The following is a 72,089-nucleotide window of genomic DNA, read 5'->3' on the forward strand; positions in this document are numbered from 1 at the left end:
TTGTATTAAGACCGAGGGTACAGTGGAAAATGCCCTGAGACCTGAGACATCTGAAAGGCCCACTTGCTACACTGTTATTCTTTTCAAAGCATCTGTTAGCTTGGAGTCACGATTATTGAGCAAGGATCATAAATTATATTAAATTAAATCACATGTAGGAAATGTCTGACCTGTCAGAAATATAGCTAAATGGAAATTCCTGAACCAGAGCGATAAGGAAATCAGTTCCATGGCTGCTAGTTCATTAAACCCAACTTCAAGTTATTTCCCTGATATCCAGCTGCCTGGTATAGTATTTACAGAGAATCCCTACGCAAGATTGGCTTTCAATGGGTAGTGTGCCAGGTATTGTGAATATTCTCCAAAACTGTGTTAGTCTAGTAAGTCTTTGAGTGGAATGTTTCTTTGTGGCAGGTGTTTGCTGATGGAGAAAAGTAGAGCCATTTGTTACGGGTGGTTACCTACACTACATAAAATGCATAAAACAGTAGTCCTACAACATTTATGGGCAGGGGTGTTGTACAAAATATTTCACAACTAAGCTATCAAAGGCACCAACCAATCAAAATGGACACTGGCCCAGTCAGAATGTACACCGGCTGTAAAGAACTGGCACTTGTGCTGACATGCAGTGCCCAGGTCTCAGCCCTGCTTGTGGGTGAGTGCAACACTGTTAGTGAGTACCTACCATGTGCTAGGCTCTGGGGATGCATTATAGACACAGAGGCTGTAATAAGAGTATAACAGTAGTAATGGTTGCAGCAGTAGTAGTAATAACTGTCATTTGTTAGGGGCTTACTAGGCACTGGACACCACTCATAATGATTTGATTTAATCTTTCCAACAACTCCATTAGGCGTTATCAACCAGATTTCATGCATGAGGTAACTGAAGCTCTGGGACATTAAATAACTTTTCCAAATCCACTCAGATGGCCATTACCAGAGTGGGAATCCAAAGCACCATCTCTTCAAGAGCCCATGTTCTCTTCACTATGTATGTTGCATTGCCCTGGAAAATAGTAGGCGATGCCATCAGCAGACCACTTAGTCTCTCCACTCTCATTATCCTTATCATAAAATTAGGATAATAATGTCTTCCCTAACTATTGCACAGATTTTTTTTTTTTTGAAAGAGGAAATAGGATCGTGTAAATGAAAGCACTAGGTAGTGAGGTTCTCTATGGCAGGAACTGCATCATCATGTCCTCATGTTGAATATAGTCTCTGTACATAGTAAATTATTAATACATTTTAAATGCATGCTTAAGGGTCTAAGCACATGTGATTTATTGTTAAACCTGGTCCTTTCCCTCGAGGGATTTCTACCTTAGTTGGTGAGATAGGATTTATATATTAATGTCAAAGTAACATTGCAAGGTAACGTATACTAAGTTCCAAATAAGTTGGTACAGTCGTAAAGGATGGGGTGGTTTCCTGAAGTGGGTGATTGAAGAAAATAGATTTCAGGTGGGGTTTATCTTGGGCCTTAAGGAGCAGATAGACCAAAGCTGTGGATACGTGGAAAAAAAGGGGATGGCATTTCAGAAAAGGGGAAAGGCATGATCAAAAACATAGGAGTGAGAATGTTAAATGTGTTTGGAGCTTAATAAATGAATCTTTTTGACTGTGTCAGAATACTTATTTTTTTCAATAGCATAAAATGCCAGGAGAGACAAACATCAGAGAGTCAGGGAGATAGCATCACTCAAAGCACATATGTCCAATTACCAAAGTTGGTGCTGCCATAATATCAAAAAAGGTATCAAATAATGCCTCTTATCCTTTTCTTAGAATGATATTCTTTAATGGGAATATACTTAACACTACTGAATTGTATTTTAAAATGGTTAAGATGGTAAAAATAAAACAAAACAAGATAAAAGCCTCACAGTACTCTTTAGAGATATGTCCAGTCTGGATTAAGTGCCCGAAGCCCTGTAATGATCTCAATTACAGCACTTATCACCCTGCATTTCAACTGCTTGTTTTCTTTTACCTCTCCAGCATTAGCCTGTAATTTCTTTCTTATTGGTCTTTGTATCTCTAGCATTTAGTGCCTGGCGAGTAGTAATATATACTCAATAGTAAGTGAATTAAGGGCTTCAAGTAAGCAAAGACTTGACTGAAGTAAATTGCATTTAGCTCAAAACATTAAAACCTTCCTTAACACCATTCAGAATGAAGTTTAGGATTAGTCACCAGTAATGAGTGTGTACAGTCCACATGCTGGGCATGATATGGTTAAACAGCCGAGCCCAAGGCCGCTGCAGCCACAGGGACATTTTGATCATTCATCCCAGGAAGTACAGTAGGACAGTCAATAACTTCCTGTGCAGATAAGGAGACTTTTTCCCAAGTGAATTCAATCTGAAAATTGTTTTATTCTAGGCAAAAAACCAGAGAGACCTACATAATTTTCACCATTACGTCAGCTGAAAGAGCACACAGAATAAGGCAAGCAGAGAAAGAGGAACAGACAGGACTTCTTCAGCTGAAAGGCAACGGGCACACTGAATGTCTTAGCATTAAATTAGTCTGTTCAGTAGCCAGCTAGAAACAAAAGGAAGTACAAGCTAGAGACATAGAAATAGAATGGATGAAGACACTTGTCTCCTAGGAGAGAGACAGAGAATTCCCTACACTGCATGGAAAGAAGAGAATATTTCAAAGCACACCAGCTTATGCCATAGAAGAAGACAAGGGACTCAAAACTGAGAACCCAAAGTGACTGGAATTGCCATCAGCCATGTTTGGCCAAGTGTTTCACCAATTTCTTAGGAGCATTGGGTTAATATTAGAAGCTTACATGAGAATATGCATAAACGCTCACAAGCATTTGCTTCCTTTGTTTAGTAAGTCTGCACAGTTCATTCAAATTATAAGTTCTGCAAAGTCTCACCAAATTCTCCCGTGATCTTTATTAGATCCTGAGTTAAAAGAACGCATGCAGGGATTGTTATATTGGTTTTCAGTGTTGCGTCTGATTCTCTGCACCTTTTCTCTGGCCCATCCTTAACTTTGCTTTGAAATATCCTTGAAAGCACAGAGAAAGCCCCAAAGTTATACAATATTAGTCACTAAGCAAACTGATCAATGATTTCAAAATACTTTGGAGAAATTTCTCTGAGGTAACATGCTTTTGGGGCTGGGTTGAAGATGATCTGAGAGAGGTTCATCCCGAGGTATTTCCTGAGCCCCTTCTCTGCAGCAGGACCTACCTGCAGCAGGGATGGATGTGGAGTTAGCTTCTGCTGCCTTCTATTGCATGTCTCGTAACAGAGATTTTGGTCTCCTTCTTCCATTTCTATGCCCCAAAGGAGGCTGCAGTAATCAATAACACAGTGTGACCCAGCATGCAAGCGCACTGGAGGGTTGTGCATTGCATGCTGTTCCTAGAGATGGAAAGCAGTTGCCCATTCATTCATTCATTCATTCAGCTTTTAATCAATCCATTTGACAATGACGGTCTGAATGAATTCCATCATGTTTGGTGCTAAAGAGACACCGATGAACAGAATAGATTTGGTCTCTGCCCTTATCACACTGACAGTCCAGCAGTGAGACAGAATCACAGTTAAACATGAATAAAAATAAGTGTGGGAAGTGCCTTACTAGGGGAAAAATAGTGTACTATGGAACACACAGCAGGAAAATAATATACTGGGGGATTTGGTAGTGGGAAGTAGAGATCAGGGAAACTTTTTGCAGGAAGTGACTTTCATACTGATATCCAAGGCCATTAACAAGTGTTGGGGGTGTAACACGGAAAGAAGACGACTGGAAGCTGGAGGGTGTTAATTTTACGAATTCTCGGGGATCAGTTTCAACTCCTATTCTCAGAAAGCCACAGAGCCGCACCCTCATAATTACTGTTAGACAAAAACTTGGCCAAGAGCTCTGTGTACTAATATGCCCCCAATTTACAATCTAATAGGTGGGCTGTAGAAGCACGCAAAAGGAAGTGATGGGAATCAAAGGAAATTTACAAACCCAACTCATTGATTCAATAAGTCCTCTACATATGAACCTTCAAGTTGTGAACTTTCAAAGATGCAAACATGCGTTTGCATGTCCAATCACGTAAGTCAGTTCACATGTCTGGCGTACATTGCCATGTGTGTGCATTCTCTACAAGTGGTTGTGCTTTTGTGTACTTTACAGTACTGTAGAGTACGGTAGTACAGTATCTTTATTTCAAGCCCAGGATGTCTGGAAGCAAGCATAAAAGCAGCAGCGATGTAGCTGGTACTACTGTACTTTTCAAGGTACTGTACTGTAAGATAAAAAATATTTTCTTTATTTTTTGTGTTTTTTTTAATGTATTATTTGTGTGAAAAGTATTATAAACCTATTACAGTACAGTACTATATAGCTGATTATGTTAGTTGGGTACCTAGGCTAACTTTGCTGGACTTACGAACAAATTGGACTGACGAATGCACTCTCGGAACGGAACTTGTTCATATGTAGGGGACTTGCTGTAAATATTTAGTGAGGACCTACTATGTGCCGGGCACTCCTCTAGCCTTAAGCACACAGCAGAGAACAAAACAAATCCCCTGCTCTTGTGTGCTGATGTTTTAATGAGAAGAGAGAGAAAATAAACAAATACAGATATTGGGTGGTGATCATGGCTACAGAAAAATAACACAATCAGCAGAGTGAAAGGGAAGAGAGTTATAGAGGCCAGGGTGGTCACAAAAGGCTTTTCTGGTAAGTTGACATTTGATGAGTTTGAAGGCCTTTCTGAATTGTGTGATGTTAGTCATGTGGATGCCTGAAGGAAGTGCATTGAAAACTGAAGGAGTGATGTGTGCAAAGTCCCCGAGGCAGAATTGCTCTTGGCCTGTTTACTAAACTGCAAGGAGAACAGTGTTGGGGGCAGAGTGACGGAAGCTGAGTTCAGAGCCCCCAGAGAGGAAGCCCAGGACCAGATCACACAGGTTCAGTACGCCAGAGATGGGACAATGTTAAGGGAATGAGCAGACCTCACCTAGATTTAGCTAAAAGAATCACTGTGGCTGCTGTGTGGCCAACAGAGAGATGAGAGCAAAGATGGAAACACAGAGATCCTTTAGAAGATTGTTACAGTTGTCCACAGTCATGTTATGATGGCCTGTTAGTAGGGAAGGTGCTGAAAGGTGGTTGGATCCTTACAGATGTAGAGCCTTAGGATTTGCAGTAGATTGAAAATGAATTAAAGGAAAGAGAAGAGTCCAGGATGACACCAAAGTTCTGGGAGTAGCCATTTGCCAAGATGGAGAATTACTGTATCAGAAAACGTGAACATTTTTAAGACTTTTGATACACATTGCCAAAGCATCTTCAAGACAGGTTATATCTTGGTTAGTTCTAAGACCATCCTATTTGGAAACCCCTTCTAGGTTAGTATAAGTTTGTGTCTTTAAGGAGTAGCTGTGATGTTTGAACTTTTTATTTGAACCAGGGCTGTGGTCCTCCTGTGTCAGGAGGTGGAGAGACACATTGTTCAGAATTATTTAGCAGAAATAGTAGACACTTTGTTTACATTAACTGAAATACTGAGAAATGAAGAAAGGAACAAATAAATATACATGATCTTCCTCATTGAGATTTGATCACCTCTACCCAGATGACCTTAACCAGTCTGTATGTTCCACTCTCCACTTTTTCACCCTTTCTCCCCTCTCTTCAGAGCCACCATTCTAGGATTTCAGGCCAAGAATCCCTCTTTCAGAAAGACCATCTCAGATGGCCAACTTCTGTTATTTTGATGAGGTGGAAGGTATAAGGGAGAGAAAAGGGCAACAAGAACATAAATAACAGAAAAGAGGAAAGAGAGCTAAAGAGCTGGCATATCTGCAGACTCAGCTGGGCATGGTCTGGTCTAAGAAGTACAGAAGACAGAACCTTCGGAGTTTAACTAACCCCATCTGATAATGTGTAGCACAAACTGAACAGCAAGTACTGGAAAAGAAATCCAGTCTGGTCTCCAAGAGTCTGATCCAGTCCTCATTCTGGTTTTAGCCTCAGTTAGATCCAAGGGTTAGAGTCTCATAGGGTACCACTAGGACCTATGTCATTCTCAAGATGCTGTGACCTGCATGGCAGTTCAACATAGATCTTCCAGACATCTAACTTGTCTCAACCTAGACCACTAGCTGTTAAACAAATCTAACCATTATTCAAATACTTCAGCTACATATGGGACTATACCCTCTGGGATCTGAATCTTCCACACTCACAGTGAAACTTTTCAAAGATTATTTTTTAAAAATACATCTAAATTCCCAGTTCAATACTTAATACCATATCAGAATACTGAGTCTAAACTAGCTGTTTCTTCGTCATTCTCATCATCTTTGGTAACTATTCTATTTATTCATTTGCTTGTGTTTTTCTGTCATCCCCACTAGAGAGTAACCCAGAGGAGGCCAGGGACCATGTGCATCCTATTCACCATCAACTCCCCAATGTGCAGGACATAGTAGACACTCAATAAATATTAATAGTTGTTGACTGCTGAATGAATACATTGTTCACCCATGAACAGAGGTTTGGGGCAAAACTGAGGATAACCTCTTAGCTGTATGGGAGACCACAATGGTATTATTTGACTCTAGCATTACCCATTTAAGATTTACACCTAACTTACTTCCAAACTAGAGATTAAAATATACTATAACACTTTATCTGCAGGATGTAAGCCAGCATATAAAAATGAACATTTTAAGATATCATTTTATGAATATTTAACTGAGCAATGCTCTAGTTTTTTTTTTTTTTTTTCAGGGAGTGCATGCAATTTGCATATGTTATTTTGTAAGTCATCTTCCAGCCCATGCCCCTCAGAAGTAAAGATGTTTATTTGAGTTTCAGTGGCTTCATCTTTTTAATGTAAAATCTAAGTGACATGTTCATTAGAGTTTTGAAGTCTTTGTGGTACAAATGCTGGGTTCATGAATTTGCATTTCACTGTATTTCTACAATACACATGTGGAATTGATAGCAGACAGCACCCTATCATTTAAATCCAAGGTTTCCTAATAGGCATTGGAAAATATCAGATTAACATGTTGATTATAATCATGTTTGGCCTCTCATGATCAATATTCAACATTCACTGGTTGTTCTAAGGGGAGTGTTAATATTTCAGAATAAACCACACTATCAGGAGGTCTGGAATCTTCCTATGAAATCTATTGACTTTTTCTCCAGATACCACTAAACCATTTTTAAAGAATGAAAAACAACAATTGGATGAGCAAATTTACATTCAGCATAATGTCTATCAGTGGGCATTACCAAGCAGAATTTCCAGTAGAAACAGCTATTAAATTACAACATTCTTAGCTGGCTTTCTTTAAAGATGGTACTTCACAGTCCCCCTCAGGGAGGACACACTTGGCAACAACCCTAGCTAGAGGCCCTTTATTTACAGCATGCCTTCTAGCTGCTCTGCCGTCCAAGGCCCTGCCTCTTTACCACGTGGTTAGCTCTCAATCCCAGGCAATGGGCACCTGAAGAGCCCCTTCACTCCAGTTCTGCTCCCGAGGTGGGCTCTGGCCCCCACTGTCTCTACCTCACCTCTTTGGACCTGAGTCCCATTACCTGGAGGTTCTTAGGGTGGAGGTTTGTCTGGAGGGATCTACATGCTCTCTGCCAGCTAATCTCCATGTCTCTCCACCTTCCACTTGTTTTATTTCAGGGCACTTAATGGAAAGAGTAATGCTCTGTAATTTTATGTCTGCCTTTTTTTTAAAACCAAATATCATTTTATGAGATTTTTTTCCTCTGTCATTAAGTGTCTTCTAAAACCTAGTTTTAAGTGGCAGCATATTTCTTTCCTGGGATATACAGTAATTAAACCATCCTCCTATTGTTTTGTGTGTGTGTGTGTGTGTGTGTGTGTGTGTGTGTGTGTGTATACACATACATACGTATACATCTTGCTGTAATGAGCTTTTTTTGCACATATCTATTTTTTGAAGCTTTAAAATTTTTTTCAATATGATTTTTCATTATAATTGTTAGCTACAAAGTCTGGAACTTTCCTGAGCTACTTGATAGATTCTGGGCTAATTACCTTTCAGAAATGTGAACTCCCTCTCTCACCACACCCTTACCAGTATTGATTTTACCTTGTAGAAATTTTTGTCAGTTTAATAAATGAAAAATACTATTTTATTTTGATGCAAATTGAGCAAAAATTTACATTTCACAGATGTTAAGTTATACACATTTAAAGAAGTTTGGACTCTTTTTTAACCTATATACTATGGCCCAGAGGTCACTTCTGAGCTGCTGACCTTTATGTGGTCTTCATGTCTCATTAAGTACTCTGATACTTAAAGCCTCAGGTCACTTTCAGTCTTAATTGTATTTTATTATTCTCCATTGTTGCAGAATGTTTCAGTCAATTTAGCCAGAATGGTCTCTCTTCACCTTTTCTTCACTGGTTCATTTCCAGTTATAACAATGACAGATTTCCTGTGAGTTTGTATTAATTTTATTATCATCACAATGATTATTTTTACCCAGATGAAAGCAGGAATACAATGTTAGGCTTAGAGGAGAAAGCGTGCTTGTTGTTCACTGAGGAGGTATATATTCTTGTTACTACTTTAAGTGAGAAGTGCTTGGGCAGAAACTAAAGGTCAGAGATTCTCAGGTTTAGCAACAATTGTTTGCATTCCGTATCATGTCAGAAAATAAATAGAAGGTAATAAAACATCAGATTTCTCTGACATTTGCTGAGCGGGTTTCTACTGCACTATTTCAAATTAAAGATCAGTCACCCAAATGCCTACTGCGTCATCACCACTCACGTTCAGGAAGAGAGATGTGTCTTCAGTGCCCAGGTTCTCCTTTTTCCCCTTCAGTGGGGCCCGGACTTCTGAGAAGGATGCTTAGTATCTTCACATTCTCTCTCCTATTAGGCTTGACTGTTGGTCAAGTTCTGAAAAAAAATTGTTTTATGTTAAAATGTTGCCTCCATCAGAATTATGTGTTTTCCAATAATACGGACATTTCTCAGGTATCCACGAATGAACACACCCTTCAGTAAATACCTAGTCGTAGTCAACTTGACTTCCAAGCACCATCAAACATTTTATTAGCCAAAGGGATGGATGATAAGTCTGTAATTGTTAAAAGTTTTTTGCAGTAGAAGCTGTTACCCTCCCTGTAGGAGGAGCGTCTGTGACTCAGCTGTGACAGTAGCTGCCATATGTTGAGTAGGTACCAAGCACTGTGTGTATCATATTTGGCCCTCACAACAAGCTTCATGGTACAGATGAGGCAGCTGAAGCTCAGAGGAACTAAATAAGTTTAGCCATCAGGCAGTGGTGGGACAGAGATTTGAGCCCCCGTCTGACCGAGTCCAAGGCCTGTTCTTCACCATCATACACTTCGATGCTTTCAGCTGAATGGTGGACAGTGTCTGACAGTCTCTCTCATCCCACAAGCTCTTCTGCCTGTGCCCTTGCCAATACTCCTTGCAGGGTAGAGTATATTTCCTCTCCCCTTGATTCTGGGCTGGTCCTGTGACTGTTTGATAAATAAAATATGTAAAAGTAGTTCTGCATATCTTCCAAGAGTGATCCTTAAGAGATCTCCAGCTTCTGCTTTGGTTTGTTGGAACTCCTGAAATCCAGTTGCCATAATGTAAGAAGACTTACATGAAGGAGAAAAAAGATTCCCCCAATCCTAGGAAAGGAGACCAGCACCCAGGGCCAGCCACATGACTGACAGGGTCCAGTGCAAAATGAAAATGTGGTCCCCAGTCAGGGTCAGAGTCAATCTCCCTTCCCTCAGGTCCAGCACCCTGTAGAGGAGGAAAAAGCTTTCCTCAACCCTCTTAGGGTCCCTGGCTGGGTCTGGAAATTAAGCTAATAAAGACAGATTAACAGGAGAAAAACATACAAATAGTATTAAATTTTTATATGTACGTGGGAGCCTTCACAAGAGAATGAAGACTTGAAGAAGTGACCAGAGCAGGAAGCTTTTATACCTTTTAGACAAAGAAACAATGCATTTGTGAAGAATTGACAAAACAAAGGGGTTTGAGCTAGGGTAGTAAATGGTGAAGAAGTAACTAGGAAAATAAGGGTTGTGTAACAAGGTTTGTTTATAGAGATTTCTTGGCCCCCAATTCCCCATCTCTGGTGATAAGAATATCTTACTTCCCCCTGGTCCAGGGAGGGTATCTTTCACTTGGGAATTTTAAGACCTGTTTCAGGGAAAGGTGAGGGGGAGTAGGTCAGGGTGACCTTCCTGCTTCCACCATTTTAAAAAGTTCCTTCAACTTAAGATTTAATATGCCAAGGTGCCATATTTTGAGGTAGCATGTCCTGAACCCCATTAGGCCTAATGCACAGTGGATAGGTAACCCCAAGGGATTGCCATCTCCGTGACGGGACACGCTCAGAACCTAGACTAGCAGTGGTTAAGAGTTGTCTACAAAACGCTCCACGGTTCTGCCATCCCACGTGGGACTGAAGCCTCCTTGGGGTGCCCCAAGATGCTGCATGACCCAAGATGACAACACCTTGGTCTCCCCCAAGTCTGCTCCCAGGCTCCTGCCAGGAGCAGAGGGCAATAGCAGAACCCTGGCCTTCTACTCACAGATGTGACAGGGAAGAGGGCAAGAGGAGTCAGGGGGCAGGTGTGGGAAGGAGGAGACAGCGTGGGGCCCGAGGAGCCCAGGAGCAGGCAGGCAGGCAGCCAAGAAGCCACCCTGGGGCTTCGGGGAGATGGTGAGAGATGAGACTGCACATGAACCAAGGCTCCGATCCCTGGGGCACATGTACGCCATTGTCTCTTCTTTCTTTACATACCAGATACAAATGGAAAGAAAAAATCTTTAAGAATTTCAAGATGGCAACCACAGAGCATTAAACCCCCAGTATGGATCCCTTCTGTGACTGTGGAGATCACACATGTGTCTGGTGAAGCCAGCCCTGCCACCACCAACTGCCAGCCTTGTGGGTGGGGACATTTTGGTCCTCTCAGAGTCCAGGTGGAAAGCCACCCATCAACCCACAGAACCATGGGAAGTAACAAATAGTTGGTGCTTTAGGTCACTGGTTTCAAGGAGGTTTATTACACGAACTTGATAAGGGACCAGCTGCTGTCATCATCCTAGGCATTATGGGGTCGCTGAGAAGTATAAGATACGATTTCCACCCTCAAAAAACTTACAGTATAATTAGCTAGAAAAGGACACATAAAAGAATTATTGACCAATCACAGACAATGTACGATCAAATGAGAAGGAGAAAATTGGAAAAAGTAAAGACTGTTTAGAAACAGGAAGCGCCTGGGAAAGGGTAGTCAGGATATTCAGGGAAAGCTTCCCTCATCAAAACTCTGGGCCAGAGCTTGAAGCATGTGTAGTATCTGGATGGTCGACTATGGGTGACCCTGCTTGACTGCCTACTCCACTCACCGGGAAGAAGCCTGAGCACATATTAAAGCATGCAAAATCCATGTCCTGGATTAGGAGCCTGAACTGTTCAGCTCCCTGAACCCCATGCCTACCTCCTCTCTTCTCTCCATCTCTTGACCCAAAGCATTATTTTTGCCTCTGGCTTTCAGTCTGTTACACAAATCAATTTCTGTCGGCCTCTGATCTTGTTTCAGCTTGCTGCTTACAGGTCTTTCTTTTCTCCACATCTCAGAGACATTAAAACCTCTGAGATCCTCCCCTGCTGGGGCTATCCTACCTCTAGGACCCTATCTCATATAAAGAGTCCCTCCAGCGACTGCGCTAGCTTGAAGCTCATTAGTATATAAAATAAACTTGTAGGATTTACACAAAGCAACATTTCCCACATTTATTTGTCCATGGAAACCTCTTTTCCCAGATCATATTTCGGTTCCTCAGATTATTCAGCAAATGCTACTTTAGACTAAATTTCTACAAGTTGATTTGTAGCATGTATATTTTTTACCAAGCTCCCCAGATAATTCGGATGTGCACCAAGGTTTGAGAAACACTGTTTAGAAATAAGTGGAATTGAAGTTACAATAGTCCTTCTGTAACTTTTGATTAGTCTCACTCACTCATTCTTTAAGACTCAAACATAAAACACCTCAACACTCCATAACCTTTCATAACTACAACTGAATTTCTTTGATACTTGACAGTTATTGTAGTTTAAATCTGAGGCATATAATCTTTGCTTAAACATTTTACATATTGGATCTTTATTTTCTCTGCCTCTGCACAGCACTAGGATTCAGGAAACTTGAATCCTTTTAAGGCTATTCAACTAAGTAGTTTGACCCTTTTTTTGTAACATGTTTTTTAACATTCAATGCAAACAGCCTGATATAATAGATTTTGGGATTAGACTGACCTGGGTTTTAAATCTTGGTTGCAGCACCTATGGGCTGTGTGACATTGGGTAAATAATTTAAGATTTCTAGGCCGCAGATGACCTGGCTGAAAATAAAAATAATAATATCTACTTTACAGGATAGTTTTGCAAATTAAAAGAGATTCAATTTACAGCTAATAAAAATACTGGTACTTCAATAAACACTAGTTTGCCCTGTCTTGGTCCCATGAAGGGCGAAAGTGGCTAATAATATTGTTTTACCTATCTGCCAGGGAGTTGTAGAAATAAATAAGATTGCATAGGTTGAAAAATGCTTTGAAAAAGTTAAAGCCATTTTATAAATGGAGATAACGGTGTTTTCTGCTGATGAGATCTGAAGCTTCTTGAGGCAGACTTATTTCCATTTTAAAATATGTAACATTTTGGTTTCAATTTGAAACCAAAATAACATTTAAATGGTGTATGTGTCTGTATATTCATTAAGTATTTATTAGTGATGGTGCTAAATTTAAAGTTCTTGACTCTAGACTAATACATTGCTACCCTGGTTTTGTGTATGTTTTCCACTTTTCTTCTTTTGTATAAATTTTAAACAAACCTATAAATAACCTTCCCCTGCCCCCGCCTACACACCTGAAAGAAGTTTTTCACAGCCTCATTGCCAGTTTTAATGGAGGTTAAGGTTTACAGGTATATCTCATCTCATTTCTGGGTTTGTGCAAGGTTAGGGCAGTAAATATTAAAGGGAAATGGAAAATGAAACTCTTGGTTATGGTCAGTTTGTTTCATAAAAATGACCCCCTGTATTTTTATTTGAGTTTAAATCATACCAGCAAGGGCTCAGCATTCATAAAGTCCTTTTATAATTCTCACAGATCCTGTTAAGTGAGTACAGAGTCCCACGAATGCAAAATAACAGTATTCTTAAAATTGAAAACCAAGGACTAAGAATTTCATTACCCCAATATATCACCTAACGTCAAAAAACATCATGCAAGTTCTCTGGGTAAGATTGTATTGACTGCGTGTACAATATGGTCTATTAGTATGCTCCATTATTTTGAATTTGTTAAAATCTTGAATAAAAATTTCTATGTTAGCAGTTCTTGGCTAAATTATAAAAAAGTAACAATAAGCTGCATTATCACCTCTTAGGGGGAAGAAGGTTTGTCACAATGAGTAATGTTCTTCCTACTGAGGCACTATCAGTAGGAAGAACACTTTACACATCCCCTGCCCTGAGCACTGGTTTGATTTTCCTCACACAGATGGTATATATTATCTTCAGCTTCTGCTGAGAAAAGTGATGTGGTCAATGACTCCATTTATTAAGTTGAGTTTGGGGTCTGTGTGCCCTGCCAATCTGTTAATGGTTAAACCTGTGGAGACATGCCTTACTCCAAGGATAGAGGCTCTAGTATTTTTACATACACAGTCTAATAGAAAAATATGATTATTATTTCTGTTTACAGGTGGGAGATCTGAGGCAAGTCAGTTGGGGAGTTACAGAGCTGCAACTCTGTCTAGATTTCTTTTCTCCAAGGTGGGGGGAATGGCTGTGAGAAGTGTTGATCCTGGGCAGTTACCTAAAGTGGAGCTGGGGAAGCCAAACTGCTGGTGCACAGCCTGATGCATCTGCCACTCCAAGAAGCGTCATCTTTAGTGGGCACCCTCCATGTCTGGGTTGGCAGGTTGGGTGATGCTACAAGGAGCTAAATCAAGAGTGCCCTGGAGTGGGGAGGAGGACACCATTTGCATTTCACCTAGGGAACTCTGCCAGGGTTCTCTCTGCATTCTCACCTCAAGGCTTCTTGGGAGAAGGGAGCACAAAAAACTTAAGACTGAGACTCAGTTCCTCAGATATCAGTACTATCATTTTTTTTTTTTTTTAGTCAGTTAACATAAGATCTGTACTCTCAATAAAGTTTTAAGTGAACAATATAGTATTGTTAGCTATAGGCACAATGTTGTAGGGCAGATCTCTAGAACTCATTCAGTTTGTATAATTGAAACTTTACCCATTAAAAAGCAACTTCCTATTTCTCCCTTCTCCTTGGCCCTTGACAACCACCTCTACTCTCTGTTTCTGTGAGCGTAACCATTTTATTTATTTATTTTTTATTTATTTTTGTGGTACGTGGGCCTCTCACTGTTGTGGCCTCTCCCGTTGCGGAGCACAGGCTCCGGACGCGCAGGCTCAGCGGCCATGGCTCACGGGCCTAGCCGCTTCGCGGCATGTGGGATCTTCCCAGACCGGGGCACGAACCCGTGTCCCCCGCATCGGCAGGCGGACTCTCAACCACTGCGCCACCAGGGAAGCCCCGAGCGTGACCATTTTAGATACCTCATATAAGTGGAATCATGCAGTATTTGTCCTTCTGTGACTAGCTAATTTCACTTATTGTAATGCCATCCAGGTCCATACATGTTGTCATAAAGGTCAGGATTTTCTTCTTTTTTAAGGCGGACTAATAATCCGTGTTTGTATACATCACATTTTATTTACCCAGTCATCTGTTGTTAGACATTTAGGTAGTTTCCCTATCTTGGTTATTGTTAATAATGCTGCACTAAATATGGGATGGCAAATATCCCTTTGAAATCATGATTTCAGTTCCTTTGGATATATACCCAGAAATGAGATTGGATGAAAAGGTAGTTCTTTTTTAAATTTTTTGAGGAACCTCCATAGTGTTTCCCATAGCAGCTACACCCTTTTACATTCCCACGAACAGAGTACCAGAGTTCCAGTTTCTCCACATCCTCACCAGCCCTTATTTTTTATTTGTTTTGATAATAGCTATTCTAACAGCTACGAGGTTATACCTCATTTTGATTTTGGCTTGCATTTCTCAGATGATTAGTGATATCGACCGTCTTTCCATGTACTTGCTGGCCATTTGTATGTCTTCTTTGGTGAAATATCTATTCAATACCTTTCCCCATTTTTAAATCAGGTAATTTGATATTTGTTTGTTTGTTTTGCTAATGAGTTGTAGGAGTTCCTTATTTATTTTGCTTATAAACTTATCAGTGCTTTGCAAATATTTTCTCCCACTTCATAGGTTGCGTTTTTCACTTTATTATTCCCTTTGCCATACAGAACCTTTTTAATTTGATGTAGTTTCAGTTGTCTTTTTTTGCATTTGTTGCTTGTGCTTTGGGTGTCATATCCAAGAAATTATTGCCTGAACCAATGTCCTGGTTTTCCCCCAAGTTTTTCTCTAAGAGTTTTAGATATTCAGGAATTGTGTTTAAATCTTTAATCAATTTTGAATTGACTTTTTTGTATATAGTGTAAAATAAGGGTGCAATTTCATTCTTTTGCAGATGGATATGTTTCCTCAACATAATTTGTTGAAGAGATTATCCTTTTCCCATTGTGTATTCATGGCACCCTTGTAGAAGATCAGTTGACCATATACATGTGGGTTTATTTTTGAGTTCTCTGTTCTTTTCCATTGGTCTATTTTTCTGTTTTTATGCCAGTACCATAGTGTTTTAATTACTTTATTTTTGTAGTATATTTTGAAATTAGGAAGTGTGCTGCCTCAAGCTTTATCCTTCTTGCTCAAGATTGCTTTGGCTATTCAGAGTCTTTTGTAATTTCATATACAGTTGAGGATTGTTTTCTCTATTTCTTTAAAAAGTGTTATTGAGATTTTGATAGTATTGCACTGAATTTGTAGAATGCTCTGGGTAGTATGGACATTTTAACAATATTAATTCTTCCAATCCATGAACACTAACACCTTTCCATTAAGTTGTATCTTCTTTATTTTCTTTCATTAATATTATATAGTTTTTAATGTAGAACTATTTTATATCCTTGATTAAATTTATTCCTAGGAATTTTGTTATTTTTGAAGCTATCGTTAAATGGGATTTTTAAAAATTTCCTTTTCAGATAGTTTATTATTAGAGTATAGAAGCCCAGTTGATTTTTGTATATTGATTTTTATCCTACAACTTCAGTGAATTATTAGTAAACAGTTTTTTTTTTGGTTGAGTCTTTGGGGTTTTCTGCATATACGATCATGTTATCTGCAAACACAAATTATTTTAATTCTTTCTTTCTGATTTTGATGCTTTTTATTTCTTTTTCTTCACTAATCGACGTGCCTAGGATTTCTAGTACTATGTTGAATAGAAGTGGTGAAAGTGGGCATTCTTGCCTTGTTCCTGATCTTAGAGGAATAACTTTCAGTTTTCACCATCGAGTATGATATAAGCTGTGGGCTTTTCATGTATGGCTTTTATTATGTTGAGGTACATTCCTTATATACCTAGTTTGTTGAGAGTTTTTACCATGGCAGGGTGTTGAATTTTGTCAAATGCTTTTTCTACATCTATTGAAATGATCATGTGATTTTTATACTTCACTCCGCTAATATGGTGCATCACGTTAATTGATTTGTGTAGGTTGAACTATCCTTGCATATAAGTGATAAATTCCAATTGATCATGCTATGGGATCCTTTTAATGTGCTATTGAATTTAGTTTGCTAGTATTTTGTTGATAATTTTTGCATCTATGTTTATCAGGAATATTAATCTGTTGTTTTTTGTTTGTTTTGTTTTTTCTTGTAATGTCTTTGGCTTTGGTATCTGGATAATGATGGCCTTATAAATTTAAGGACTTAATTTGAAAGTATTCCTCTTCTTCAATTTTTGGAAGCATTTAAGAAGGATTGGTGGTAATTCATTAAACATTTGAGATAATTCATCAGTGAATTCATTTGTTTCTGGACTTTGTTGGGAGGTTTTTGATTACTGATTCAATCTCTTTATTCATTATTAGTCTGTTCAGATTTTCTATTTCTTCATGATTCAGTCTTGATAGGTTGTATGTTTCTAGGAATTTATCCATTTCTTTTAGGTTATCCAATTTTTTGTCATACAATTGTTTGCAGTAGTCTCTTGATTATTTATAGTTCTGTGGCATCATTTGTAAGGTCTCCTTTTTCATTTCTGAATTTATTTATCTGAGTCTTCTCTTTTTCTTAGTCTAGCTAAGAGTGTAAATTTTGTTTTTTCAAAAAACAACTCTTTTATTTTTCTATTCTCTATTTTATTTATTTCTCCTTTAATCTTCATAATTTTATTCCTTCTACTAACTGTGGCCTTAGTTTTTTCTTCTTTTTCTAGTTCTTTGTGGTGTACAGTGAGGTTGTTTACTTGAAAACTGTTTTCTTTTTTAATATAGGCATTTTCACTTTTTCCCTTTTAGTAGTGTCTTTGCTTCATCCCATGAGTTTTGGTATATTCTGTTGTCAGCTTCATTTGTATTGAGATATTTTTAAATTTCCCTTCTCATTTCTTTGATCTATTGGTTGTTCAAGAGTATGTTGTTTAATTTCTACATATTTGTGAATTTTCCAGTTTTTCATTTCTTAGTCATTTTTAGCTGCCCTCCATGGTGCCCAGAAAATAATTCTTGGTATGATTTCAATCTTCTTAAATTTGTTGAGATTTATTTTGTGGTCCAGCCTAGAGAATGTTCAGTGTGCACTTGATATGAATGTGTATTCTGCTGCTGTTGGGTAGAATGTTCTGCATATATAGAATGTCTGTTAGTCCCATTTGGTCTATAGTGTTGTTCAACTCCACTGTTTCTTTTTGATTTTCTGTCTAGATATTATATCCACATATGAAAGTGAGACATTGAAGCCTCCAATTATTATTAAATTGCTGTCTTTTCCCATTGAGATCTGTCAGTGTTCGCTTTATATATTTGGGTACTCTGACGTTGGGTGCATGTATATCTGTAATTGTTACCATTTGCATGGAATATCTTTTTCCATCCCTTTATTTTCAGCCAGTGTGTGTCCGTAAACCTAAAGTGAGTTTTTCTTTTATAGACAGCATATAGTTGTATCTATTTTTTGAAAATTGATTTAGCCACTACATCTTTTGATTGGGAAGTTTAATCTATTTATGTTTAGTGTAATTATTGATAGTTAAGGACTTACTATTGCCATTTTGTTGTTTTCTGCGTGTATTGTAGTTTGTCCCTCTTTTCCTCTTTTGCTGTCTTTTTTTGTGTGACTTTTTTTGTAGTAATATGCTTTGCTTCTTTCTTTTTTCTTCTGTGTATCTTTCATAGGTATTTACTTTTTTACCATGAGATAACGTAAACTTATTATGTTACCATGAGGTAGCATAAAAGTTACATAAAGCTTCTTATAGTTAAAATATCTATTTTAAGCTAACACATTAATTCAAATCACATACCAAAATGCTACACTTTTTTACCCCTTCAACACTTTGTTATTGATGTCACAATTCACTTATTTTTATATTGTGTATCCATTAACAAATGTTTATAGTTAGTTATTCTTAATATTTTTGTCTCTTAACTTTTATACTAGAATTAAAAGTGATTTACACACCACCATTACAGTGTTACAGTATTCTGTATAGTCAGCCCTCTGTGTCTATGGGTTCCTCTTTCATGGATTCAACTAAATGAATAGCTGAAAAAAAAAATTCCAGAAAATTCCAAAAACCAAAACTTGAATTTGCCACATGCCAGCAACTATTTACATAGCATTTACATTGTATTAAGTATTATAAATAATCTAGAGATAATTTAAAATAGGCAGAAGGATATGCATAGGTCATATGAAAACAGTACAGTGTTTTTATAAGGGACTTGAGCATCTGCAAATTTTGGTATCTGCAGGGGGTCCTGGAACCAATCCCCTCTGGATACCAAGGGATGACTGTATTTGTCTACATATTTACCTTTTCCAGTGAATTTTATACTTCCATATGCTTTCATGTTGCTGTGTTAGCTTCCTTTTATTTCAGCTGAAGAACTTCCTTTAGCCTTTCTTATAAAGCAGGTCTAGAGATGATAAACTCCCTCAATTTGCTTTTTTTTTTTTGTCATGGAAAGTCTTTACCTCTCCACCATTTTTTTTTTTTTTTTTTTTTTTTGCGGTACGTGGGCCTCTCACTGTTGTGGCCTCTCCCGTTGCGGAGCACAGGCTCCGGATGCGCAGGCTCAGCGGCCATGGCTCACGGGTCCAGCCGCTCCGCGGCATGTGGGATCCTCCCAGACCGGGGCACGAACCCACGTCCCCTGCATCGGCAGGCGGACTCTCAACCACTGCGCCACCAGGGAAGCCCTCCACCATTTTTGAAGGAAGATTTATTACGATTCCTGGTTGATAGTTTTTTCTTTCAGCACTTTTAATATATTATTGTATACTCTGCTGGCCTGCAAGGTTTCTACTGAGAAATCAGCTGATAGTATTATGGAAACTCCTTGTATGTGATGAGTCACTTTTATATTGCTGCTTTCAAAATCCATCCTTTGTCTTTGACTTTTGACAGTTTGATTATAATGTGTCTCCATAGACCTTATTTGGGGTTCTTTGGTTTCATAAATCTGAATGTCTGTGTCCCTTCCCAAATTTATGAAGTTTTCAGCCATTATTTTTTAAGTAAGTTTTCTGACCTCTTTATCTGTCTCTTCTCTTTCTAGGACTTCCATAGCACATATATTAATTTATGTGATGGTGTCCCATAAGTCCCTTAGGCTTTCTTCATTCTTTTTCATCCTCTTTTTTTTGTACCTCTGACAGTATAATGCCAAATGACCAGCCTTTAGTTTGATAACTTTCCTCTGCTTTATTATGTCTGCTGTTGAATCCTTCTAGTGAATTTTTCAGTTCATTTATTGTGTTCTACAACTCCACAATTTTTGTTTGCTTCTTTTTTATAGTTTCTATCTCTTTTCTGAGAGCCTCATTTTGTTCATGTGCCATTTTCCTTATTTTATTTAGCTGTCTTTCTGTGTCTTTTGTAACTTATTTAAGACAATTATTTTTAATTCTTTGTCAGGCAATTCATAAATCTTTATTTCTTTAGAGTTGGTTACTGGAGATTTATTTAGTTCCATGTTCCCATGTTCCTTGTAGCTTTGAATTACTGTCTTTGTATTTGAAGAAACGGCCACTTCTCTGAATCTCTATAAACTGATTTTAACTGGGCAAGACCTCACCAATCAGCCTGGCTAGGGATTCCCAGAGCATCTCAATCCTTTTCTACGACTGTATCTTCTCTGGACTTTTGCATGTAGATTCCTAATTAGAGGGTATTTACCAGTTTCTCATTTTTCAGGGTCCCATAACCTCTTGCTCTCTCTGTTGTCTGACTGCTGTACTGTGGGCTGGGACATTGGAGGCATGTGCCATTCCTTCCTTTCTTCCTGGTGGAGAAGCCTTGAGTTCTGCACTTTCTCACAATCTCTCTGAACTGTGCTGAGTGCAGCAGATAACCCACCTCTTTTCATTTGTTGTTAGCTACCCCCACCAAACTGTGAGAGTTCTGTTAGTACTCCAGGTGTGATGAGACAAAAACTGACACCTTGGGCAGCACAGTGAAAGGCCAGGGACATTTGAGGCATGCTCCCCTCTCTCTTGTCCTTGAGGGAGAATTTACATGCCCAGGCAAACTCCCTCAATACTGAGCTGGATTGTAGAAGAACTGATGCAGACAAAGTGAAAGTTTTCTTCTTACCCGTTCTGATGCAGCTGGTTTCTGTATTGTGCACATCTGAAGTACTGTGACTTCTTAACTGGATTCCGGACTTTTCATAAAGGCACTTTGTCCCTATACCCTCGTTAAATCAGTGTTTCTGTGGGAGAAAGATGGCTGGGATTTCCTCTTCTACTATCTGTTGACGTCACTCCCAGGATTGAGAATCTTAGTCAAATAGAGGATGGTTACTAATCCCAACTATCAAGGAGCATCCTGAGTGAGTGGGGAAATTAACCTCTAGATAAGAGTGGAGGGCATGTTACTTCAACTCCTCTGCCTAAGCTCTAATAGATCATGTTCCAAGGTGCTAAACAAAGAAATTGGAAATGATAAGGAAGTTGAGATGTCAGGCTTTGTTTTATGAAGTTAAATAAAAGAGATGTAAAGACAAATATGGGTGGAGAACCTTCCCATATCACATTGGGATAAACAAATATAACTGTTAGGCAATGAAATTAGATAGACCTCTGCTATTATAAATGGTGGAAGAAGCACCTGCCATATAAAGGAAAAACAGAGAAGCAAGGTATTTGGCACCAGTGGAGAAAATTTAATGGCCACTGTGGGGAAACCCAGCAAGTGGAGGTCTTTGGGTCTGCTGTCAGATATCACTGGGCTATGGCTGCACAATTCATCTTCCCAGTTTTGTTGTCTTGAGAAGACCTACATTTTGTAAGTACTCTGCTGGGCACCCTGATCTTGACTGCCCTTCTCACACTGTCTCCAGCACTGGTGTAGCCTAGGATCTAAGACTGCAGTGCGTGCCTACGTGTGAGCTCCTTTGGAGATGCAGAGCCAGCAATACATTCATTCAGTAAGAGAGCTGTCCAAAATTGGAGTTTCTCACCTACAGAACTCTGACTTATAAACACATTTCACATACTGCTTCAGGCAAACTTCTGTCATATATTCATGGTCACAGCTACATGTCCAGCCAAGGCACTACTCCAAACCTGTCCACACTAGTTACCAAAGGCTGTCAAATGAGAAAACAACAATCGATGGCTTTACAAGTTTTTGCTGAAAACCTGTCCATAATAATCTTTATTCTAGGAACCCTAGAGCACAAATAAAACCTATCAGATATAATTTGACCTTTAATCATATTCTATCTAGCCACAACAGCTGGCTTTGTAGTGAGACAGAACTGGATTTGAATTTTATTTGTATCAATTTGTGTGTGACTTTGAATGAGTTTCTCAAACTTTATATCTCCTCTGGTCAACATTATAAGGGAAGGTACACATTTAGTGAAATACTGTATATTAAGAATTTAGCTGAATGTCTGACATATGGTAGGAACTTACACATTATTAACTGTCATTATTATGATTTGTTATGCTTTCTCCCATCTAGATTCTAAATGCTTAGAGGTCAGGGTCATGTCAAACACTTTTAATGACCATCACGGCACCGGGAACAGCACTACTGTGCTGCCAAGTGTGAACATGAAATCAAGTACTTCTGTGTTTTCAAGGATATTTTTAAAGTCAATACCCAACCTGGAAGTGGGAACATTGATCCCAAGGCCAATCTTTCATTTCTGCTTTCCACTAATTGCCTCCTGCTTCCCCAGGGACTTTGATCCATCAGTGTTAGACCCTCTCAACTACCGACACTCGTTCTCTGCAAGCTGCTCCCTTTCAATCTAGAATGGGCTCATCTCTCCTCAACATCAAAAACATCATCTCATAGTCCTTTCTCCCATGGCACCATTCCATTTTCTTTTATTTATTTATTTATAACATCTTTCTTGGGGTATAATTGCTTTACAATGGTGTGTTAGTTTCTGCTTTATAACAAAGTGAATCAGGTATACATATACATATGTTCCCATATCTCTTCCCCTCTTGTGTCTCCCTCCCTCCCTCCCACCCTCCCACCCTCCCTATCCCACCCCTCAAGGCGGTCACAAAGCACCGAGCTGATCTCTCTGTGCTATGCGGCTGCTTCCCACTAGCTATCTACCTTACGTTTGGTAGTGTATATATGTCCATGCCTCTCTCTCGCTTTGTCACAGCTCACCCTTCCCCCTCCCCATATCCTCAAGTAAGTTCTCTAGTAGGTCTGTGTCCTTATTCCTGTCTTACCCCTGGGTTCTTCATGACATTTTTCTTCTCAAATTCCATATATATGTGTTAGCATACGGTATTTGTCTTTCTCTTTCTGACTTACTTCACTCTGTATGACAGACTCTGGGTCTATCCACCTCATTACAAATAGCTCAATTTCGTTTCTTTTTATGACTGAGTAATATTCCATTGTATATATGTGCCACATCTTCTTTATCCATTCATCCGATGATGGGCACTTAGGTTGTTTCCATCTCTGGGCTATTGTAAACAGAGCTGCAGTGAACATTTTGGTACATGACTCTTTTTGAATTATGGTTTTCTCAGGGTATATGCCCAGTAGTGGGATTGCTGGGTCATATGGTAGTTCTATTTTTAGTTTTTTAAGGAACCTCCTTACTGTTCTCCATAGTGGCTGTACCAATTCACATTCCCACCAGCAGTGCAAGAGTGTTCCCTTTTCCCCACACCCTCTCTAGCATTTATTGTTTGTAGATTTTTTGATGATGGACATTCTGACTGGTGTGAGATGATATCTCATTGTAGTTTTGATTTGCATTTCTCTAATGATTAATGATGTTGAGCAGTCTTTCATGTGTTTGTTGGCAATCTGTATATCTTCTTTGGAGAAATGTCTATTTAGGTCTTCTGCCCATTTTTGGATTGGGTTGTTTGTTTTTTTGTTATTGAGCTGCATGAGCTGCTTGTAAATTTTGGAAATTAATCCTTTGTCAGTTGCTTCATTTGCAAATATTTTCTCCCATTCTGAGGGTTGTCTTTTGGTCTTGTTTATGGTTTCCTTTGCTGTGCAAAAGCTTTTAAGTTTCATTAGGTTCCATTTGTTTATTCTTGTTTTTATTTCCATTTCTCTGGGAGGTGGTTCAAAAAGGATCTTGCTGTGGTTTATGTCATAGAGTGTCTGCCTATGTTTTCCTCTAAGAGTTTGATAGTTTCTGGCCTTACATTTAGGTCTTTAATCCATTTTGAGCTTATTTTTGTGTATGGTGTTAGGGAGTGATCATTTTCCTCTTTACTTGTGTTCTCAGATATGATGGAAGATTGTTCCTCAGGTATTGCCATTATATTTGCACCATTCAATCAATTTTTAATTCTGTTATGTAGAAGCTACCCACCCCCATATTGAAAATACTTGTTCATCTCTCACTAGTAACCTCTGACTTATCCAATTCTAAGTCCTCTTTCCAGTCCTCCTTCTCTATGAACTCTGAATATATGATATTGTTGACTTTTATTTCCATCTTATCGTTTTCATCTTGTTTTGTTTCTATGCCACAGTATACTTTATATCCTTCTCGAATCTCATGGAATATTTCTTCCTGGGTCACATACCAAGTAAATGGTAAATGACTCTTTCTTCAGACAACTTCTGTTTTCTCTCAACATTTCTCTAATTTTACAGTTCACTTTACATCAATGCAGATAATTCTAAAATCAGTGATGCACTCCTTACTTGTGGCTGTGATTGCAGTTATCAATATTCTGGCATATTGTGCTAACTTTGGTTTGGAAATATTGATATTTTTGTTGTTTTTATGCCATTATTTTGGTATTTTTAAAATCTGAGTTATTTATGCATTAAAATGTGCTCATAGAGCTATATGCTGCATTAAATTTTGAAACAAAGAGGAACTGATTTTAAAAGCATCATGACATCAGTGATCATGCTTAAAACCTATTTACGTTATTTCATTATTTAAATTCCAATTTCTCAGGTTATTTGTGAGGTTTGACATCTTTTCTTATGTACATCAGTCACTTCAATTTTGCCCATAATCAGGACTGAGCCCCAGTCTGTGTCCAGAGGTCCCTCATGAAGTTGTCTTAAAATGGGGGATAAAGAGTGGGGGTGGGTAGATATGAAGTTATACCAAAGTAGAAGGTAGAGGAAAAAATAGGGAGGAAAAAAAAGGAGGCCCAGTCCTTCACATGGATTCTGATCGTGTCTCTGTCCCCAAGACAAGAATCTCTCCAATCCGTAAAACCGTGGCCACTTGAGACATTAAAGACATTAATTTCACAGTTGTATCTAACGATGCCTCAAAAAGAAGAGTAAATGCAATGCCCCCTCTGTTCCCATCCTCAAGTTCTGGGCCCAGGGCAGCTACTTCTGTTGTCCTATGAGGACATGTCTGCAGCTCCATACTCCTTTTCTTTTCCCTCCATAGTAATATCTATTCTTGCAGTGCATCAGTTCTCCTCCCTTATATTCATTTATTTTAATCAGGATGTTCTTTCCCAATCAAGCTACCTACTGAGATTCAAACTAGAAGGAACAAGATCTTAGCCTTGGGCCTCGTCCCTAGACCTCTTTCTGCACCATCAGAGAACAAGTGTTGAAGACATCTCCCCGACTAGAACACAAGTTTCATGATCTTACTGTAGACATATTGCATTATCCACTGTTGAAGTGTGTGAAATCCCCGTCAGTTTCAGCTGTTCTTACATGGCTCCCTGAATTTTGCAGTAAGGACCTATTACTTATCTTGGTGTTCTCAAGTCCGTCGGGTGCTCTTTTGATATCTTTTGTTTTCTTCTGTGCAGATGCTGGTATCAAACAAGTATGTATCTGTCAGTGGTTGGTCCCCACATGCTCATCTTCTGGGGTTCGTAAGTACACTTTGTCACCTTGATTTTTGTAGATATTGGCTGTAGATTTTGGGTTTTGTTATTCTGGTTTTCTATTTTTAGGGGAGATTTGAAGAGATTAAAAAACGATGCTATTTCTGCCATCTTTTCTAATATTGAAAATTACATTTTGAATTTTAAACCATGTAAACATAAAATTTATATTAAACTACTTATAAACAAGATAAAGGAGTCATCCACCCTTGAATACATACACTTTCTATCCTATTATTTTATTTTCTTCATAGACTATCAGTACCTAAAATTATGATTTTTCTTTTTTCATCTTTCCCTTTCCTATGATATTAATTTCATGATTATAGGAGATTTTTCTCAGAAGACATTTACTTAATTACACATGGAATATAGTAACTTTTCAGTGGGTAAACTAACAGACATTACATCATCCAAGTAACCAAGTAGGACAACAGATATATAGATCCTAATATTATGCATCAAGGATACTATATCATTTCTGTATTATTCTTACCAAAACATCCTGAATCTAATTATTAGGAAACATCAAACAAATCCAAATAAAGGGATATTCTATAAACTAAGTGGTTAAAACTCTTTAAAAATATAAATGTTATGAAAGATAAAGAAACCATCCTAGATTAAAGAAAACTAAAAAAAACTGGATTAAAAAATGCAAAGTGATTATGAAATAGACCACCAAAAAAAAAGGATGTATTTTTCTTTTGCTATAATGGACATCAGTGAGACAACTGGAGAAATCTGAATAAGGTGAGTGGATTATATACTTACACTTTATCAATTGTAATGATTTGATTTTGATAATTTTTCTGTGGGTGTTTAAGAAAGTGTCCATAATATTAGGAAATGCACACTGAAGTATTTAAAAATAAATGGTTATTATGACTATAAATTACAGTTGCCTCTTGTTATTCACGGTAGTTATGTACTATGAAGTTTTCATAAACAGTGAATTGGTAAATACTTAGCATTGCTCTTAGAGGAATTAGTGGGTTAGGTTCCTGCAAGCCTCCAATCACAATATTTTCATCAACTAATCAGTACATAATCTTGTTTTATGTCAGTTTCTGTTTAAAGATACTTTGTTTAATATACACTGTATATACTATATATGTTATATATGCTATATATAATGTAGTATATATGGTATGCTATATATAATATTTGCAGTATACTATACATAATATGTATTATATAATATATTAAATATATAATAATGTCTACATATTTTTATTGATTCATTAACGTTGAATAATGCCAATAGCAGTATACCTCATGCCTAAATAACTTTCATCTAGCACACGTATTTTCTCCGTAAAGCATAATGATAAATGCACTATCATTCTACCTCTCTATATGTATATATGTTAATATACATTACTTATATAGATGTATATTTATATTCAAATAAATATTTACATAAAATAAGTTTTATGTAAATATATAAAATATTTATTATATTTATATATATATAAAGAGAGAATGATGATGCATATGTGATAAATATTAACATTTTATTAATCTGGTTGAAAAGTATACATGTGAATTCTTTGTACTAACTTTCCAACTTTCCTGTAATTCTGAAATTATTTGAAAATAAGCTTCTTTTTAAATAGGGATTTTTTTCCACTTGCTTGTCAATATAACCCAAGTAGCTAGAGCAGGGCTTGACATGTACTCTATTTAAATACTTCTTTAAAGAATAAAAGATTAAGATCCAGCAAATGATCAAGTCTAGAGGGTCAGGATTAGGAATACCCTCCATAAAAATGGTTATAGAGTGCATGGGAATCAGTGATCTCTGTACATGAGGACAAGTATAAAGAAAGGCTGATTTAGCATTGTTGTTTCCATCATTGATTTAGAAAAATGTTTATTTTTACTCTCCATCCTCTCATCTTCTCCTGCAGTAATAAATTGTGATTAATATGCTTGTAGATTAATTTTAGTAATAGTTATGTACATCAATTAATGTTATTGACCTGCACTTCCTTGAAATTACAACTTTTTCAACTATTTATTAAATGTTGAGGCATTCAAATGACCTTTGCTTGATCTCAGATACAACTTGTGATAGCTCCAGGTTTGAGATGAACTTGCCCCAGGATTTTACTTATTCAGTGCATGTCATTTAGTATTCTGCCTATCTAAGCATCTTATTTTAGAATCAACCATATGGAATTTTGATGCCAAGGCCTATCTTAATTCTAAGCTATCTGATAGCATGGTAATTACTACAAAGCCGTCAAGTACTACCAAACAATTTGCATCTCCTTAGGGAGTAATTTTCCTACAGGACAAATAGCAGTTGTCAAAGGACTAAGAATAATTTTGTTTACAAGCACAGATTTAGAAGCCACTAAACAAGTATGAACATGCACCGGAGATGTGACTTTCACTCTTAAGTATGAGACTTTAAATCATTAAGCTTTAAATGTTTGTAATGAAGAAAAAAATAGCATTTCACCTCTTCTGATGAGTAGTAGGAAATTAGGCCTCTGTGGTTCTTCTTGACCCATTAATGAGAATGTATTTTAAGAACTCTTATTTGTTCTCACCAACTTGGTTATAAAAGCACTCAAGACTAGAAAAGGAACACTTTTTTCCTTGAATTAAGTCATTTCATTTTGAACCAGTTCAGTTAACATGAATCAATCACTTTTTTGTGTGTTCAAGACTCTATGCGTGCAGCCTTAAAAATATTCTTGCCTTGAGAATATTTTGAATTTTTTGCCGCTCCTAGTGCGGCATGACTCTGAAACACCTATGTGTGCCCCTTCGAACTGATGATATTTACTCAACTGCCTGGTTGCTCTTTCTCAAATGAGATACTTTATATTAAAAAGCATACAATTTATTGCTTGAAAATCACAATTTATTCCAATCAAACACCAACATTTTTGTTCTGTTTGACTCTGTAGAAATAATTTTTGGTGTAATAAACATTATGAGTTTGTCCATTAATGAATTACCCTACTAGAAAGAGTATAAAAGTTTTATCTCATCAGAGACTGTTATGTTGCCAAAGCTGCACTCTCATTATAATTTCCTACCCTAGAACTGCCTTCAAAAATAAAATAAATTAGTATTTAAATTATGCATGGGCATATAATGTTTTGATGTTTCAATTTTAGAGAGACATAATGTTATCAGATTATTAAATAAAAATTTTAAAGTTAGTCTAGATACCTCCTAGACATTTAGTTTTTCAATTGGCCACTTTTTCTTTTTCTTTTTTTTTTGGCTTAGAACGTTCATTAAAACACCCTCAAGCTGAGAGGTTTTTGCTTCCCTTGGTGACTTTTCCTGGAATTCATGTGCTTTGACAGACACGGGCTGTACTGCAGTAGTTATAGAAGTAAAGCTGAATTAGATATATTCATATTCCCCCCAAATTTTCAATACCTAAACACTATCTGAGCTTACATGATGGCTGTCAACAAGATTGTTACCTAAGGCAAAGAATTGCCTTATCATTAGATCTGATATGGTGTAGTTAGCTGATATTTAGCTGACTCATCTTTTTTAGCATCAGGCTATATCTAATGAAGTAAGAGTACCATATTTTGTATCTCCAAGACTAGTAATAAATGATCATATGGAATAAGAGTTTGTCAACACAGTATCAAATAGAGATGTACTAGTTATTCAAATAAATGAATAAGTAATTTAAATATCAAGAATCTGCATGGGAGCAGTAATTTGCCAAAATAAACGACCATAATCATTTATCTCATTAACCCATTGTTAAGTAATATTTGTAATAAGATTAACACTGGACTTTAAATTAACCAAACCTTCTTAGCAAGGTGGCAAGTTTATCTAGTTTCATGATTGCTGTGGCTATTGACTGCACCGGAATCTCCATCAACTGTGAAAAATTCTCCAAAAGAACGAATGTGTCTTGACACTATTCATTCATTTACTGTATTGAGATACAGTTAAGACAAAGGCCAACTTTTTTTCCTCACCATCTCTCATCAACTAATCTGTCAATGAGAAGAGAAATGTTTTTCTTCTCTATGAATTACATTTCTGGAGCTTTCTGGTACAGGGAATTGTATGTATCCTTTACTTGATCAACACTTTATTGTTTGGTCCCAAATCTTCTCCAGATATTTATTATACAACCTTATAATCATTCTCCCTAAGGCTTGGGTTCTGCTACTAAACTTGCTATTTTCTAAATTATCACTTAATAGTCAGAAAAAAACTGATGTAAAAACACCTTGAGCAAAACCACATAGGAATGTGCCAATTTGAATATTCATATTTTGGTGTCTGATTTGAAAAATATTTATATATTTTTGTAGGTGGAAAGCATTCTCTCAAAGGTATTATTTTAAGATAATCACAAAATACAAGGATTTTAAAGGAAAACAGAAAGTCAATTAATTAAGTAGCTCCCATGGAAGCCACCAAAGAAAACATTAACAGGGACAGCGTAGGGTAGCATAGGTAGGACTGGATATATCAAGTTAAAGCTCTACTCTGTGCCATTGAACGAGTTACATTTTTTCTGCATTCTTAGCTGTATAATACATAGTTTGAATTTGCTTAAAATGATCTATTTTGATATACTGTATCATTTAAAGGGATGTGGAAGTTGTTCAAATGTAAAGTTTGTTTTTCCTTTCATAGATATTAAAAGTGGGTAAAGAAAAAGTGATGGGATAGAAGGCTGTCTTTTTGACAACGTGGTGGTTATTTTGCTGGGAAGAAAATATGAGGTCAAAGAGCTAGAACCCCGTGACTACTACCCCATTTAATAAACATAAGTCCTCTTTGAATGGATGCCAGGGCAGCCTATCAAATGCTGGCCAGTCTAGGTGTAGAGAAGCACCCATCCCCACAGTGAATTATTTCTGGATGTCTACAAAATATTGACGCTTCTGCAATCCTTTTCTTTGACTTCCAAAGTTGACAAGAAGAACTCATTCACATTATTTCTTAAGCATTAGTAGGACGCTGCAGTAGAGAGTAAGTTATTGTCTTTGCCCAGTGAACATCCAAGATATAACTGCCCAGAAAGCCATTTAATCTGTGGTGTCCTCATTGGATCTTTCTCAATAGCTCTCTTATGGAAAGATTCCCCCCTCCCACTTTCTTCCTTCCTGTTTTTTTTTTTCTTTCTTTCTTTTCTTTCTTTCTTTCTTTCTCTTTCTCTCTCTCTCTCTCTCTCTCTCTCTCTCTCTCTCTCTCTCTCTCTCTCTTTCTTTCTTTCTTATCGAAAATATGGGAATAAATTATGTTATTGGCTTTGCAACTCTCTATAATAGAAGAAAAAAGGGAGTAGGAAGACTACCAGCTAGTTTCTCTTTTGATTGCGTCCCAGGTGGGCACTGAGTGAGAGGAGGGGCTTACCTGGCTTGTGCAAGCTTACCTGGGTGTGGGTGTAGATCCTTGGTTCTGCACATCCACAGCTGTAAGATGTGACCCTGTGTGGAGCAGGCCTGGCTTCAAGGTGAATTCTAGAGAGATACAGAGGAGAGTTTTCTTTCTGCTGAAGTTTTAAAGTCAAATCTCCAGATGGCAAAGGGAAGAAATAAGCAGATGAATAATAACAATAAATGTTTATGCCTGTGCTAATAAAGCTGGGATGTACATGCTGTTGGGATGTATTTTATGTACCAGGAGGGTGGAGCTAAGATTCCAGGAATTCAAGAACACAAAAAGAACCTCTCTCACTTGCTGACTAATATTTGAAGATAGATCTTTTAATTCTACAATTGGAGCATCTCACAGATACTACTGCGAGAGAAAACATGTGGCTATTATGAATTATTCATGTCCAATCCTTTCTTAATGGTGAATTTTGTTAAAAAGAGTGAGATTGCAAGATCATTTTATTTGGGGACGGGGATTCACAAAAAGAAGGAAGACTGGAAAGTGATGTCAGGGAGCTTGGTGGATTGATGGAAATTCTTTTAAAAATTTGGTCTGTACATAAATGTAGAATTTTACAAATCAAATGTATGTGACTTTCCATGCAGTGTAACTAATTATCACTCTAGTGTTTTACTAAGATGTGGTTGAGAGATGATTTATCTGGAATAACCACCTATTAAAAGAGTAACAACGATGAAATTGTCCTACTAGTTATTGAAATGTACTCTAAAGCTACCAATTAAAAATTGTTACTATGGCACTTATTCCACAATAGACAGACAGAGAAGTGGAAGTAAAGAGTAGTTTAGAAACAGACCTTAGTATATATAAAAGTGTACTACACGAGAAATGAGATATTAAATATCCAAAGGGAAATGATTAGCTTATATGTAGTCCTGAGACAGTTAATATATGAGAAATAATTTGAGGAAAACTCTTGTTACAAACATGGGCGAAACATAACAAACATCCTCTCAAATGCATAGTAGAGCTCCCAAGTAGGTGAGGGAAATCTTCAGAGGTTCAAAATAAAAGCAAAGCTGACAAATGGAGAAGTAGACGGGATTGATTGCAGATCCTCTGCCCGAAATTTTCCTTTCTTTTCATCAGACTACTTCTGCTCAACATTGAAACCTCAGTTTTAAGGAAACATCCCCTCTCTACTCTGTGTTCACCTGTATCTTAGTATTTAAAGTTTTATTGAAAAGATATTTTTATACATATTTGTCAGCTACTAGAGAGTAAGATCCTGAAGGATCTTACTTTTTAAAAATCCTTACATTGCTAGAAATTCACAGAAGATATGAATAGAGTAGGTGCTCAAGAAAAGTTCGCCAAAGTAAGGATAAGTTTAGAAATACAAATAGAAATCTTAGGGCGGGTAATGTTTCCATATGATGTAAACTTCAATCTGACACTATCACCCCCTCTATATGGGTGGTGTTCTAGCCACTTTTTTTGCCTCTTTATTTTTTCACTTATTTATTTTTTTCAGCTTTATTTGTATATAATTGAATACAACAGTGTATATGTTCAAGGTGTACAGATAATGATTTGACTTATATGTATTATGAAATGATTATCACAATGAGTTTAGTTAACATTCATCATCTTATACAGATACAAATTTTTTTTCCTTGTAATAGAAACTCTTAAGACCTATTCTCTTAACACCTTTCAAATATACCATAAGCAGTGTTGACTATAGTCACCATACTGTGCATTATGGTACTTATTTATCTTACAACTGGAAGTTTTTACCTTTTGACCACTTTCATCCAATTCTCTCTTCCTTTCCTCCCATCCCCTGCCTCTAGTAACCACAAGTGATTTCTTTTTCTACGAGTTTTAACCACTTCTTTTTTTATGTGGCTTTATATCTCCCAAAAGTCTTTCTTTGATGGGTCCAGTCTCCTTCCCTTAACTTCTACCACAAGTCCCAGTCCTGCCTTCTGGAACCATGGCATACGGTCTGTCTTCTCCTATGTCACTGTTTCAGTTAGGACAAGCCGGTCTCCTCTTAGCTCCCTCATCGGCGCTCAATGTACTTCACTTGTCCATTTCTTGTTGACATTCTTTCTCAACTTTCCACACCCAGGTCACCATCTGTATTGGTCAGCGTTGTATAGGCTGCCAGTAACAGAAAACGTGACGAAAGTGGCCTATGTAAAATACCTGCTTATTTTTTTTGTCACATGAAAAACTCAGAGGTAGGCAGTCGCCACAGTGCCGTCAGAGGCTTAGGCTCCTCTACTCATCCTTAGCATGTGTGTTTTGTCCTCATTCTTGATGCTGTCACATGGTTACTCCGTAGCTGCTCCACCTTCAGGAGAGAGTCTCTATTCCAAACCAGAAGAGAAGGGGGCAAAAAGTAAAAGGAATGTGAGTGTGGAATATGTGCTCTTAACAGGCCCTTCTTGGGAGGATCATAGTTTCGCAAAAGCCTTCTGACTGACCCTAACTATATTACATAGTTGCAAGTGATGCTGGGAAGCATAACAATTCAGCTGGACACATTTTCTCCTTGAAAAATATTATAAGGGAAAAGGAAGAACAAATATTGATATTGATAGGCAACTAGTAGTGTATGTCAACGAACAGAACTTTGTTAATGACTTTCTTAAAAGAAAGGTTCCTGTACCAGACAATATATCCTAGAACGCTGAGCCCAGCAGAGTATTGAATGACCATAACCTCTCTCTATATGTGTATATAAATTATTAAGCTAGCTGGAGACTGGCCCTATTTTTTTTCTGTGCTACACCACTATTAGGTATTTACAGCTGGCCTTCTGTATCTTCTGATACGAAGAGCTGGCTATGGGACTTGAGCATCTGTAGGTTTTGGAATACACAACAGATCTTGGAACCAGTTGCCCATAGATACCAAGGGACGACTGTATAGCATTCTTACAATGAACTGAAAAATATAGTTATTTCTCTCATTCTGCTATTCAGCTAGGTCACCACTAAAACTTTGCAGTTGCTATTCTAAAATCCAGTGCAAAAGCCTACATGTACTCCAGTGGATTTCATCATGCATGTCCTGGTACATCATTTCAGTATGCTGAAATCTTTTTGAAACTTTATTTTATCATCCTTTGCCCTCACTAACTTTCTGAAATTTGCATCATGTGCAATTTAATGAGTGCTTTTATGCAGTTTTGTAAGGGATACATGTAAACCCATACTTAGGTTGAGATGGATCAATATATTAGTGGAGATATGTTAGGGTATAAGAGAAACTTGCGAGAGCATACAACTGGATCAGTTTGTCTAGATTCTGGAAGGTTAAGAAACCAGATGATACTGATGTTGAGTATTAAACATGAGATGAACTTTCCCTGAAAGACCATGTTGAAATGAATATTCCTAAAAGAAGAGACAGAATAAGAAAAGGCCCAGACGTGTGACAGACTGAGAATTACAAATGCCGTGATCTGGCATATCAGAGGCATGGAAAGGGGAGTAGAAGATGAGGCAAGAAAGTAAGGAAAGTTCATCTGGGAATTTTGAATTTGACTTCTGATTGCTAGTCGTGAGACAGGCATTAAACTGGATACTCATTTTGGAAAGATTTTTTTCCATACCTGTTTTTTAAATTTATAATTGCATATTTACTCCAACAATAGTTCAGTAGAAAATAGATACGACTACATAATTCAAACCCTTCCTTCTTCTGGACCACGTGATCCTATTCCTTTCAGATGTGATGACCATATGTCCCACTTTCTAAGACTGAATTTCAAATCATCTATCTTGTGGCTGCTCAGAGTATTCTCGGACTTGTCAGTCCATGTGTCCTGATTTTTGTTCCAGAAAATGTAGCCACTAGGCGTCTGATCACATCCTTCTCGTCTTATGGGAGATGCTCTGATGGTTCTTTAGCTCTTTCCTATCAAGGGAGATATCAGATTTGCAATGAGAATTAGGAAGCCAAAGAACACTGTGCTTGCCATTCTATTCAATGACAATGAGAAATTCCAGTAATGAAAGGGGGAAGCAATAGCAGTGTCTGTAAGCTTGTATTTTTAGCCTGTGTACAAGAAGCTCACAACCTTAATTTTCACAGCAACATAAATATTATGACTATAATTAACCATGAATATTTGATGAAGTTGGAGAGCATTATCTACACTTGCTTAATATCATTGGATGGCATCCTAAATTCTGGATGCTTTTTAAGTATGGAAATGTTCTCTGTGTGCTGTCAAATTTCTAAACAAAGGTCTGGTGGAAAATTACACCTTCGCCAGAAAAATAACCCAAGTAAATAGGTAATAATGGGCATGTATTTTGCACATTAACTCAATACACAACATTAAAGTGTCCCAGGACATTAAAGACTGAGTTTTTGTAAAGAGAATTAAAATAAGCATAATAGCCATGCTTAACTGAGAGATGGATGCATTGTAGAGAAGTCATTTTTTCACATGTGAAAAGAAAGTTGTGCCTTGTTAAAATGCCAGGGACTCTCATGTTGGGAAGGGTGGGAACGTCTTTGACAAGCACCAGTTTGCAGGTGGCATTTGAGTGCTTAAAGGTGATCTAGGGATCCAAACCCTGGTAGTCCACTGTGTGTCTAAGGTAACTTACAGCCAAAGGACTTTTTCAGGAAACAAAATGTGCATTTACTGGAAATTTTTTTTCTAATTTTGCTTTCTTAAAATTAGAAACACATTTTCTTCAAAATGTGCATTTTCTTCATTTTACAGTAAAACTATGTAAATCGCAGTGAAAAGAAGAGGGTTTCTGACATATTTTAAATATTAGGGCAAAGTACAGCCAGGTGCACTACAACAGTTTTTCTTAGTCTTCAGAAGCGGTTTCCCTCGTGGTGTAAGTCATTAAGTTAGACTCTTAAGCCTGTTGGGCAGGACCTGGCACTTCTGGGGTCCTTGGCACTGAAGATTGGCAGGCATTGGTAGACGTGGCAGAGTAAAGATGGCTGCAGGTTATTTGCTGTGATTTGCTCCTTCTCCCACTGAGGGGAGGAGTCTAATTCTCCTCCATCAGAATATGTAGTAACCTTTGACTTGCTTGATCGATAAGTATGGAGGAAATGCTGCTGTGTTAGTTTTGAGGCTAGCCTTTAAGAGGACCGGCAGCCTCCAGCTCGCCTTCTCAGAACCCTGGGCTACTGGGGAAGGAAGACTGGTTATGCCGAAGCTGTCTTTCTGTGAGAAGTGCAAGCCACATGGAGAGGCCACACGTGGGTGCTCTTGTGGACAGGTGAACTCACACCAACAGCCAGAATCGGCTGCCTGATATGTGAGTGTATCCTTGGACATCCAGCCCAATCAAGTCTTCAGATGATCCAGCTCCAGCCACCATCTGATGAAAAGGACATGAAGGACACCAAGCAAAAACTGCCCAGCTGAGCCCCATCTTCTCACAAAACAGTAAGAGAGAATAATTGTTAGCACCATTAATAATTGTTTACACAAACTTAATTATACCATTGAGTTTTGAGGTAATTTGTAACGCAGCTAAAGATAACTAGAACAGTAAGGACAACGGAAATGTGAGTATCATGGATCAGAGAAGCTAAAAAAAAAGAGAGCCTTTTGTTTCCTTCTTTCCTGCTTCCCTCCCACCGTCCTTCAGCTGCAGGTGAATTGGGACACTTTTAGCTCGAGTGGGGGCAGAGAAGAATCTTCAGATAAACACAGAGTAGGGAGTACAGGGTCACTGATACCCACTGGTACCAGTGTATTGCATAGTATTTTAAGATCATGAGCTCTGGAGTCAGAGCTACCTTAGTTCAAAACCCAGCCCAACCCCTACCAGCTGAGGGACCCTAGGCAACTTCCCTCATCTTTCTGCACCTCAGTTTCCTCACTCAGCCTTTGAAGGGAACAATGTACATAAAGCACTGTAGAATAATAGTACTGACACCTAGGAAGAGCTCAACAAATATTAGTTGTTATTGTTTCTGTGATGGTGGTGGTGGTGATGATGATGATGCTACCTCAACACTCAAACTGCGCCTTTCCTATGCCAATTTCTGGCCTTCCTTATGCCATATTCTGTCTTTCATGAATCAAGTAACAAACTACACGTTCACCTGTGGCCTTCTATTCAACTTGGTTTTACTGGCATTGTTATTTTCTAAAAGTGATTAAACATCAGAAAAATAAAAATGATGATGATACAGTAGAAATTTTATCAATAACTGACCTCCACTTAATTAGTTTATGGGGTTAATCATCACTCTCTGTGCTGTCTGGGGATTGTACTGACTGATGCTTGTGACACACTGAGTGCTCAGGGCTGGGGCTTAGCATTCTGCACACCAAGAATCAGTCGTGTTTGTTCACAGACCTGTTTATGTCGACATTACTTAGCATTATAATTACCTAATTTAATTAGATATTATTTCAATTGGCAGAATATGAGTATTAAAAGTATAGTTTATATGACAAATGGAAAGTTTTGGAAAGACAATACAAACATGTTATTGAAATAAATTGATGTCAAATTAAGAGAAGGTGAAAGAACTATAAAAAAAAAGCTGGGAAAATAACCTAGAAGGATTTTGAATTCAGGGTATATGACAGGCATTTTTAAGTTCTTGCTGCAGTTTAAGGAACCTGAAACTGGAAATTGTAGTGGGGAAATATGGATATGGTTCAGGAAGAAAGTGGATTCAGATTCAGTGAAAGGCCTTGGCTTGATACCAAAAGATGTACAAGTAAATGTATGATTAATGTATAAATGAATGTGTCTTCAAGTTATTTTTTCTCATTTTAGTCAATTTTTTTATTAAAAGACCAAACACTAATCTTAATTGTGTCTGAATAATGGGCCCACCAGTGATGTGCTAGTAAATGTTCAATAGACAGCTCTCTGGGGATAGGAAGGAAACCATGATTTGCAGCATCTGTTATTTCCTTTGGTGTAGATAATCCCACCATACCTGATTTTAAGCTGTCAACATGATGTCAGTCAGTTCACAAAATTCCTGAAAATTTAACAATCGATGCTTTCAAGTTGGTACAAGCTGGCTCTAGCACATGCAGTTCAGCAAGAGAAGGAATCACTAGGGCATACAGAAAGTAGCCCATATTTGGTCTCAAATGAATGTTGATTGGAATTGAACTTGTTGACTGGTTGTTCACTGATGAAGGAAAATAACAAAACCTAAAGGACAGATATGCAGTTTTAGGAATATACTATCAAATATCATAAAAATGATAAAGACCAAGACAAAAAATGTTCATGATCCAGGTGCAGAGACAATTTTCACTGAACTGCTTGGGGGTTTTATTATACTTTTAGCACCATAGGTATGGAAACCTCGCTCATAACATGAAAATCTCTACTTTTTATACTCAGCTTTAATACTTATTTTTACAAATGAGATAGGTACAAAAGCAGGACCTGACTATAGTTTGTGAAAGATCCCTTTCTTTGAAGGATTAATTACTACACCCTTGAGTTCTGGTTTAATAAAGCACAGCGTTCTAATTTAATAGAGTGCAGTGCTCAAGGAAAAACAAACAACTTCCACAGAAAGAAGACTGCTCCTAATATCTTTCTGCTGATTCACATGGTATATGCTTAAAGGGTAGTTATTGGCTTACCAGCCTTTTGCTTCCACTGATTCTTTCATAACCATATACATTAGCCAAGCTTCACAGGGGAAATTTCATTAACAAAAACTACCAGCTGTGACATTCTATGAGAGTTGTCCTATCAAAAGTCCTCAAGGCTAGAGATGCTGGAAGTGGCGTCACTGATCATTACACACTGATCATGAAGCAAAGTGATACTGGGCTGCCTTATGGGGCTCCAGTGAGCAAAGGTCCCAAAATCTGAGAGGCCAGGAATGATCTGACATCATGGCTTAGCTACGCATCTCCACTTTTGCCAAATAGAAAGCTACATTGCTTTTTTATTCATATATTAAAACAAACAAACAAACAAAAACCTTCTTTCTATATTAGTCTTTATTCCTTTGGCCAGGCTCATACCAATGTGAGAGAAGACCAAAAGGAAATGTGGACACTAGAACACCTTTTCATTCTTCTTTTTTTTAAGATTTTTTTTTTTTGATGTGGACCATTTTTAAAGTCTTTATTGAATTTGCTACAATATTGCTTCTGTTTTATGTTTGGTTTTTTTGGCTGTGAGGCATGTGGGATCTTAGCTCTTTTCATACCCAGAGACCTTTCTTCCACTAACTGTACACAACCTATTGTGACATGAGGAGCTGTATGCACAAGAGCAGAGGACTGAAAGGAACCTGGGGTCCGTTTACTTTGTTTTAAAGGCGGTGACATTGAAACCCGGATTCCTGGAGGGAACCTGCTCGTACGAGGGCATGTTTAGCAACAAGGTGTCTTCATACTCGCTCTAGGACATCATCCCATTTTTCTGTAGTGAAAGATGTCCAGCTCACTTAGTGAGCTGCCTAGTTTTCTTCTCTCCCTTTCATCCTTTCATGGGATAGAGGACCTTTTACCCCCAGATACACTGAACAATCAGAGAGGCTTAAGCTAGTACAAATCACTCAGGTGGTCAGTAGCAGAGCTGAGATTTCAACCCGGATTTACCTGATTCTGAAGTCCCTGGTCTTTCAACTGCACTTATGGTCTCTAAGAAGAGTAGTCATCCTGGTGACTTGCCTGCAAGGGCTTCAGGGTGGATTGATGCTGCTGATGACCTGTCACGTAGGGTGACTAGGGGGACTGCCCATTAGCACCCAGCACGTGCACAGGCCTTGACTTCCTTTCCAGGCCTGGCTGGGTTACCTCATTAAAGCAAGAAATACAGTTGAAGCTTGGCTAATGTATATGGTTATGAAAGAATCAGTGGAAGCAAAAGGCTGGTAAGCCAATAACTATCCTTTAAGCATGTACCATGTGAATCAGCAGAAAGATATTAGGAGCAGTCTTCTTTCTGTGGAAGTTGTTTGTTTTTCCTTGAGCACTGTGCTTTATTAAATACAGTTGGGTTTGAACTGCACAGGTCCTCTTAGACAAGGATTTTTTTTTTTCAATAGTAAATACTACAGTACTACATGATCGGCAGCTTGTTGAATACAGGGGTGTGGAACTGCGGGTAGGAAGGAATTGTGGATACAAAGGGATCAGAAATAGAGAGCAACTGCAGATTCAGAGGTCCATCTATAAGTTATACTTGGATTTTTAACTGTGCAGCAGGTCAGCACCCTAATTCCCCACCCTCTTCAAGGGTCAACTGTACACTTTTCTTCCACCTCTGTATGTTTCAAGTGGCCTGCACGAAAGTATAAGGTTGAAATTCCAGCTCCAATTACTATGTCACAGCTTGGGATAGAGGCAGGCAAGTATGTGGCAGGGACGTGGTCCGAGAACACAGATCACCCTTAGCCCTTAGCCCTGATCACCCAAGGATTCTCTGTGCCTCATGCCCTGAATATTGGCTTTGACCACAACTCAAGGGATTTTCCTCATCACCTAATTTTACATGCATAAAATTATGGCTCAAGCTAGGAATTCAAAATGTAAGTATAGGCAAATATATTTTGAATATATATGAAATATTTCCCAAATATATGAAAATTATTTTGATCATGTTTTTACAAGTTTATTTCTCTGAAATTCTTCAGAGACATATAGGAAGAAACTACTGAACATTTTTGAAAAAAAATAAGACAAAAAAAAAGGTTTAGTTACTTTGAATACAGTGTGGCTGATACAGGGGACAGGAACCAGGCCCTTCCTCAGTTGTGTTCTGTGTAGCCTGCATTCACTGAAACTCCCAAAGTTTCTCTAATGTAAGAGTAAAAAGGAATGAGTTAAGTTAGTGTTAACTAAGCTCTAACTAAACTCAGGACTTCTGGCTTGGATACCAAGCAAGAATTCTTTGACAGTTTGGAATTTAACCATACCTCTCAGCTTTGAGGGTTGATCCTGATGGAGCCAGCAGTACATGAGTCCTAAGTCAGTAACTGAAGAATGCTTTCCAGTGTCTGTGGGGGGTGTGTGTGTGTGTGTGTAGGAGACATGGATGCAGAACAATGCTGTGATGGGGTTGGTGTCCCCAGACCCTGCCTCTTGTCCCCTTGCTCTCTGCCCTCTTGCCATGTCCTTTCATGCTGGGAGCCAGGAGCAGGGTGGTAGCCTGGGGTTCAGCAGTCAAGATGGGAGAGAATGAGAGTCCTTAACATGGCTTGAGGAAAGAAGAGAGAATCAGAGAGAGCAAACCACAAAGATAAAATATTTTCCTGTGTTTCCCTACATTTTGGAGAAGCAGTGACGACTGACTAATAAGAAGTCCGCTAACCGCATGCTTAGCGTAATAAAACACAAATCTCTGGCTCCATTTTTCTTTCTTTCAGCCTCCGTTAGCAAAATTGTTTGGGTTGAAGGTGCAGGTGAGAAATACTCCAACCAACGGTTTGCCTGCCTTGAGACCCCTCAGGACTCCCTGGCTGCCCAAATGTATGTCTGATGTTTCCCAGGAGGCCAGTGATTTGCACAACACATCCTTCCCCAGACCCCAAAGCCAACCACTGACATATTCCAGCAATCATTTCACATTGCCTTCATGTAGGAAGCTTTCTTTGTACACTGAACTCAAAGAATCTCTCTAAGAACCCTCAGATAAACTTGGGATCCTCAATGCTCTTGGTTTAAGATGTGTGCTGTGGAACAGAAGTGTTTTGTTAATGCTTAGCGCGACGCAAAGCTGTTTCTAAATTTTCCTGTCATACATTTCTCTTGTCTTGAGCTCAGCATCTCTGTACTGTGGGGAGAGGTACCACACAAGCACAGATGGAGTGGGAACCGAGGGAGATTTCTCTGGGGCTCAAGACTCATTCTGCCATATGCTGTTCTCTCTCCTTCTGAATTCTGTCAGCCACACCGGCCACTGGCTGGCACAGAGTGACAAAGATGGAGAAGTTTTAATCACTTGAAAGTCTTCCATTTCTAGCCATTTCAATAACTCCTTTAAGTGAAGAAGGCAAGTGTCAATTTAAGCTATTTTTTTTGGGAAAAAAAAAAGCCTGTTTATCTCCACTGTAAATTAATTTTTCCAGGAATTCTGTGTGATCCCAGAAAAGTAAGCACTTTAAATTAGCCTGTTTTATGTAATAGAGAAATAATTTTAAAACCCCAGCAGGTATAGTTGTTTTGGTTTTTTTTAATTTTATTTATTTATTTTTGGCTGTGTTGGGTCTTTGTTTCTGTACGAGGGCTTTCTCTAGTTGTGGCAAGCGGGGGCCACTCTTCATCGCGGTGCGCGGGCCTCTCACTGTCGCGGCCTCTCTAGTTGCGGAGCACAGGCTCCAGACGCGCAGGCTCAGTAGTGTGGCTCACGGCCTAGTTGCTCCTAGGCAACCCAGACCAGGGCTCGAACCCATGTCGTCTGCATTGGCAGGCAGATTCTCAACCACTGTGCCACCAGGGAAGCCCCAGATATAGTTTTATTACCTGTCAGTCTTCCTTTCCTTGAATGTCGCAGTGAGCATAGCATTCTTCATGCATCTCTGCACAACTTAAATTACAGGCTTGCTTATTTTTTATTTTAAACATAAATAAAATTTATTATCACCGGAACAGGCATGAGTCCCAGCTTTTTATACTATCAGACCTGTAGAGAGTGAAGGAAATTTTGTTCTTATGCTTTCTGGTAGCTTTTCAAAATCTTTAATCCCATCTTTGTCTTTATTTTCTCCTAAATTTTTTTTTCCAGTTTGTGTTAAAATACAATAAAAAGGTCGAAATTATTTTAATTCAGTATCCCTATTTTTACTTTAATACTTGTTTCCAGATGAATTACATTTTGCTGAATTTTAAAGGATTGACTTTTAAGTTTCAAATGGCACCCCACTCCTGTCAAGTTAATGTTATTAAAATGGTAAAAGAGAGACAACTAATCAAAGTAATCCTTACCAGATGTCTTCCTTCAGCTTGGGAACCATTAAGCGAGTTCATTTCTACAATCATAGCAAAAACCATTTTGGCCGAGAGTAGTGACAAGTCCCATTGAGTAAAAGTGGCCCCAAGAGGTGTTTTGTGCGAATAGGCAATGATTCTTCACAATGTCTGCTTTAAGAGATAAGAGAGGTATCCCAGATGATCTTACTTTACAGTGTCTAAAAAAACTTATCTGAAGCTTAGATATTGACAAAGAAATCACTGGATATTCTTTCTGGGCTTGGCTTTCTACTGGGTAGGTTATTTTACAACTCATGGGGACAGGATCAGCTGGTAGATTTTGTCCAATAGAAATGCAAAATATCACTTAAATGACTTTTAGATTCTCATTGCAGTTAACCTGCTCTGGGTGCAGTAAGATGATGTGCCCCTGTGCGGACTAAACAACACACTAAATGTACTGACCTGGTGTCAAAATCACATAAGGTGCAGGATTGTATCTTCAGGATTAATAGGCTTGGGAAGCAGCAAGCTTCACTTTTCCTTTTTCTTGTTCTCACCTTGATACCTTGTGATGTGTTTGTAGCTTTCAAGATCACATACATGGGCCAAAGTATTGCCGCAATTCGAGGTTCTCATACAGTGGTAGATAACTGGGCATTAGTAGATGTTGGCGAATTAAGGTCAAGCAGTCCCAACAAAAAAGTTGGCTTGTACATGGGAGAGGTATTGAGAAGACGAAGGGAAGTGACCAGATTCATTAAATATAGCAAGATGTTTGAAACAGCAACCAAAGATAGAACAATTTGTAGCTATTATTCACATGTGCCCTTAATTTGTAGATCAGATTGGATATTTTAATTTCCCTTTTGTTTCTTTTCTATAGGAAGCAATCTTTACTTGCTGAAAGAGCCCCTGCAGACCTAAATGGTGATGCATTAATTTGGTTCCTTCAGCATCACCCGTAATAAAAGATCACCTTACTCCTCCTCTGTTCTACCCAAATATAACTGTTAACTTGTAGAAGCAATTGCATTAAGGAATGTAAAGGGTGCACTATTTTATTTAATATACTTCAGTATCTATGCTTTTAAAGAATTCAAGTGAAATTCTAAAACCAAATGTCCTTTCAAATTCACATTTTTGCCTCTCAATTTTATTTGCTGGGTTAAAAAAAAGGACTTCTGTGCTAAGGACAATAAAGTAGAGATAATTTGCATATTTTCTTCTTTTAGGGGATGTGAATGGATGAATATATGTTTCTAATTTTCAGAATAAATGTGTTTCTTTTCCAAGACTCCTAGTAGTTACAAACCTTGCAACTTTGCTTAGAGAAGATATTCAGGGCAAAAATATTTCTATGAGATTCAGGGAAGAGAAAAATGATGAATCATCTCAATTCTAATGTGGAAATGATTTTTCTCCAGCTCTCTTGTACTGTGAAGAGAGCTCTACACCTGCAGCACGCTACATTTTATCTTGTGTTTAAGAGAATAGAAAAGATGCTACTATTTATTCCTGAAAATAGTACTTTGGCATTCATATCCCTCTCCCTAACAGAATTTCAGCCCAGCCAGAAATGAAGGTCACATCAAGAATCAAAGATATTTCGGTTCTATAGATGGATAATCACAACAGTTATTTCAGCTATGAAAAAGTTTTACATGAAATCATGCACTTGCATCTTGAACTGGAGAAGAAACCTAATATTTGCCATCAGGTATTTAGGAAGTATTTTATTGCTATCTCGGAGGATTAGTATCTTAAGATCTTGCTATCTTAAAATCTTCAGCTAATTAATGAAAATGTAACAATATTAAATTACTTAACACTAACGAAAAATCAGACTCCTTATGGAAGATACAGGGAATTATTTGATCTAGGTCCTGACAACTGATAAAAATCTAAAGTCTGTAACTGGAACACAGGCCATATAGAGCTATTGACCATAATTTCCTTATTTTTATGTAGACTAGTTCACCCAGGTTACCAGAACAATCAGATCCTGGGCAGGCTTAATTTAATTAGCATTTGAAGACATTTGTTAAACATCTACTCCATCTAAGAGGTACAGTGGTCCCCCCTTATCCATGGGGCATACGTTCCAAGACCCCCAGGGGATGCCTGAAACTGCGGACAGTACTGACTCCTATATATACTATGTTTTTTCCTCTACGTACCTACCTATGATAAAGTTTAATTTCTAAATTAGGCACAGTAAGAGACTATCTGAATTGCCAGCATCACTACTCTTGCTCTTTCCAGCCCTTATGAAGTAAAATAAGGGTTACTTGAACACAAGCACTGCAATACTGGAACAGTCACTCTGATAACCAAGATGTGTACTAAATGACCAGTGGGTGGGTTGCACTGGACAAAGGGATGATTCACGTCCATGTGGGGTTGAGCAGGATGGTGGGAGATTTCATTATGCTCCTCAGAATGGTGCACATATGTATTGTTTATCTGTGGAATTTTCCATTTAATATTTCTGGACCAAAGTTGACTGCAGATAACTGAAACTGTGGACAAGGGAGGGACTGTTGCACTTCTCATTACATGAAGAACACTATTCAGCTTCCTTGCTGGGACCACAAGGACAGACGTGTCTGGTGCCTGCTGAATTTTATCCCCGAATCTCTCACTTGCTCTGTTGCAGTCACATGACTTCTGTCCTTAAATATACCAGTTTTTTTCCCACTTAAGAATATTCATACTTGCTGCTTCTTTGCCTGGAGCCGTCTTCCCAGTCTTCACTTGGCTGACATCTTCTTATCATTTAGATTCAGCTTAAAACCTCTCTCCAGAAAGCTCTTGCTTGTTAAACGCAATGGAACTGGACTCCCCACCCCACCTGCAGTCATTCTTTATTTGTTTCCTGTTTTATTCTTCTTATGAGTTGGCACTATTTAAAATAGTCTAATTTATTTATTTGTGTATTAGTTTCCAAACTAAGATGAAAGTTCCAGAAAGAAGGGATCTTATGTGTCTTGTTCACTGCAGCACCTAGGACTATGTCTCATTCAGAGTGTGCTCTCAAAGAAACATGGAAAGACACAGTTGAGAGCTTATATATTTAGAACAAGAGAGATAAACACACATTTATTCTACAAAGTAGAAAGTTGGAAGTCTTGCAAGAGAATAGAATTGCCAGTGGTGTTTCCCGTGAGGAAATTATTATTTCCAACTGTGGAATCAGGTGTCTTCACGAAAAAAAATGGGATTTCAACTGTGCTGTGAAATGGGTATATCTTTACATACAGATAGGAGGGAAGGATGGTCTGAGTCTTTTCAGACAAGCTACAGTATGAAATAAGCCAAGATTAGAGGAAAAGAGTCAGCTTATTCAGGGAAGAGAAGATACCTGAGTTGTAAATGAGCAAGTGACTTCAGATGGAAGCAGAAATGTCTTACATGTTGGCTCCAACATTCCACATCTGGGTTGCTATTATGGGCTGAACTGTGTCCCACCCCCAATTCATATATTGAAGCTCCTTAACCCCAGTACCTCAGAATTTGACTGTATTTGGAGATAGAGCCTTTAAAGAGGCAGTTCAGTTCAAATGGAATCGTTAGAGTGGATGCTAATCCAATATGTTTGGTGTCCTTATAAGAAGAGGAGATTAGAACACAGACAGGTACAGAGCAGAAGAAAAACCATGTGAGGACCCAGCAAGAAGACATCATCTGTAAGCCAGGGAGAGAGGCCTCAGGAGAAGCCAAACCTGCCAAGACCTTGATCTGGCACGTCCAGCCTCTAGAACTGTGAGAAAATAAATGTCTTATTTAAGTCTCCCAGTTGGGGGTGTTTTATTACGGCAGCCCTAGCAAAATAAAACAGTCACCTTGAGAATTTTAACCTCTCTCTGTTTGTTTTGTTGTCTGCTATGTTGATAACACTGCAGAGATAGTAAAAGAATCAAATGAGATAAGGGCCATTAAAGTTCTTTTAAAAACAGAATAAATTTAGAGCCAGAAGATATCTTAAAAATAGTCAGTGGCTGGTGTTAGTTTCTCTTGCTTTTTTCTCTTGATTTCGATAGTTGCAAGAACTATGGGGTTAGTCTAGTTTAATACATTTGTAACACAGTTGACAATCCCAAGGCTTTCCCTGGAAGGAAATACTATATCTGTCCTGGAGAAAGGCTGGAGGAAATCAGAAGGAAAAACAAACTCTTTGGTCTGTGCTTTGTTTCTGTTCTAACATCTTCCACAACCAAGACATACCACAGGTTTGCACTGATTATAGACAGACAGTATTGCTTTTCTGACTGTCCCTCTCACCAGGCTTGAGCTTCTTAAGGACTGGCTCTCTATTCAAACCTCCAGCATCCTTGCCTGACTCAAGTCTGGCCCTCAATCAGTGGTTTAGTGAGTGTCACGGAAACATTTGCATTGCCTTCTCTGACCATTTATTATCACAAGAGATAGTGTATTGTGGAAGAATTGGAGTCAAACTCGGGCCTGAGTTTGAGCTTAGGACTCACTTTTCCAGCTTTGTGACCTTGTGTATTTGCATGTCGCCTCAGAGACCTGGTTTTCTTCCTTGGCAATTTGAGATGGTAATGCCCACCTCATCATTAGTTTTAAAGATTAGACTCACCGATATATGTAAAGAACCCAGTACAGCCCTAGTACCTAGCTGATGTTGAATATTGTATTTATTATTGTTGTTCTTGGTATCGTATCTGTCCACTCTCTTTGTACCAGTGTGATCTGCTACCATGTCAGCTCTGCAAGGGCAGGGTCTGTATTGTTCTAATTTATCTGTACTGTACCATGTGTAACCAACACTCGCCATTGATTAGTTGATCTTTTTATCAAGCATGCTAGTAATGAAGACTACTGAGAGCTCATTTCTCTTTGTAAATAAATCCATAGGTAATCGGATGCTCAGAGCCTGTTTGGTAAGAAAGTTCTCCGTGATCAAAGACACTTATCAGATTTATAATGGCAGCCAATGCTTCTGCTTCTCCTTATGATTCTTTGATTCTCTAAATATAATTTGAGTGAACTAACCCAGACAGCCAGATCACAGTGAATTTTGCTTAATTGCATACAGCCTTTTCACTTACACATTTTAGTCTGTTGAGACAATCCAGAAGCTACCCCACGGTACCTATTTGCTTATACCTCTAATTAAGCAAAGCTGGCTGTAGCCTAGAAGGCTAGTCTCAAACGGGGCTCTGTTTCTGCAGCAGTGACCTCTGTCCAACCCCACAGCACATTCCGGCATTTGCATTGTGCACAGAAGCTGCTGCATTGTGCATGCTCCAGGCTGTGTTTCTGGACAGTCATGTCGCCCAGGAAGTCGGGCTCATTTATCGTCCCTGCCAGGCGCTTGCAGGGCTGGCCGAATAGAAAAACATCGGGAAGCAGAGAGTGATGAAGCCACAGAATACAGTCAGGAGGAAAGGGCGGAATGGAGGCGTGGGGGAGGAAGTGAAGAAACAGGAGCATCTGAATGCCCAGGACAGGCTCCGGAGTCATATTTCTGTTTCTGATAGATGGCTTCACAGTGACAAATCTGGGCCTTCTGGATCCCCATGCATCTTAGACTATATTTTAAAACAGATCGTTGCAGTAACGGTTCCCCATTTGTTCACTCCTCCCCATATCCTTGCCCTTGGGTAATCCCTTCCATGCTGACTCTGAGCTGGACCCGGGGATGGTAGCAAATAGGACATAAGCAGAGACTTGAGAAGTGCTTGTGCTTTGGGTCATGCCCTCTTACTGCTCTTGGAACCCCAGGACTGTCATGTGAAAAAGCCTGGAATAAACTACACATGGAGACAGGCCCCTCATCAACCCAGCTGTCCCATCCCAGGCCACTGTAAACTAACCAGCCTCAGCTGGCCCATCAGACACATCAGTAAGTCCAGTTAAGAAGAGTCAAGCCTGACCTAGACCAGAAGTGCCCAGCTGAGCCCAACCCAAAGCACTGACCTGCATGAAGTTTGGGAATGGTTTGTTACACAGCAAAAGAAAACTGATAAATGCTCTAATGCTTGACTTACCTGCCCATGTCAGGAATCATTCCAATTCAGTGTTTCATGAGGGTTTTCAAGATTCCAGTTGAAAAATTCTGTTCTAAAATAAGAAAGCAGTTAAAAAATAGGGCAACCTCGTATATTACCATCATTTGATAAGGGCATTTTCCAGAATAGTCTCTCCCTGTGACTTTCAGAGATATCTGTGAGGTGAAATGGGGGTGGGGAAAAGACTTAAAATAGCAGTGCTAAAAGGAAGTGGCATCACTGAAGCACAGCGACATTTTGAAACCAGAGAATCTTGAAATACTGCAGCTAAGTGGATCACAAATGTGACGGCACGGACATTTTCCCTGTTGCAGGATAGTCAGCCCTGACTCTCTTGTCTCCTGACTATAATGTTTAAAGGCGCTCCATTTCAAACTCCTGGATCTTTTCTCATGTTTCCAGTGTTTTAAGTTTGAGTTGAGGTGGTGAGTGTGAATGAAAGCAAGAAAAACATAATATTTGTGATTTGCACTTTAGGATTCGTTCATTCACCTCATTCATCTGCTCAGCAAATATTTTGTGAGCCTCTGGTCTCTTCCAGGTTCTGTGCTGCTTTGAAAAGCCTGCAGTAACTTCACAGGATGGGCCAAGAAAACAGCTATTAGTTAGAAAACTGTTTGCTGCTGCTGACAGACAACTTCCCAGCACCTCAACTTTGTAATTACCTAAAATAAGGGCATTTCCCACATTTTCTGATGGTCCTTTCTAGGGAGGACTGCACTAGGGAACACAAGATCCTGGATAAGGGACCCTGGCCAGGGCCTTTTCCTCTGCTAATGTATTGGTATTCACGTGAAATAATAATGATAGTGTGAGTAAGCATTTAGAGAGCATTTACCACATGGCATTGCACTGTTAGGACACTTTATACCTCCTAACTGATCACTGAGGTACCTTTGATCAATGAAGCCCTACGAGGGCACACACCACACAGTACTGCAGGGAGGAGGCGCATGTGGTATCACAGGGCCGCCCGTGGAGTAACCTTGGAGAAATATGAGTGATGCTCTCTACCTGCTGGTCCCCAGGAAGCTGCCCCGAGTGTATCCTAAGATGTCTAAACAAATATTATCTTCTGGGGCAGTCTGACCCTGAAGCCTAATTCAAAACAGCCACATTTTTGTGGCTTTCGAAGCTTCATGTGAAAATTACCTGTGCTGTTTCTCTTCCCCCATAACATGACGTTAGGGGCTTAGTTATGCATCTCTAGAACTGAGAAGACATTTACACTTGTTATTTGTTGGGGACGGGGTGATTCATTTTCTAAGCGTACTTCATGATTTATATGTGTTAAATATTATCATCTGTATGTATCAAATAGTTCCTATAAAAATAATAAGGGAACCATGTAGGGCGAGGAGACATGACCTCAAATATTCTCCCCCTTCTTACTTGATAACAAGGGCACAAGAGCCCCAGAAAAGTTTTCTGTCCTCTGGTTAATCTTATGTGTCAAACTTGACTGGGCCACAAGGCGGCCAGACATTTGGTCAAACATTACTTTGGTGTGTCTGTGAGCACGTTTCTGGATGAGATGAACATTTCATTTGTAGACTGAGTAGAGCAGGTTGTCTTCCCTAATGCGGGGGACCTCATCTGATCCACTGAAGACCTGAATAGAACGGCTGAGTAAAAGGGAGCTCCCCCTGTGTGACTGCTGAGCTGGGACATCGGTCTTTTCCTGCCTTTGGCCTTGAACTGAAACATGGGCTCTTCTTGAGTCTCGAGCCTTCAGACTAGAATTATGAGAACCATGCCATTAGCTCTCCTGGGTCTCCAGCTTACCGACTGCAGAACTCGGGACTTCTCAGCCTCCATATCATCATGTGAGCCATGTTCTTATAATAAATCCATATACATTTTTTCATGTATATATGTATATACAATATATATACACCATTTGTACACAATATACAGTACATAATTTATGTATATATGTGTACTTATATATACACACACCACATCCTGTTGGTTCTGTTTCTCTGAAGAAGCCTGGCTAATATCCTCCGTTTCCTCAGAGGAATCTGACTTCTGAGCTCCCTCACTTCCTCCCTGCATTCTGCAGATGTTCTGTTGCTCACACTTCTTTCTGCCCTTTCTCCCTTGGACAACGCACTTGTGACTTTCCCTTGCAGCCCATTCGGCCCTCATCTGCACGAGAGTGCTCATAGCCACACACCCAGGCCTGCTTCTCTGCTTCTGAGATGACAGTCTGGCTAGAGCCCAAAGTCTTGTTGATCCCAGTAGGGGAGGTTGCACAGCCCAGCAGTGACTTGAAGGCTACAACAGAATTGAAGTTAAACCCCAGGGAACAGGGGCAGAGCCCAGAGTGAGTGATTCTAGTATGCGGGCAATGATGTGTCTACGCCCCAGCAAAGGGAAACCAAAGGGCCTCTCTTACCCGATTGCTAATTTCTCTAGCTAAACCTTTCTTACAATTATTACAAGGGTATGTGGCATTATATCTTAGCCACAGCAGACTCTGAACAGGTAGAATTAAGATTAATAAAGCTTTGATGTCACATATGAGCTGTGTGTTAGAGTACAGTGCCACAGGATTGGCTGAACTTAAATTCATGTTACCATGAATATAAGTACCGGTGTATACTGCATTCTGAAATATATGTACTTAACAATTTATATTTTTATTATGGGTTTTCAAGCTAAATCTTTTCCCTGGAATAATGGTCATCATGGCCAGCATATTCCCTCTCACGGGATGTCAAGCGCCACAGGTATGACTTGGCAGTAACTACTCTTTTCTTAATCATCAGCATCCATTATCAATATCACATTCAGAATAACTAAGTGGTGTAAGTTCAGAAGTCATACATCCTGGGTTTGAATACTGGCTCTGCCTCTTAGGGCTATGTAACAGTGGACAATGACGATACTCAGTCTGAGTTTTCACATGCATGAAATGTTGATGCAAATGATATCTAGGCCATTGTAAGGAGTAAACAAGATAAAGCACAAATGGGTTAGCAGAATGTCTGACATGTGATAAACATTCAATAAAATTAGCAGCTATTTTTATCATTAGTGAAGTTTGTTTGCATAATGCTTTACAGTATAATCCATTCACATTTAATGTAATTGTTGATATAATTATATATTTGATTTCTATTTGTTTCATATGTTTTTTGTTCTTTGATTCCCTCTTTTTCTGCCTTCTTTTGGGTCAATCAAATATTTTTTAGTATTCCATTTTACCTCTTCTATGGAATTTCTAAATAAAACCCTTTGTGTTTATTTTTTACTGATTGTTCTAGAGACTACAGTATTCAACTTTAGCTTTTCACAGTCTATTTTCAAATATTAAACTATTTCATAAACAATGTAGAATCTTACAACAGTTTAATTCCATTTTCTTTCTGCTCTTTGTGCTTTTCTTGTATTATAATTTACTTCTATGCATACTATAAAACTAAAGATACTTTATTAGTTTTGCTTTAAAGGTAGTAACCTCTTAAAATATGTATCTATGTATATATAAGTGTGGCATGTGTATAAAGTCTTTAAAATATTTCAATAATTCTTATATAACAATTTAAAAATAATTTTTCATGATTTTCCTCATATTTGCCCATTTTGGTGCTCTGCATTTCTCAATATAGATTTGGACATTCTTCTGGTATCATTTTTTCTTTCTCTGAAAAACTTGCTTAGATATTTCTTTAGGACAGTTTTTCTGGCAATGACTTTTTCCATTGTTTATATAAATGAAAAAATGTTTATTTTGATTTAACTTTTAAATATAATTTAATTGATGTAGAATTCTAGGTTGACATTTTTTTTTCTTTCAGCATTTTAGAGATGTTCCACTATCTTCAGGCCTCCATTGTTTCCAAGAAATCAGTTCTAAAACTTATTTTTGTTCCTTTGAATTTGGTGTGTCTTCTTTTTCTGACTGTTCTTAAGATATTTTATTTATCTTTGATTTTCAGCATTTTAACTGTGATGTGCCAGGGTATGGTTTTCTTCTTCTTTTTCTTTCTTTTTTTTTTTTTTTACTTGAGGTTCACTGAACTGCTTGGGTCTGTGGGTTATGTCTTTTAGCAATTTGGGAAAATTCTTGGCCATTATCTGTTCAAAATTGTTTCACCCAATTTTCTCTGTCATCTGCTTCTGGGATGTAAATTACTCGTGTGATAGATCATTTACTATTATTCCATGTATCTCAGATGCTATACTCTTTCTTCTTATTCTTTTGCCTCTGTGTTTTTCAGTTTGGATAATTTCCATTCTTCAAGTTACTAAAATTTACCTTTGCTTGACCAGTGTGTTATGAAGCCCATTAAATGAATTCTACATTTATGATATATTTTTCTAGCATTTTCATTAACTCTTTTTTAATACTTCCTCTCTGCTGAAATTCCCCTCAGTTCAGCATGTTCACTTTTTCCACTACATCTTAACAATTTTATTATAGTTATATTGAAGTCCTATCTGATAATTGGCCATCTCGGGTCTACTTCTATTAACTATTTCCTCTTCTGACCATGATTCTCACTTTCTTGCTCCTATTTATGTATTATATTTTTATTGAATACCTAGCATTGTGTATGAAAGTTGTAAAATCACATTTACCCCCAGAAAAAGAACAGAAGAAGTCTTGACAAGCTTCTGGTATGTGTTAGAAGGGGGTTGTGCAAGGCCAATTTAATGGCCAGGTCTGGCTTCCACTTCAGCTTTAGTTGAATGCAACTTACCACATTTTCCAGTCTTTTGAAGGGAGGATCAGGAGTTCTGCTTCAGAAAGGCCTGGGATCTGAGCACTGGCAGGATTCTGATGGTCATTTTTTGCTTTCCAGTCCAACTGTCAGCTTTTTGGGTTTCTAGTAACTCTCTTTTCTCTCCAGTTTTCTACACTTTGAGACCTCTCCCTACCTTGCTGTCCTGCTCTTGCCTTTGGAAGGCCACTGCAGTGTGCTTAGTGAAGATCTGGAATGCCTGCGAGGGCTTGTCTCCTGCCCAGCCCTGCCCTGCCCTGCACCCTTGGCAGATACCCCCAGTCACCCCTTTGGGTATGTGTTAAAACCTCATCTGTGGATAGGACTCCTTGGAATTTTAATAATGATGCCAGCCCACATGCAGCCATTAAAGGTTTGTCAAAGTTCCACCTGGCTTCCCTGCATCTCCTTCTATGAGGGATTCTTCCTCTTCACATCTCTTTGCCAACAAGGAAAGCAGCTACGGATCTTGTCTCTACAAAGAGTTTGTCACCTTATGGAATGTAGTTCATTTAGGTTTTTTTGTTTTTTTTTTTTCTTTTTCATATTCAGCCATCTGATGATTTTTAAAAAGCTCTGATTTTATAAATTAACTGGCTTGTTCTAGCTGTTAGCCTAATATTTTCTTATATGCACAATCTCCTGGGAGATATAGGAGAATATTTCTCATATAAAAGACAAAGGCTTGCAATACATTTTTAAATGAATAATGAATGAATGAGTGGATGAATGCATGAATTAAATGAGTGAACAGATAAATTAAGAAAAGAGCACATTAGTTCCCTAGACCAGGGGTTGTAGAATGGAAAGAGTGTTTCCACTGTAAGCTCTTCCCCTAAAATACAAGCGAAGTATCATGAAGAGTGCAAAGGTCACCCATCACCCTCTTAGCCCACAGGGCCATCCTTGTAGTGGGACTTGTCATGCCTATTCCAGAGTGTTGCCTGAGAATTTGGTCTCCCCCAGGGCAAGCCCTGAGCACATAATTATGCATTGGAAGGAATACCTCAAATACAACAGAAAAAATAGTATGTGGTCAATCTTAGAGTATTTTTGCATTTTTTTGGTAAATGTGTGCTTGTGATCCTTCTGTAGGATCTTCTCTGTATTTCTAATATTCACCAATAGCTCTAAAATGTAGCAATTATGATCCCCATTCTATAATGAGGAAGGCAAGATGCAGAAGGGGCCACACAGCCAGTAAGATGCAGAGCTGGGACTTAAATCTTTGCTTTTCTTGCTAAACCATGAATTCAAGTTATTCTAAGTTTAATCCCTTATGTGTAGCTAATGCCACAAGCATTTAATAAGCACTGTCCAATGGACCTGCAGAAACAATCCTGTGAGATAATTTGGACAAGTATTATTATTTTAGAGAAGGAGAGGTTAAGGCCACACTGATACTAAATAGCATATTCAGCCCAGGACTCTGGGAGCTCTGAGCCAAAGTCAAGTGCTTCTTCTCACACATCTCGCTGCTTCTCATAGTCTCTTGTTTAAACCTTCAAATGATGACAAAAAGCTGGTAAATTAACTTACCACAAAACTCTGGTCTCTTCAACGAAGCAATGGCAATAGATGCCCTTTCAATAAACCACTTTTCATAGTGTGGGACCATTCACCAATTAAATATCTACACCACGGTAAAAGTCAAGTAGTCAAAATGCAGTCTTTATTGTTATATATCCAGCTAGAGGGAATCTGGTTTTGTTGGGGAGAAGCTTATTAACCTCAGCATTTTTTCCTAAAATTTGTTATTTTATCATGTGCAAGGTTAAAAATGCCAAACGTCATATTAAGATAGCTGCAAGCAATTAGAATGCAAAGGTCACCATCTTACTCAGATTTAGAGCATGGTTCCAGCATTTTCCTCCTCTGTTTCACTGGGACTTTTATTCAGCACTGAAAAAGCCATTCATTTTGTAAAGGTTAATTCACAGCTCTGGATTTGATGAAGTGCTTGGCCTATATCATCTGCATTTTAACACATCCGTGTCAGTTAAACCCTCTTCCCTGCTCAGAGCTGGCCTCCCGCTGTCATAGAGTGAAAATCCACCTTTCCTCTCCTAGATCTGTCTTCCCACAGAGTTCCACCAGCAGTTATATCCCATAGCTTACGTTCTCTCCTTTCCTAGTCAATAGTAGATAGAATTGTTGCTTTTCATTTCAAGAATTCATTTTCCTTTGGGCAGTTGCCTTTCAAATTCTTACAAGTAGTTAATCATTTGATATAAAATAATTATGACCTGTTCATAAATTCTGGTAGGCAAAATAGTTCAAATTTTTTTCTTCTCCTTTTTTTTAACTAGACCATTTTTATTTTGTATTTTGGTGTCCTATTCCAATAGGGAGCAGAAATATCTCAGCCATTCTAGGGTCTCTCTCCTTTACTTGGTGTTCCTTCTGGGTACCCAGGATGGGACTTCAGTGGTTCTGAAGTGCCAGGGTAGGGAAAGCCTCTGGTCAGTGTCCCATATCATTACTGGCTTGTGGCATGATGTCTGCATTCTTATCCATTTCTCCCAGTCCGTCTGTACAGACACTAGTAGTGCCTCCTTGTCCCATTGAAGGCCTCCAGATGGCCACCAGCTCTCTGGCATATCCACACAGTTCTTGGTTATACCAATCATGATGCCCCTCACATCACATACGGGTTTGTGTAGGGTCTTCAAGACCATCTCGGGATTATGGCCCAAGCTCAGCACACAGATGTTTCTTCTTCTGCCCTTACATCTAGTCCAGGAGCCCAGAGCCCAGGGTTTAACACTTGAGTAGTATCATATGAGCCCCTGAACTATCTGACTAGCATGGTCTATTGAAAGGACATTATTTATTGAATTTACCATATCTTACCAGTCTAGCATCTAAACCCTCTTCTGATTTTAGGGAACTCCTCCACTGTGTGTATATTCTTTTACAGAAGATGAAAGTAAGTACTGCAGCCAGTACAAGAGCACATGACCCAGCCTTGGCCAATCGGGTCCTTCCACAGGGAGGGTCCATCATTGTGGTTCCTGCTGCCTTGTCTTTGCTGGTTTTGGCTAATTTTCCTGCGTGTAATTCTCCAAGTTTACCGTTAATTCTGTGAACCACCTGTTAAACTTCTGATACATTCCTTTTTCTGTTTAAATAGCCAGAATCAGTTTCTATTATTTTATCTATAACACAAGCTATTTTGGGCAGGCCGAAGGATGCCTGCAGCATGAGAGGCCAAGGCAGATGGGCCTGAAACAGCCTGAGATTCCTAGCATGAGTGTTTGGGGAGCAGTAGAATATTTTATGAAGCCAGACATTCACAGCACAGATCACTGGCACACCTGAGGGGCCTTGCTATTGAGACAAGGACCTGCATAGGTTGATCCCTGAAGACTAGACAAGAATGAAGAGCCCTCAGAGGTTGTCAGGGTGGAGTGGTGACAACACCTGATAATCAGACACTCCTTCCCATGTCTCACTGTTACAGGTACAGAATCCTCTAGATGCCGATCCAGAGAAAAATGTTAGTGGGGGACCTTGAAAGAATGTAGGATTGAAATACAAATTAACTTCTGTTATAAGTTGATTAGGTTAGTTTCCTGTACACTTGAACTTGGTACTAAATGACATATACCAGAAAGAGTAAAGCCAAGTCAATACAGAGAAAGGAGAAGAGTTCCTTCATATACACTAACCTTTTGCTATTGTATTTATTTATAATTTGAACCTGCCTCGTTTGCACAAAGGATTTGAGGCAGCTGAACCTTGCTTGACATTCTAATGAGGCAGGAGCCCGATGAATCACTGCCTGCCCGCAGCGCTGTTCATTAGAGATGGAGGGAGGCTCAGAGAGCACTCAGGGCAGGCCCAGCCTGCCGTGGCCATTAAGCGACTCCACAGCTGCTCTCCCATCATTAGAGCCAGGCTGCAGCCACAGAAGCAGAAACTGCTCATAACCTGTCCAGGTTCCAGAGAGTTTCATCTCCCAGGACCTTCTCCTCAAGGCTTCATGACAGTGGAATGAAGTTCATTACTTTTCAAAAATGCCAGCTTTGTCTGTTAGTGATAACAGGGCTTTCAGTCATCCAAGGGGGATGCGAAGGTACATCAGATGGGCTTTACATAAATGGGTTTCACATAGGACTCCTTCCTGTTAAAGTGACTTCGGAGCTCCCTGGGAAGGGAAATCTGTTGGATGCGATGCTGAAGAATGGACTGGCCATGGTGTCTGCTGCAGGGCTATATGCAAACGGACTGCACTGTGACAGCGAAGCCACTAACAGTGAGCACTTGTGGCTGACACTGGACTAAGAACTTCACGTGCTTCACTCAGTTGTAGGCTGGACACTCAGCCTGCTCCCTAGTCTATTTGAAATTTCTCTGGCACCCTGTTGTCCACTTTAAGCCCCATGACCTAAGCATAGCCAATGTCCTCCCAAGATTTTGGGGAACTCCTGTGGCCGTGCAGTCTCAGGGACCCTGTAGCTCCACACCCCTGCAGGTATGTGTGCTGTCTTTGGTTCACCAAACCCCCCAAGATCAACCAAGACACAGAAATTGACCCATTTACCACTTTTCACAAGACATCCAATCTCATGAAGCATCTTGGGATTCTGTAAACTTTACTGAGGATTTGTTTTTTACCCAGAACACAGCATCCTTTATCTTTCTTCCCTCCCATTTCTGTCTTTACCCCCACACTCCTGGATTCCTTTTCCTTTCTCTTCCTAATAAAGGCACTTCCTTTATTAGAGTCAAGAGTCAAGGCCACCTCTTGATGCTTGCTGTTAAAGAAGTAAATTCCAGGGAAAAAAGTGATGAGGGAGGTTAATGCATTATTTGCTTTCTACTCTGGAACTTTGGGGAGATTCCTACTACAAAGTTGTCTTTCAAAATAGGGAAGTCAGAAGTAATTAGATCAAAAAATGGCAAAGAAACAGGATACTCTAGACCTGATTGACACACTAGGTATGAATAAATCACCAGGGCAGTAGCTGCCTCTCATGAACTGGAAGGCACTCCAGGGAAAAGTGTGGTCCACAAGCAAATGTGTACACCTCTCTCTGCATTGCAGGGTGGGGGATTAGCTAGCATGAGTTTCATCACAAGGTATGTTCTACACTAGCGAGCCAATAGCCTATCTAAGATGGGGCGGAAAAGAGACAAAATGATTTAAGTAGGAATGATGACTGGGCAAACCCTTAGAATGTTATGGAGATGGAGAGGTAGATTAATATGTGGACAAGAGGACCTGACAGAAATTTTTAAATTCCATTAAAATCCTTTTACTAGGCTGTACACCAAAAGGTCCTTAAGTTTGCTCTTTAAAAGTATAAGAAAGTGCTGGTTTAGAAATAAAACAAAGATGAGAAATAAACATTTCTTATGAGGCAGATTCATTGATAGAGGGGCACCCTAGGGATTCATGCAAGACAGATCACGTTTTCTAAGGTTCTAAATGATAAGGAAAGAAAGCGCACAACTGAGTCTTCAGCCTTACATTTGATACTAATAATTCAGGCTGAAATGCTGAGTTCAAGGTAATGTACAACAAAATCTCTCAAGGCTTTTTTTTTTTTTTTTTAATAAATTTATTTATTCATTTATTTATTTTTGGCTGTGTTGGGTCTTCGTTTCTGTGCGAGGGCTTTCTCTAGTTGTGGCAAGCGGGGGCCACTCTTCATCGCGGTGCGCGGGCCTCTCACTGTCGCGGCCTCTCTTGCTGCGGAGCACAGGCTCCAGACGCGCAGGCTCAGTAGTTGTAGCTCACGGGCCCAGCTGCTCCGTGGCACGTGGGATCTTCCCAGACCAGGGCTTGAACCCGTGTCCCCTGCCTTGGCAGGCAGACTCTCAACCATTGCGCCACCAGGGAAGCCCCTCTCTCAAGGCTTTGAGTGGGCAAAGAGGAAACAAAATTATTGGGTTGGCCAGAAAGTTTATTCGGGTTTTTCCATAACGTCTTATGGAAAAATCCAAACAATTTTTTTTGCCAACCCAATATTCAGCAAACATTTATTATTGACTGCCTACTATGTACGAAGTATTGTGATTGATGATTTGGGGGCATTTAGAGATGAATAAGATATGGTGCCTGACCTCACAGAGGCTCACAATCTAGAAGTGGAAAAAAATCTGTGCCCAGGAAATTCTGGGAGTGAAAGAAGGGCTGGGTGATGCTGGGCATTTGGTTTGAGTGTAGGTTGCATTTAGAAATGGAATTTTACTGCTGTGACCTGGAGGGGCAGATTTAAAACCCCATCCTAGACGATCATTTCCTGAAAGGGAAGACAACAGTAATAATCCATTTCTTGGGCCAACTTCCTAAGAAGTCCCTCTAGTTACTTGGAACCACAGAAAGTTTAAAATTTTATTACCGTGATTCATAACCTTGATACGTATTAGACTTACCTTGGTGCTTAAAAGGACAAGTGGGATTCAAATACTAGGAGTCATCCTCAGGGATTTTTATTTAATTGGCCTGAGGTGGAGCTTGGCCATGAGTGTGTTTTTAAAATCTTTAGGTGAGTCTATTGTACAGCCCATGTAGTGGGTTAAAGAGTCAAAGAAACTAGATGCCAGACCTTGGGTGAGTTATGCAGTTGCTCTAAATCTTAATCTCCTTTTTCGTAAATATAATGGATAATACCTTTCTTGTGAGGTTGTCTTCAGGTTAGATAATACACCAAATGTGAAAGGCACACAGAGAGATTCTGGCACATAATTACACATTAATTCCATTGTCCTTCCCAAGCGAGATGCTAAGGATAAAGGGTCAAGACCCAGACTCTGGGGCTGATGCCCACGGTGTGAATCTTGGTTCTGCCTCTTACAAGTTGTGTGACCTTAGGCAATCTGCCGTTCTGTTCCTCAGTTTCCTCATCTGTAAAATGATAACAATAGTTATTATGAGGAGTAAATAAAATGAGAATTAAATGTATCTGGCACAAAAGTGCATAGCCTGAATCTAATCATGAGAAAATACCAGAGAAATCCTACAATATACCTGGTGTGGACTCTTCATAAAGGTTATGGCATGAAATAAAAAAGGAAGATTTGGAAAATATTCTAGCTTAAAGAAGACTAAAGAGACATAACAATTGAATGCAATTGATGTTCTTGGTTTTCTTTTGCTATTAAAGGCATTATTGTGATAATTGGTAATAACTAAATAAAGTCTGTACACAGGATAAAAATATTGTAATAATATTCATTTCCTGATTTTGAGAATTGTACTGTGATTTTGTAAGTGAATATCTTCTTTTTAGGAAATATTCATGAAAATAGTTAGGGATAGGGCTTCCCTGGTGGCGCAGTGGTTGAGAGTCCGCCTGTCGATGCAGGGGACAGGGTTTGTGCCCCGGTCCGGGAAGATCCCACATGCTGCGGAGCAGCTGGGCCCGTGAGCCATGGCCGCTGAGCCTGCGCGTCCGGAGCCTGTGCTCCGCAACAGGAGAGGCCACAACAGTGAGAGGCCCGCGTACCGCAAAAAAAAAAAAAAGTTAGGGATAAAGAAGCATTCTGTCTGCTGAGAAGGAGAGACAAAGAGAATAAAACAAATATAATAAAATAGTAACATTTGGGAAATCTGGGTGTGGGATATGCAGGAACTCTTTGTACTATTCTTGCAACTTTCCTGTAAGTCTGAAATTTTAAAAAAGTTCCTGACCCTGGAACATAGTAGAGACCATGTGAGAGATGGATAAAATATAGGTGTCAGTGAAAATTGGAAGAAGCAATTCATCAAGGAGAGGCCAGCCCAGGTGATACAAGCTCAGGTGACACAAGCTCAGGTGACACACGGTGTGTTCCAGTTAAGCATCTCCCTGTGGACATGGTTCCAGGCACGTCACAGAAGTTCTGTACTTTCATCAGTTCGCCTGTTTTTAAGGGAACTGCAAGTCCTTCCGCCCTCTTCTCAACTCACACTTCTCAGGCGCCTGGTACATGTCCTATTAGTTCTTGGGAAGCAAAGTTGGGGGGGTCTCACTGGGGTCTGAGGCCTGGGGAGGAAGCTGGATCTGGGGGTCAGAGATTGTCTCAGACCCAACTGTGGAATGGCAACTACAAAGTTAGCCAGCTAATTGTGATGGACTAAGGAGTGGGACTGAGGGAAGGCCAGCCTGGATGGATCTGGTAGCAGTGAGTAGGGAGGCAGAGCAAAAAGGAGGGCAGTGAGCCAGTCTCAGTGATCAGAGCAGAGGTCAGCAGACCCAGTATCCCCGGCACTCCTTACTGATTTCTCTCTCCATCCCTCCCTCCCTCCATCCCTTCCTTCCTCCTTCCTTTCTTTCTTCCTTCTTTCCTCCCTTTCACTCTTTCATTCTTTCTGTTGTGATTTTATTCTTGAAAACAGTGTTGTAAAATACTACCTTTCATTTTATTTTATTTTTATGTTTTTTTTTAAATTTTAAAGACGTTTATTCATTTTGCTTTCATTATTTGGCCTGGGTTACACATTAAATTCATGAATGATTTTGATTTCTTAACAATCATTATGCATACCCAGGATAAGTGAGAAAAATCTAACTTACAAATTGTTTTCAGATGTAAAGATATTTTTGCAAATGTACATTTTTTTGGTTTTTTATTCTTTTGTTATTTTTTTTAGTAGAGGTTCATGTTATATTTATTTATTAAAATTTTATACAGTTTTTTAAGGTTACACTCCATTTACAGTTATTACAAAATACTGGCTCTATTCTCCATGTTGTACAATACATCCCTGTAGCCTGTCTTACACCCAGTAGTTTGTACTCCCCCACCTCTATTTACGCCCTGCCCCACCACTGGGAACCACTAGTCTGTTCCCTATATCTGTGAGTCTGCTTCTTTTTTCTTATATTCACTAGTTCGTTGTATTTTTTAGATTCCACAAATAAATGATATCATACAGTGTTTGTCTTTCTTTGTCTGATGTATTTCACTTAGCATAGTGCCCTACAAGTCCATCCATGTTGCTGCAAATGGCAAAATTTCATTCTTCTCATGGCTGAGTAGAATTCCATTGTGTGTGTGTGTGTGTGTGTGTGTGTGTGTGTGTGTGTGTGTGTGTGTGTATACGTATATATCCATTCCTCTGTCAATGGACATTTAGGTTGTTTCCATATCTTGGCTATTGTAAATAATGCTGCTATGAACATTGGGGTGCATGTATCTTTTCGAATTAGTGTTTTTGGTTATTTTGGATATATACCCAAAGTGGAGTGGAATTGCTGGGTCATATGGTAGCTCCATTTTTAGTTTTTTGAGAAACCTCCATATTGTTTTCCACAGTGGCTGCACCAATTTACATTCTCACCAACAGTGTATGAGGGTTCCCTTTTCTCCACATCCTCATCAACATTTGTTATTTGCCTTCTTTTTGATAAGAGCCATTCTGACAGGTGTGAGGTGATATCTCACTGTGGTTTTGATTTGCATTTCCCTGATAATTAGTGATATTGAGCATCTTTTCACATGCCTGTTGGCTATCTGAATTTCCTCTTTGAAAAAAGATCTATTCAGTTCTTCTGCCCATTTTTTAATTGGGTTGTTTTTTTTGATGTTGAGTTGTATGAGCTGTTTATATATGTTGGACATTAATCCCTTATCAGTCATATCTTTTGCAAATACTTTCTCCTATTCAATAGGTTGTCTTTTTGTTTTGTTGATGGTTTCCTTTGTTGTGCAAAAGCTTTTAAGTTTAATCAGGTCCCATTTGTTTATTTTTGCTTTTATTCCCTTTACTTTAGGATAGGTTTCCAAAAAAATATTGCTGCAATTTACATCAGAGTGTTCTGCCTGTGTTTTCCTCTAGGAGATTTTTAGTATCTCGTCTTACATTTAGGTCTTTAATCCATTACGAGTTTACTTTTGTATAGGTGTTAGAGAATGTTCTAATTTCATTCTTTTACATGTAGCTGTCCAGTTTTCCCAGCACATCTTACTGAAGAGACTGTCTTTTCTCCATTGTGTATTCTTGCCTCCGTTGTTGTAGATTAATTGACCTTAAGTTCATGGGTTTATTTCTAGGCTCTCTATCCTGTTCCATTGATACATGTGTCTGTCTTTTACAGTTGCAGGATACAAAATTAATATACAGAAGTCTGTTGCATTTCTGTACACTAACAATTAACTATCAGAGAAATTAAGGAAACAATCCCATTTACTATTGCATAAAAAGGAATAAAATGCCTAGGAATAAACCTACCAAAGGAGGCAAAAGACCTATATTTGTAAAACTATAAGACATTGATGAAAGAAATTGAAGATGACACAGATGGAAAGATATACCGTGTTCTTGGATTGGAAAAATCAGTATTGTTAAAATGACCATACTACTCAAGGCAATTCACAGATTCAGTGTGATCCCTATCAAAATACCAATGGCATTTTTCATAGAACTAGAATAAATAATTTTAAAATTTGTATGGAAACATAAAAGACCTCAAATAACCAACACAATCCTGAGAAAGAACAGAGCTGGAAGAATCCCACTCCCTGACCTCAGACTATACAACAAAACTACAGTAATCAATACCTCTCATTTAAAAACATTCAAATACAATAGAAAAAAATTAAAGTAAGGTTAAATCACTCAAAATCTCACTACCCAGAAATATTTTCTCTTCCCCTATCCTGGACAGCCTTATAGTTATAGCTATATGCATATTCATATGTATAGATCTATGTGCACCAAATTACATTAATTGGCTCGTCACACAGACTGTACAGTATGTTTCACTCTACTGTATGTCATGGACATATTTCCTCAGCATAAGCACAGATTAATCTCATAATTTGTACGGCTATGTGCTTCCACTTTGGGGATGTGCCATCATTTATTTAACTAATTCCAAGCTGATAGATACTTAGGTTGCTTTAGGTTTTTTATAACTTCTAAAAACCCAGGTATAAACGTACTTGGGCATATATCTTCTGGATATCATATGCTAATCTAATTTGGAAAGTTTCTGTAATTGGGAAAAAAAGGAGTGGGCATTTTTTTTTCTTATTTGTTATCTATTTTATACATATTAGTGTATATATGTCAATCCCAATCTCCCAATTCATCCCACCACCCCAGTTTCCCCCCTTGGTGTCCATATGTTTGTCCTCTACATCTGTGTCTCTCTTTCTGCCTTGCAAACTGGTTCATTTGTACCATTTTTCAAGATTCCACATATATGCGCTTAATATACGATATTTGTTTTTCTCTATCTGACTGACTTCATTCTGGATGACAGTCTCTAGGTCCATCCACATCTCTACAAATGACCCAATTTCGTTCCTTTTTATGGCTGAGTAAATTCCATTGTATATATGTACCACAACTTCTTTATCCATCTGTCTGTCGATGGGCATTTAGGTTGCTTCCATGACCTGGCTATTGTAAATAGTGCTGCAATGAATATTGGGGTGCATGTGTCTTTTTGAATTATGGTTTTCTCTGGGTATATGCCCAGTAGTGGGATTGCTGGCTCATATGGTAATTCTATTTTTAGTTTTTTAAGGAACCTCCATACTGTTCTCCATAGTGGCTGTATCAATTTACATTCCCACCAACAGTGCAAGAGGGTTCCCTTTTCTCCACACCCTCTCCAGCATTTGTTGTTTGTAGATATTCTGATGATGCCCATTCTAACCGGTGTGAGGTGATACCTCATTGCAGTTTTGATTTGTATTTCTCTAATAATTAGTGATGTTGAGCAACTTTTCATGTGCCTCTTGGCCATCTGTATGTCTTCTTTGGAGAGATGTCTATTTAGGTCTTCTGCCCAATTTTTGATTGGATTGTTTGTTTTTTTAATATTGAGCTCTATGAGCTGATTATATATTTTTGGAGATTAATCCTTTCTCCGTTGATTCATTTGCAAATACTTCCTCCCATTCTGAGGGTTGTCTTTTCATCTTGTTTATAGTTTCCTTTGCTGTGCAAAAGCTTTTAAGTTTCATTATGTCTTGTTTGTTTATTTTTGTTTTTATTTCCATTACTCTAGGAGGTAGGTCAAAAAAGATCTTGCTGTGATGTATGTCAAAGAGTGTTCTTCCTATGTTTTCCTCTAAGAATTTTATAGTGTCTGGTCTTACATTGCCTTTAATCCATTTGGAGTTTATTTTTGTGTATGGTGTTAGGGAGTGTTCTAATTTCATTCTTTTACATGTAGCTTTCCAGTTTTCCCAGCACCATTTATTGAAGAGACTGTCTTTTCTCCATTGTATATCCTTGCCTCCTTTGTCTTAGATTAGTTGACCATAGGTGCGTGAGTTTATCTCTGGGCTTTCTATCCTGTTCCATTGATCTATATTTCTGCTTTTGTGCCAGTACCATATGCCTTGATTACTGTAGCTTTGTGGTATAGTCTGAAGTCAGGGAGTCTGATTCCTCCAGCTCCGTTTTTTTCCCTCAAGATTGCTTTGGCTATTCGGGGTCTTTTGTGTCTCTATACAGCTTTTAAGATTTTTTTGTTCTAGTTCTGTAAAAATTGCCATTGGTAATTTGATAAGGATTGCACTGAATCTGTAGATTACTTTGGGTAGTATAGTCATTTTCACAATATTTATTTTTCCAATCCAAGAACATAGTATATCTCTCCATCTGTTTTTGTCATCTTTGATTTCTTTCATCAGTGTCTTATAGTTTTCTGAGTACAGGTCTTTTACCTCCTTAGGTAAGTTTATTCCTAGGTACTTTATTCTTTTTATTGCAATGGTGAATGTGATTGTTTCCTTAATTTCTCTTTCTGCTCTTTAATTGTTAATGTATAGGAATGCAAGAGATTTCTGTGCATTAATTTTGTATCCTGCAACTTTACCAAATTCATTGATTAGCTCTAGTAGTTTTCTGATGGCATCTTTAGGATTCTCTATGTATAGTATCATGTCATCAGCAAACAGTGACAGTTTTACTTCTTCTTTTCCAATTAGTGTTCCTTTTCTTTCTTTCTTCTCTGGTTGCCATGGCTAGGACTTCCAAAACTCAAAACTATGTTTAATAATAGTGGCAAGAGTGGACATCCTTGTCTTGTTCCTGATCTTAGAGGAAATGCTTTCAGTTTTTCACCATTGAGAATGATGTTTGCTGTGGGGTTGTTTATATGGCCTTCATTATGTTGAGGTAGGTTCCCTCTATGGAGAGTTTTTTATCAAAAATGGGTGTTGAATTTTGTCAAAAGCTCTTTCTGCATCTAATGAGATGATCATATGTTTTTTATTCTTCAGTTGTTAAGATGGTGTATTACATTGATTGATTTGCATATTGAAGAATCCTTGCATCCCTGGGATAAATCCCACTTGATCATAGTGTACGATCCTTTTAATGTATTGTTGGATTCTATTTGCTTGTATTTTGTTGAGGATTTTTGCATCTATATTCATCAGTGATATTGGTCTGTAATTTTCTCTTTCTGTAGTATCTGTTGGGTTTTGGTATCGGGGTGATGGTGGCTTTGTAGAATGAGTTTGGGAGTGTTCCTTTGTCTGCAATTTTTTGGAAGAGTTTGAGAAGGATGGGTGTTAGCTCTTCTCTAAATGTTTGATAGAATTCACCTGTGAAGCCATCTGGTCCTGGACTTTTGTTTATTGGAAGATTTTTAATCACAGTTTTAATTTCGTTACTTGTGATTGGTCTGTTCATATTTTCTGTTTCTTCCTGTTTCAGTATTGGAAGGTTATATCTTTCTAAGAATTTGTCCATTTCTTCCAGGTTGTCCATTTTATTGGCATAGAGTTTCTTGTAGTAGTCTCTTACGATGCTTTGTCTGTTGTAACTGTGGTGTCCATTGTAACTACTCCTTTTTCATTTCTAATTTTATTGATTTGAGTCCTCTCCCTCTTTTTCTTGATGAGTCTGGCCAATGGTTTATCAATTTTGTTCATCTTCTCAAAGAACCAGCTTTTAGTTTTATTGATCTTTGCTGTTGATTCCTTTGTTTCTATTTCATTTGTTTCTGCTCTGATCTTTATGATTTCTTTCCTTCTACTAACTTTGGGTTTTGTTTGTTCTTCTGTAGTTCCTTTAGGTGTAAAGTTAGATTGTTTATTTGAGATTTTTCTTGTTTCCTCAGGTAGGATTGTATTACTATCAACTTCACTCTTAGAACTGCTTTTGCTGCATCTGGTAGGTTTTGGATCATCATGTTTTCATTGTCATTTGTCTCTAGGTAGTTTTTGATTTCCTCTTTGATTTCTTCAGTGATCTCTTGGTTATTTAGTAATGTATTGTTTAACCTCCATGTGTTTGTGTTTTTTACGTTTTTTTCCCTGTAATTGATTTCTAATCTCATAGCAGTGTGGTCAGACAAGATGCTTGATAAGACTTCAGTTATCTTAAATTTACCAAGGCTTGATGTGTGACCCAAGATGTGATCTATCCTGGAGGATGTTCTCTGTGCACTTGAGAAGAAAGTGTAATCTGCTGTTTTCGGATGGAATGTCCTATAAATATCAGTTAAATCAATCTGGTCTTTTGTGTTATTTAAAGCTTGTGTTTCCTCATTTATTTTTTGTCTGTATGATCTGTCCATTGGTGAAAGTGAGGTGTTAAAGTCCCCCACTATTATTGTGTTCCTGTTGACTTCCTCTTTTATAGCTGTTAGCATTTGCCTTATGTATCGAGGTTCTCCTATGTTGGGTGCATATATATTTATAATTGTTATATCTTCTTGGATTGATCCCTTGATCATTATGTAGTGTCCTTCTTTTATCTCTTGTAACATTCTTTATTTTAAAGTCTATTTTATCTGATACGAGTATTGCTACTCCAGCTTTCTTTTGGTTTCCATTTGCATGGAATATCTTTTTCCATCCCCTCACTTTCAGTCTGTATGTGTCCCTAGGTCTGAAGTGGGTCTCTTGTAGACAGCATATATATGGGTCTTGTTTTTGTATCCATTCAGCCAGCTTGTGTCTTCTGGTTGGAGCATTTAATCTCTTCACATTTAAGGTAATTAACGATATGTATATTCCTATTACCATTTTCTTAATTGTTCTCAGTTTGTTTTTGTAGGTCCTTTTCTTCTCTTGTGTTTCCCACTTAGAGAAGTTCCTATAGCATTTGCTGTAGAGCTGATTTGGTGGTGCTGAATTCTCTTAGCTTTTGCTTGCCTGTAAAGCTTTTGATTTTTTCATTGAATCTGAATGAGATCCTTGCCAGGTAGAGGAATCTTGGCTGTAGGTTCTTCCCTATCATCACTTTAAATATATGGTGCCACTCCCTTCTGGCTTGTAGAGTTTCTGCTGAGAAATCAGCTGTTAACCTTATGGGAGTTCCCTTGTATGTTCTTTGTGTTTTTTCCCTTGTTGCTTTTAATAATTTTTCTTTGTCTTTAATTTTTGTCAATTTGATTACTATGTGTCTCCACGTGTTTCTCCTTGGGTTTATCCTGCCTGGGACTCTGTGCTTCCTGGACTTGGGTGGCTATTTCCTTTCCCATATTAGGGAAGTTTTCGCCTATAATCTCTTCAAATATTTTCCCAGGTCCTTTCTCTCTCTCTTTTCCTTCTGAGACCTCTATAATAAGAATGTTGGTGAGTTTAATGTTGTCTCAGAGATCTCTTAGACTGTCTTCATTTCTTTTCATTCTTTTTTCTTTATTCTGTCCACGGCAGTGAATTCCACCATTCTGTCTTCCAGGTCACTTATCCGTCTTCTGCCTCAGTTATTTGCTATTGATTCCTTCTAGTGTAGTTTTCATTTCAGTTTTTGTATTGTTCATCTCTGTTTGTTTGTTCTTTAATTCTTCTAGGTCTTTGTTAAACATTTCTTGAATCTTCTCAGTCTTTGCCTCCATTCTTTTTCCTTGATCATCTTCACTATCATTATTCTGAATTCTTTTTCTGGAAGGTTGCCTGTGTCCACTTCATTTAGTTGTTTTTCTGGGGTTTTATCTTGTTCCTTCATGTGGTACATGGGCCTCTGCCTTTTCATTTTGTCTGTGTTTCTGTGAATGTGGCTTTTTTTCCACCGGCTGCAGGATTGTAGTTCTTCTTGCTTCTGCTGTCTGTCCTCTGGTGGATGAGGCTATCTAAGAGGCTTGTGCAAGCTTCCTGATGGGAGGGACTGGTGTTTGCTAGAGCTGGGTGTTGTTCTGGTGGGAAGATCTCAGTAAAACTTTAATCCACTTGTCTGCTGATGAGTGGGGCTGAGTTCCCTCCCTGTGGTTGTTTGGCCTGAGTCAACCCAGCACTCGAGGCTGCAGGCTCTTTGGTGGGGCTAATGGCGGACTCTAGGAGGGCTCACACCAAGGAGCACTTCCCAGAACTTCTGCTGCCAGTGTCCCTGTCCCTGTGGTGAGCCACAGCCACCCCCTGCCTCTGCAGGTGACCCTCCAACACTAGCAGGTATGTCTGGTTCAATCTCCTATGGGGTCACTGCTCCTTCCCCTGGGTCGATGTGTACTCTACTTTGTGTGTGCCCTCCAAGAGTGGGGTCTCTGTTTCCCCCAGTCCTGTCAAAGTCCTGCAATCAAATCCCACTAGCCTTCAAAGTCTGATTCTCTAGGAATTCCTCCTCCCGTTGCCAGACCCCCAGGTTGAGAAGCCTGACATGGGGCTCAGAACCTTCACTCCAGTGGGTGGACTTCTGTGGTATAAGTGTTCTCTAGTTTGTGAGTCACCCACCCAGTGGTTATGGGATTTGATTTTATTGTGATTGCGCCCCTCCTACCGTCTCATTGTGGCTTCTCCTTTGTCTTTGGATGTGGGGTATCCTTTTTGGTGAGTTCCAGTGTCTTCTTGTCAGAGATTGTTAGCAGTTAGCTGTGATTCCGGTGCTCTTGCAAGAGGGAGTGAGCGCATATCCTTCTACTCTGCCCTCTTGAACCAATCTCTCTCTTTAGTATTCTGCTTTGAATTTTTCTAGATATATATCCAGAATTGAGATTGCCAGATTATCTGGTAATTCAATTTTTTTTTTTTTTTTTTTTTTTTTTTTTTTGCGGTACGCGGGCCTCTCACTGCTGTGGCCTCTCCCGTTGAGGAGCACAGGCTCCAGACGCACAGGCTCAGCGGCCATGGCTCACGGGCCCAGCCACTCCGCGGCATATGGGATCCTCCCAGACCGGGACACGAACCCGTGTCCCCTGCATCGGCAGGCAGACTCTCAACCACTGCGCCACCAGGGAAGCCCTGGTAATTCAATTTTTAATATTTTGAGGAGCCTCCATACTGTTTATCAAAGTGCCATTTTACCTTCCTACCAACAGTGTATAAGGTTCACTTTTCTCCATGCCCATGCCAGCACTTGTTATCTGTTGTCTTTTTGATAATCAGGAGTGGGCATTTTTAAAGCTCTGCTGTTACCTGGCTTCACTCTGCCCTCTATATTTACATTTCCACCAACAATAAGAGAGCCTGTGTCCTTGAGCCTATAACAAAACATTTTTCCCCAATCTTTTGATTCCTTGCTAACCTAACAAGAAAAAAATTCACAGCTTTAACTTTCATTTCTCTTATATTGAGGATAAAAATGATCTTATAGCATTTAATAGCCATGGCCCTTTGAGTATTCACTGCTTTTGAAGGCAGAAGTCTCAATCAAAATGATGTCCCTTTAAGCTTAAAAAGTTTTGTCAAACTTTCCATGCTTCAAAATTTCTTCTTTTTTTGTGTGAGTGTGAGTGTATGGGTGTGTGTGTGTGTGTTTAGGGTAAATTTAGAAACTACCATTTGAAAGCACAGGCTTTGGAGGCAATCTACCCAAGTTTGAATCCTGGCTCTGGAACTTACTAGTTATATAATTTTGCCTTCATTTCCTCCTCGATAACATAGACATTATAATACTTACCTCATAAAACTACTGTGAGGATTAGAGTTAATTTATGTAAAATACTTAGAACCATGTTTCCCATATACTAAATCCCATGGAAATGTTACTCTAATACTTTCCACAGTGGTTAAAGAGGTAAGGCTATGTTTTTGATTCTCAATATAGCAGAGAATGTGGTAATATAATATTGGGTTTTGTTGTTTTATAAATTTTCATCCCAGTATAATAAAACACATTGACCCTTCTTTCTTTTCTAATTCAGAGAAATTAGGGACAAAATCTCAGAAAACTCTGTGCAAAGAAATACCGTACCAGTTAAGTGTGTGTGTGTTGGGGGGTGTTGCAAAAAGCTACTAGCAACAGAAAGGAAGACTTACGAGGTCAAGTTTCTGTGCTTAGAAATTTGTAACCCCCTTTGGTCTCATGAAAGATCTTTCTGTCTCTGATGAGATTGTAGGGCCCACCCTTGTAAATAGACTTCTTTTTAAACTTAAAAAATATGTTAAAGTAAAAAGTTTAAAGTGAGCTTTTTACTTTCCATCCTAACATAAAAAATACCTTCTATTGAAATAAAATGCAAATTTCATATGATAAAAATACTTTTGCTGGAATATTTTAATTGAGGAGCCTTGGAAATTACGTCTTTGTATGTATCAGTTATGAATCAGTCTAAAATGTGTTTGCTGGGAAATGAGTTTAGTGAGCAGTTTTCAGATGTTAAATTTCTTTCAGGATCAATAGTTCTTTTC

This window comes from Phocoena sinus, chromosome 18 (genome assembly GCF_008692025.1).
Source record: "Phocoena sinus isolate mPhoSin1 chromosome 18, mPhoSin1.pri, whole genome shotgun sequence".
NCBI classification, from domain to species: Eukaryota; Metazoa; Chordata; class Mammalia; order Artiodactyla; family Phocoenidae; genus Phocoena; species Phocoena sinus.